Source organism: Psittacula echo, assembly GCF_963264785.1.
Source record: "Psittacula echo genome assembly, chromosome: 4".
NCBI lineage: Eukaryota > Metazoa > Chordata > Aves > Psittaciformes > Psittacidae > Psittacula > Psittacula echo.
In genome coordinates, this window is record NC_137738.1 from 71,616,091 (window position 1) to 71,688,179 (window position 72,089).

Genomic DNA, 72,089 nt, shown 5'->3' on the forward strand with positions numbered 1-72,089 from the left:
TGGTAGATACATGTATACATACATTTCTTCAAAGAAGGAGAGGAATGCTCAGTAGAATACATAGACTCAGATAATCATTTAGGTTAGGAAAGACCTTTAAGATGATCAAGTCCAATTGTTAACCTAGCACGGACAAATCCACCACTAAACCACGTCCCTAAGCACCAAATCTACATGTCTTTTAAATATCTCCAAGGATGGTGACTCAATCACTTCCCTGAGCAGCCTGTTCCAATGTTTGTCAACTCTTTCAGTGAAGAAATTCTTCCTAATATCCAATCTAAACTTTCCCTGGCACAATTTGAGGCCATTTCTTCTTGCCCAATTGTTTGTTACCTGGGAAAAGAGACTGACATCCCTGGTGGTGTTCAAAGCCAGGCTGGACAGAGCCTTGGGTGACATGGTTTAGTGCGAGGTGTCCCTGGCCATGGCAGAGGGGTTGGAACTTAATGATCTTAAGGTCCTTTCCAACCCTAACTATTGTATGATTCTATGATAAATGTTTAAATGGGAAACAAGGGGAGAGAAGCAAAGGATGACAGCACTTATTTGCCAAAGGCTACAGAAGACAGATTAATTGGGCTTGTGGATAGAGAAGAACTGGGACAGCTTCTGTTGTTCATGTGCAAGTGTGTATACATGTTGGGGTGAGGGAGAACCATGCTGAGAACAGAAGAAAACTTCTTCTGATCCTCTCTAGACACATCCTATGTGAGCCTGGCAGCAGCTGGATGAGACAACTAACAGAAGATGAGGTCGGGCAAGAGCTACGGTACAGTCTTGGTTCATTGAAAGCTTTCCAAAAGCAGGAATCCAGTGTTAGGAGAGGTGCATTACAGTCCTTCAGAGGACTAGTAAACAGTCCCTCAGAGCCACTGAATGTCACCACTACTCCTAGAGACTTTCTGAAGCCTCTCTCAACATTGCACTAACAGAAGTGTGTGAAATTGTCTCTTCCGCCCTTGTACACTTCCTTACAGGAGGCACCAACAATATGAACTGCTCAGAAAATGCACAGGTTTCTAAACATGCAGTTCATACCTTTTTCTTGTTCCTCTTTCTCCTGAAACACACCTTTCACTCCATGCTTTAATGTGTCCTGTTTTGATTACTAACATTAGCCTTCAGGAAAGCTAACTCTCGGCACACTAGTAAGAATGTATATATTAATCTGATCAGACTCAAAGTCCTCTAAAAAGGCAAAAAAGGCACCTGATAGGATTATCAAAAGTTTCTAGGCAATAAAATATCTCAAGAAATCTGTCTTTACTCTCCCGGGTGTAGACTGTGGCTTGTATACATTTCTGAAATCAAGGGCATGTGTCTGGGAATGCTACTCCAAAGAAAATACGCAGGGGGATCTAGTTCATATCACTTCACATTCCTTTTTGAATTTGCACCTCTTTCCATGTCCAGCTATTGGGTGGTTTTTATTGCTTATTACGTTTTGAACTTGACACTGTGAAGATCAAACAAGCAGCCAGTTATCAATTAACTTTCCAAAGCAAATACTTCAATATTCACAGCACATATGTGTTGCAGGCATAAATGCTGGGGGGTGAGGGGTGTGTTGGGGTGTGTGTGTGCGCACATGTAGAAAGAACTGGGAGAAAGGGCTACTCAGTTAACACACAAGTTTCCAAACATGTGGATTATACAATCTTCTTGTACCTCTTTTCGCCACAACATCTCTTTCACCCCAAGTGCAGGCAGATACACATACACACACATGCTCACCTTTGATATAAAATGGGGCCTGGCTCTTGCTGTGAATGTAATTTTCTTCTGTTCAATGGCTCTCTCTCTCACTCTGCTGTAAGCGGTCTGAGGGGGCCACCAAGTAAGGAGAATTTTGGCCCACCTTGTTTTAAACCTCATCACACATCAGGGCCAGAAGCAGCAATAACTTCTCATTATAAATTGTGCCTGTTATTGTAATTTATCAGGATCAAACAGTTGCTGGCAGCCCCTTCCATAAGATCCGGTTGCAGTGTCTATATCAGCATCAAGCAAAATCAAACATGGCTTGCGAACAGAGGTTTAGTGATAAATAAATCACTCAGGGAGCTTTAGAGAAACAAGTCTTCACACACACCAATGTTATGGTACTTGTCTTTATTTCTCTTCCAGCTTTCCTTTCTTTCCTTTTCTTTTTTTTAATTTGATTCACAGTGTTCGGATGACATGTGTTTTGCCTTATTCAGCCATTTGGAGTACAGGTGCATGACTGTGTTTTTGATGGAGTGTTGCTATTCTGGAGTGCTCCATCCAAAACACAATCCCACACATGTAATCCAAACTGCCGAAGATGAGTCAACCATCTTCCCTTTACCATGATAATTAGACATTTCTTTTTTCATTCAAAGTTTCAGTCTTTATTATTAGTTGCAGCTGCCATGCTTGAACAATACTGTTGACTCTTTAAAGGCTTTCACACCAGGCTATTTTATCCCTCAGAGTGGAGGAAATTAACAAAAAGCCCAAGCTTATCCAAACTTAAATCAAATAAAATATTATTACACTGCAAGAACACAGTGACACCTAAATACCTTCGTACACATATAGAAATCGTAGCTTAATACTCTATTAAGTAAACATAGCAGCTCACCAAGGAAGGTTTGTCGTAATTAAGGGATTCATGGAACAGCAGCTTCCAGTCTTACTAATCCATGCAGGCCACACATCTCAGTGTCTTTGCTTTGAAAACGTTTCAGTTTCTTATCACATTAAGAAAATGACCATTTCTCAGAAGCCTGAAACAACAAAGAACCTCACCAGGTTTTAAATCCTTAAGCTAGGTATTATTTTTTAGACACATGCTTGCAAAAGGCTGTTTTCACAGGGCTTAGTACACACTGTCGGAACCTTGGGACTGCTGGTGTTTATTTCTGATACCTTAGGAGCTAATAGGTGATTAGTGGTGCAGATATGGAAAGGAAGAAAAGACACAGGAAAGCAGGTGTCATAGACCTTTAAGGATAAGCTTTAAGGACTATTTTAGTCCTTCAACAAGCCTATCTCTTGGTGGCATTTTTGGCACTAGGTGGGTGGCAGACAGACGCTGAATGTTCAGCTGCTGTAAATCTCTGAGTAATGACAGGTTGGATCCCTACCCTAAAGCACTGTTTACAGAAAAAAGAAATCTTCTGCCTGTCCACATTTGAGAATTTCAGAGTGGTGAGATCTTCCTTTCCACAGTACCTGGCTGGCTTTTGTTTTCTGTATACAGAAGATCAACCTAGATTATCTTTAGTTCCAGGTATGAAAAAATTAACCAGAAAGGACACTTGCTCACTGTACAAAGGCTGCTTCACTTGGTGGAGCATGGCACCTCCTTGTCAGGTGCCACCAGCACAGCGCAACAAAGGTGGTGGGCTCTAAATGTGTTGTAGGTAAGGGAGCAGCACCTAGCTGAAGTGGCCCCAAGCAACCCTGGGAATGTGGCAATAGAGAAGGAGACCTCAGATTTCACTGACTTCCCCCTTCCCTGGCTCTGTACTAACAGCATCTATACAAACAGCATGGGCCTGGGCACTGCGTCTCCATGAGCGAGAGGATGACGAGTGAGACAGCTACATCAAACCGACAAACGTGAACTTGCTTCGCACAGGGAACTCACTTGTAACAGTCACTCTGTTTCCCCCACCAATACTGGTTAACACATCCCAAGATTTTTGTTATTATGTGTGAACCCAAGTTTGAGGGTGGTTTATTCCTTCACTGGCCTTTTTTCCATTCACTGGGGAAAAGGATTTCCTACATGTTCACCTGGGCAGTCCATGGATCAGCTGGTGGAGCAGAATGTGTATAGGCAACAGTTCCTGGCTAGGACCTGATTTTGCCCCCTCAGCTTTTAAGACCTGATGCTCAATTCCCTGTGCAGAAATGCAAGACTGAACCTCACAGCATGATTTCAAAGGAAATATAAAATGTGGAGCAGATTAGCTTAGGATAAAATTATAATGAGAAAAAAGCTTGAGGAAAAAGGTCATTGGGATAAATTTCACACTCCAGCTCTCCCATCCAACAGTACATTGTAACTACCTTTCGCCTGCTGAAAATGCCATAGAAATACTACTAACAGCTGCTTGGATCATAGGAATACTCTATATAACAGACATGAAGACAGGAAAACTGTGGAATACATTATTGGTTTAGAAGTTAAATCAAACTCCTGGCAAATAAATTAACAATCATTCCAAATTTTCTTCCTAAAAATGTAGGCTAATATATTGCAAGGCAAGTGATCCATCAACAAAGTATGACCTTTCAAGCCAGAAGGCAATCCTGTCCAGTAACTAACTGCTTAGTGAAATTATTACTTCAGCAGCAAAATTACAAGAAGCCTTTTTCCAGAAGCCACCAAGACTCAAGTCGATCATTGCCCATTAAGTTTGAAGTCTGGTGCTTATAGCTCCACTGCTGTATGAGATGCAAAGAGCCACGCAAGCATGCTGAACACTCTCAGCCCGTCATGAGGGGCTGAACTACTGGAGCAAACTGGTATTGGATTGGTATTAGTTATCATACACGTATGCACCTGCTGCAATGCCCCATGTTAGTCCCAGGGAAGACAGACTTAGAGGTACCAGAGAAATGCCAGCAGTCACATGCAGGTAAAGAACAGGTTGGAGGGACTGTTCTCATATACCTCTATATAAGGAACAAGCACCATTCTCCTCAGCTGCAGCCACCACTGGTGTGAGGCATACTTAGAGCTGGGCTTCAAGCAGGGAATGCTCCTGGCCTCTAATACATGGAAATCTCAATGTTGTGGACACACAGCAACTTTAAAAACATTTTCACTGATTTTCCCAAGAAAATTTTCCACCTCTTCACTTCAGCAGAGACTCCAACTCAGAAAAAGCATCCTGTACTGAAAGGAGTGAAGCACGATCCCTGGCCAAGTGGGTGTTCCAGGTTCCCACCACTCCAATAACAGATCATTTTTAAATCGACCCCTGAAAAAAACCCTGAAGACCTCCCAGTTGCACTAAATGCCACAGTTTGATCCTTTTTTGGCCAGCAGGATAAAATGTGATGTTATGACTAGCTGTATTTTAGGAAGAAATCTCCTGTGGCAATCCTCAAGCTACCTTATCTTCAGAAGAAAATGTTAAAAATTGCAAATCTATCACTTTAGATCTTCCACTGCTTCTGTAACGACAAATATAATCACACTTTCCATACTGCACTTTTTTGGATACTTATCTGCAGAGAAACGATGTTCCTTTAAATTAGCTTTTTAAGATAAACACATATGCGTGTGCTGTTTATTGTACTTTAAAATACCCCTCAAAAAAACCCAACCAGTTGAAAATGCTTCAAACTGCATTTGGAGAATGACCTGAGATGTGGGAAAGTTGTCTATTGCTTATGTTATTTTTTCACCCACTTTTGAGTGCTTTGAGGCTACATTTCCCCTGAGTTATGACAGATATTGCCACCCACCTTAGTTCTTCCTGCCTCTGCCCTAACAGAACCTCTTTGTTGTTTTATCTAATCAGATTCAGAGGCCCTGCTAGAGTTGGCTCTTTCAGACTGTTCAAAGCGCTTATATTTCTTATTTCCCAGGCTTCAGAAGAACTAAAAATAACCAAGTGAAAATCTGAAATGCAAAGCTAATATTCTTGCCAGTGTTAAGCAGATATGTTGTCAGGATTAACAAGAGATTTTACAGATCTGAAAAATCTGAATAAATCAGAACACTTAATTTTTCTTTGCTGAGTTTTCTGAGTTTAATCTTTCCTAATCTGGTAAGAATTTTTTATAACAATATTTACCTTAATTTTTTCTGAAACAAAGATATGCAGTGTGTCTTCATGCAAAGATTAAAATTTATTGTAAAACTTTCTATATACAAAGGAGAATATTCATTCTCTTTATTAACTTAGATGAGGGTTTGCAGTTCAAACCACTCGGGAGTGAAAGCAACCCAAGTTCTTCCTCCAGTCCCCATTGCAGAGTAGGAGCCATAGGTGTGTCGCCTGACGCCAAGTACTGAGAATTTTCACTGGCAAATGACCTGCAGTCGGCATAGGGCAGAAACACTTGGTGAGTTTAAATGTGCTACAGTTGGTCAAACCAGCCATATTTGCATCTATCTTTGCACAATAATTTTCTCAGGATTTGTCAAAAGTGAAAGCTCTTAACAAGAGGGATCTTGCTCCACTGGCTGCATTGCTCAGTAAAGCAATGTTTACAGAGAATGGATAAATGGAAGAAAAAGCAGTGTAAAATGTTAGCAAATGCACTTCTTTCAAGTTGGGAGAGTGAGAAGCAGCTACAATTACTGACTCCAAACTTTCACGCTCTTGAAGGAACTTTTAACTACTTCCATTTGCTGGCAATAGCAGTTTTCTGTATGATGGGGAAGGGTTTATTCCTGCAGCCAGTACTGACAGCAATTTTGTGCTCCCCTTCTTCGAGATGAACTGAAAAGTTGGAAGCACAGGGCACAATGTAAAGGCAATTACGCATTCACACAAATTAGTCAAAGGGAGGATCTGTTTTTAAAAAGTCTGAGACACAGTGCACGTCTGCTAACTTTCAGAAACTGTGAACTGGCCACCAACGTGACAGCGCAGCTTCTAAACTTACAGCCATTCAAGGGATCCAAGCTTCAAGCAGAAATAAGATTAGGGACTGGTCTAAGCCTCTGGAATAATTAGAAACACAACACAGAATTTAGTTCTCAGCCTACGGAGAAACTGCATGATGGAGAAACCTGGCAGGTGAGATGTTAAACTGAGTTCAGGCTAGCTACCGTAACTCAGTCAACCAGAAATCTGACCCTCGGGACCTGAGGACTACGGCTAATCAGCAGTGGAACAAAATATGACCTGCAGTGGAACAAAAGTGAAAGTATTTAAAATGTTCCTTTAAAATGAAATTATAGTTAGGTGAACTATTTTATAACTAATCATAACTTAATAATGCCAGACTATCATTATCTCTTGCACAAAATACAGTTCCACATAATTTTTCTATTTTCTGTGCAACTTGTACTTTTACAGTAGGCTTTTCTTTTTTTTGATGCGCATACCGGAAAGGGTTTTTATTGCATAGTCATGTAAGGAAGCATATCACAGTGGGCATGCACAGAGAATGCAGTTTTAGCTTCTTAATTCACCACTGTTTGTTTGCTTTTCATTCAGTATGAAACTGTTAACCTCTAAAAAAACATAACCAAGAATATGGCTAAATATTTATTATCATAATCTCGTATTTCACATATTTTCAAGTTCAGTACTGAAATACTATCTAACTCGATGCCTCAGCCAAAGTGGATGTGGCAGACGTTTTGCTGCTTTTTTATTTGATGTCTTTTTCCCCACTGACATTTACGGATTATATGACTCTGTTAGACAACAAAACAGAAGTATGGAGATTTTATCTCTTTAAATTTTACCATTAACTGTTTGAAATTATTCCACTAATATGTGAAGCCTTATATTTTAGCAATAATAAAAAAATGTGCTAAGTGTACACATGCCAGACATTTAAATGAGAAGCCAATGACTATAGCGGGAAAAAAATCAGTTTTCACAGGAGTCAACAAAAGCGTCCCACCCATGTCAGCAGAGCCAGAATTTTACCTTAGAACCTGGTCCTCTGTCCAGCAGGACCTACTTCAGAATCTGTGACCACCCTTCTGCTTTAATCGCATTGCCGCCCAAATTGCCACATTCCTGGCTGAAATCCATGGCTGGCCCTGCACTCCGTTTTCTAAGCTCCACTGCTAAGAGCTGGTTGGCATTAGAAGGAAATGAAAATCTTTTAAGTGGCTATTGTGCATGTTATTTGAATGCACTGGATGACATTTCAACACCAGGCAATGCCTCCTCTCCACCACAGTCATCAAGAGTGGTTTGGTGGTTTCTTTCCTTCCCATATGGGCACTGAGGTTTCCAACAACATTGATCCCTCTGCACATTTTTCTATACTTTGTACGAGCCTCTTTGAACCTATTTCTGCAAACAGAAAGGCTTCAATGTGCAACAGTTTTTCAGCAGTTTGCAGGACTGAGCCCTTGATGTGATTATTTGATTATATATGAAGTAACTCTCATGATCAATGAGTGATGTCACAGCTATCACTTTGAAGTTAATGGCAAAATTCGCACTGGCTTAAATCTGAGCAGGATCAAGGCATGCAGCATCAGACTGACATCCCTTAATTAATTTCCATATTTCTCTTTAAATGCGCACGCCTCACTCCATGCTTTTTCATGAGACCAGAGAAGAGAGCAAAGGCTGGAAACTGATGTTTTCACCAGCAACAGGCTGTCACGCGTAACAAATAGTTCTAGAATGTGAGTTTCTGTGGGCATCCTGTCCTTGATCAGCTCCCACGTTTCCCACAGACAGCAGCAGAAGTTGCACACAAAGATGAAATAAATGACCCATACCTTGCAAATGGAAATACAATACCCCATCTGCAGACAAAAGGCCTGATTGAAAGAAGTGCTTCAGCACCTTTAGTCATTTCTACAGACTTCGGTGGAAAATAGAGAGCCTGTATTTCTCTGCTTCTTTGAATTAAACTATAATTTATACTTGCATAAAAAAAAAAAATCTGGGATACATAAAGGCCATATTGGAAGCACGGTCTTTATTTCTCAAGCTAACAGGAAATGAGAGACAGTAATAAGATTTTAACTAGCCTCTCGCACCGAGTATCCAACACTCGCTGAAGAAAACTTCCTTTCAAAATCTTTTCAAGTCTGCTCAACAGAGAACCAAAATATGTGTGTGTGTGTGCGTGCGAACAATGTTCTTTTGTATTCTTAAGTGAGCTTGTTTTATTTTGCCATTTACTAAATGCTGGCATAAAAATTCCTAAAGCAACGTGACTCTCACAACAAACACAACTGACAGACCCTAGCTGGAGAGCACATGCAAGCACAGACTGCAATTGTTCTGTGGTTATTTGAGAGACAGTGGTCAGGGAAACAGGGGTCATTAATTTCTCTGTGTATTTTAAACATTTCCAGAGATGTGCTAAAATGCATTAAAAGTACAGCAGCTGACATCTAAGGCTGAAACATCAGAAAAAGCTTTAGAAGGGGATTTCTGTGTAAAAGCGAGAAGGAACGGTTTGGGGTTTGACCTCTGCAGTAGGGAAAGCAACGCACTTTTAACTTTTCACATATTGCTTTTCCAAAAGACAGCTGACCAACTCCTGGAGAAGCACATCCCTCAGAAACTTGAGGCAGTGATTTTGGCTGCAGGTGGCCACAGTGTTTGCCCCACAGGCTTCAGGAAAGAAACAAAGCTTGTCCTCTGTGTGGACCTGGCATTGCCACCAGACAGGGAAACACTTATCAGAGAATCATAGGTTGGTTTGGCTTGGAAGGGACCTTAAAGATCACCTGGTTCCAACCCCCTGTCATGAGCAGTGGCACCTCCCTCTAGACCAGGTTGCTCAAAGCCCCGTCCAACCTGCCCTTGAACGCTACCAGGGATGGGGCAGCTACAGCTTCTCTGGGCAACCTGTGCACCCTCACAGTAATGAATTTCTTCCTAATATCTAATCTAAATCTACCCTCTGTCAGTTCAAAGCCATTCCCCCTTGTCCTGTCACTATACGCCCTTGCAAAAAGCTCCTCTCCAGCTTTCTTGCAGGTCCCCTCAGGTACTGGAAGGCTGCAATACGGTCTCCCCCTATTTAGTTTTAATTCCGCCGCTCCGCCCGCAGTCTAACACAGAAACAACGCGAGCGGCAAGCTCAGAACCGACAGCGAGGGGAAGACCACGGCCGCCTCCAGCGTCTCTCTGCTCCCGCCTCCAGCAGCCCGGGGCAAACAGTCCCCATCCCTTCCCAGCGGAGGCAGGTGCGCGGGCAGGCAACGGCGGGCCGGGCGCTCCTGCGTTATCCTGGCGTGACCTCTCATGGTAGAAGCAGTGAGTGGCGGCGGCGCCGTCCGGCCGCTCTCCCCGGTGCAGGTCTCCGCTGGCGCCGCCCGCGGCCGCCCAGCAGGTGGCGCCGGTGCCGCACATCACCGCGCGGTGACTTCCGCCTCAGCCGCGCGGGCCGGGCCGGGCCGTCCCGAGGCGACCTTTGCCACGGTAGTAATGGCCGCCGGGCACCGTCCCCTGCTGTCACGTGTCGCGTCACGCGCCTCATGGCGGGAGGGACGAGAAGAGAAGGAAGCCGGCGGATTGGTCAGGATCACGTGTTATGTACACCCTCCGCCGTCGTGGTGTGGTGTGGTTTGGCGGGCGATACGGTGGCCGCGAAGGTTTCCTAGGCAACCGCGCCGTGCCGCCAGCGAAAGAGGCTGCCATGGCAGAGGGGGTTTCGGCGTGGCTCAGGTATGCTGCTGGCCCCCGGGGCATAGCAGCGCTCGTCTCTGAGGCGCTCCGTCCCCTGCCGCTCTGCGGCGCGTTCCCGCGGTCTGCGGAGCCGAGCTCTGCCCTTCGGCTCGGCCTGGCGGTGCTTCGTTAGTGGCTTCTCTTCTCCCTTCCCCTTCCTTCCCGGCCGCACGTCTCCGAGCTCCCGCCCTGCCGGGGCTGTCGCACTCACTCGGCACCACTCGCTGAGCCCAGAGGACGGGGCTGGGGTTGGGACGAGCCCGCCAGTGCCAGGGGTACTGCCCAACCTCCGCCGTACGCCTGCTCTGCGGGTGCTTTAAGGGAAGCCGGTGGAGGAGGAGGATCGGGTCATGGCTGGTCCGGACGCTGGGACGATTAAAAGATTATGTGAAATGTGTTAGGCTGTCTAAGCTTTCCTTCATCCCTGCGATTTAGTCATATCTTACAAAACCTTTGTGTTATAGCATATACCTCAGTAGGTGACTTTTTTGTTTTACCTACAGAGTCATTTGTGAGCCTCCAGTTCTCAAGGTATGGCTGTAGTGTGTGTTGGCTAATGGTGGTGTTTGTCGATAATCTTCTGTTACGGAGATTGGAGGACATATTTGTTCTTTGGAAAAACAAAGTTTCATATTGTTAGATTTTGTAAAAGATGTAATTGAAGGGCAGACAGAAGTACAGATAATGTGAGAAGAACGTTTTTCTTGTAAGGCTGAAATTAAATATTCTCCGTTTGCTGAAGTAGTTGTCACAGCTAGTAAAGCATCAAGTGTTCTATGTAAAAGTATAAAAGGATACTGAATTGTGTCGTGAAAGGTAACAATCTCACCATGTTTTCAGAGATACTGCCAAGTGGATGTAAGGGTATCTTACTCAATAAGTATATGTTATAAGGATAGCTTACTGAATTCATAGGCAGTCTTTTTTTTTTTTTTTACCTGCCAAAGGTAAAGTGGATGAATAAGGAGTGAAAGCAGGAAGCACTTGTCACAGCTCACCTGTCAAAATCAATTTACTAGGTGGGTAACAGTCCCGTATACTGAGAGGGCTCCATACTGAGAGAATTTTTGTTTAATGGTAAAAGCATTTCTGCAAGTGTTTAGCCCTTTTATGTTTACATAGCACTTCTCAGCCTGGAAGAGGCTAGGATAGTTTAATGTTATACATATGCAGTTTTGAAGGTAGCCATATATGTTGAGCAGCTTGGTATACAAAAACTGTGTAGAGTTTTGAGTGGGGTGTATGTTATACCTGAGAATGGGGAATGGGGGGGGGGGGGAGGGGGATGGGACACAAATGCCGCTGGCCTTCCGTATCAGGGCAAATCAAACCAAATGTCATTCTCTAATCTTTAAACACTTTAATGTATTTATTGTTTACTGAATTCTAGACACAGTAGGGACAATGAAACAATATTTAAAATGCCAGATGTCTCCAGTTTTGGAGAAAAAACATAAAAAGGAATTCGAAGGCCTTAAAATAGATGGGAAGTGTTTACTGCAGCGGATTCTTGTTCATTACCAAAACATTTAATTGTGGATAGCTAAGAGAGCTGTCTTTTGAAATGTAAAGATGTTGAAGAAAATCATATTTTATCCATCCCCCAAATTTTAATTGCTGAAGCTGTTATTTTGGAAATGAGTATTTTGATTATAAGGAATTTTAGGTGATGCAGGTATGTTTGCGTTGATTGTTTTGTTCAGTAAATAGTTTAGATTAGGGGTGGGAGGAATGAAATCTGTCATCACTCTTGAGATTTATTTTTTGCTTAAAGCTGTCCATGAAAACAGGAAAACACTGGTTGCCTCTAATTTCAGATGCTTATAATTAATTTTATTTTAAATCTTAGGTTTTAAACTCTGTTGTTTGGAAGGTAGCATCCAGGTGCAGATTATGGCTCATCGACTCTCTAAAGAAGAATTAGATGAGCAGTTTGAAGAGTTTCTGAAAGAGGTATGTTTTAGAGGAAGGTCACATCCCTTTTCTTTAAAATAGAGGGGGAAATTCAGTATGGAAGAATATGAAATGAAAGATGCAACTGTGGTTTATATCACATAATTTTATCACGTAATCATAGCTGTCAGGTTGGGGTCTTTGCAAGGTCTTAATTGCTACACTTAATTCATACTATGCTGTGGTATTTAAATTGAAGAGTTTTGTGATTAAATAAATATTTTTATTTATCATCACTGCTAGGTTGTATTTTCAGAAAGAGCCCTCGCTTCTTTATTTTTGTTTCAATTTAATTGTGTTATTTAGTAACAGATGCTTCAAATTAATGTAATTGAAAATGAGATTAAAAACTTTTCCTGTATGTAAGCACAAGCTATGTTTTAAGAATTTCCTTATTTTTCTGTGCAATATCTAATTTCACTGAATTCTATTTAAAAATTCTTACTAATCCTAACAAAATGAAGTATGTTGCAGTGATTAGAAAATTTTAATTTGATTCCTCTTATTCCTCATGGTGCTTGATGATTTTGAATACAGGCAAGTCAGTGGGTTATGACTTAAGCTAACAATTATCAGATTTGGTCAAATGCACTAACTAGGTATGGGTTTTTTTCACCACATATAGACCTTTAATTTCAGAATTTTTCTCTGTGGTCTATCAGATGCACAGTGTGGTAACCCTGAGATATAAATACCACATGCTTAAGGCCTTTGTTAAATTCTATTACTGTATGTAAGTGTAGCTAATGGTAGCAGAGAATATTCTTGGGGTCTCTATTATATGTAATGTATGCTTAAAGTGTTTTTAATGAGAGGATGTACTACAGTTCAATTACTTGTGAAAAATGTAGGTGCTGGATTCTATAAAAATTGCACTTTGTACTGTGTAGTAAAGATCTGTAGTAACGAGAGGCTTCTTTTTCAAGAAGATTTTAGCTTTCCCAGGTAGGTCTGTAACTCATGAAAATGTAACATCACTGAGCAATCTGAAATTGAGAGAATAGAAGACCGAAATGCCATCTGAAAATTAAGATTCACAAATAACGTAGAGGTGAATTTTGTCATTTAATTTGATGATGTAATTGAGATGACATTCTTCAATTCATTGAAATTATAGTTAGTAAAAATGGGAAATTAGGCTGTGCATTTCTGTCAAAAGGTTTTTACTATTGTTATAAAGGGATTTGCTCTGGGGAAGAGAAAGGAGGCTTATTCCTTGATTTATTTTGTGCATCTGTCAAACTCTGCATATGATTGCTTCCAGTATTTTGCTCCGCATTTGGGGTGTTCTTCATGCTCCTCAGCTACTGCCAACATAGAGAATGCTTGAGTTAGAAAAAATTAAAATAGCTGCACTGAATTATTCTAAGTGGTATTTGGCATGGTCCAGAGAATATAACTTTTAATAACTCATGTCTTAATTGTTTTTTATAATTTCAAACTAAAACTGTTTGGTTTAGTATAGTATACCAGTGACAGATGATGCTGCTGACATATATACTACTGATCCAGTCATTAAAAATATGCATTGTTTTATGTTTTGCAAACGAGATACGGACCCAAATAACAATGACATTATCTACTCTCTGTTACTTTATATGTCTGCATCTTCTGTTATGCCCCTCCCTTTGCTTTTGTTTTTTATAAAAAGAGTGCAGCCCTTTAGTGTTAAGATGAGAAACTGGTGTGCTCCACTGTTTGAAATTGATGTGTAGGTGATGTTTGTGTTGGGAGTATAACAGCAAGGGGGAATAGGAAAACTGTTTCTTAGTAGTTTGAGGAAGATTTAATATTGTTTAAGCAAATCTTTTAGAGAAGAAATGGAGCAAGGTGGTTTTTTGGTTGGTTTTTTTTTTTTCCCTTTTAAATAACTCATGGTGAAACTGGCTTTGGCTTTTTGTTGGGGTTTTTTTTGGGCGGGAAGGGGTTGTATGTACGTTTGTGATTAAAATGTATAAAGTTATAAGAGACTGCATATACAGTTGGATGATGCAGGTCTAATTTGGGAATTAAACTAAAGTCTTTTGGCATTTGCACTGAAGCTATCAGTGAAGAGGATTTTCTAGGCTTTTATAAATATACAGAAGGAAACACAAATGAGAGATAACAATTGCTTTATGTAGGATAGGTCTTCTAATGATTCCTTCTGCCTGGTCAGACTTATTCCCAACCCCTTGCCAGAACAGCCTATTGTCATCCATGATTCTCTCTTCCTCCTCAATTGTCTGTGTGCCTGTGGTTCTTCCACTCCCCACCACCAGTATCTTGCTTTAGCATGCTTTCTCTGTCATCACTTTTAATTTCCCTTAAGTGTCATCTGTCATTGGTATAGCTCCTAGGATTCAGAGTGTTGGCCATAAAGTTCCCTTGGGACAGCATGAGAAGCTCTTTCTAATACACAGTGCTTCAATTAATTGCTTTTTTGATGACACTTCAAACAAAGCAAAGTTACGAAAAAGCCATTGTCTGCTTCTAGTCTTCTAGGTTGGCTTATTCTGCCTGATACTCATGGGCTGTTGAGGAGGAAGACTTTCAGAAGGAAAGGCTATACCATCTTTATTAGGAAATCTGTAGAATAGTACCTGGAAGAGTAAAACTACACATTGAACCATGTTTGAAAAATATTTTTCATTTTCATTAGAAGATCAAATATATTAAAAAAATAATTGTGTACTAAAAATATCATTTGGAGTTATATTGAAAAAACTTCATGAAATAATTAAGACAACTGATCATGAAAGTTTGAGTGGTTTAGATCCAATCCTGTGTTACCTGTCTACTTTCTTAAGTTTCTTCATGTGTATAGGAGGTGGTAAGCTGATTATGTGCCATGTAATTGTCACAGTTCTTAAAACTGGCTCTCTTTTTTTTTTAATTTTTTTTTTTATTTTTAGTTAAGATTAAGCAACTGACACTTTTTTTCTTCTTTTTCTGCGTCTGTGTTCCTGAAAGGCTGACAGACTGTTTTATAGAGGGGAAGGAAGAAATCAGTGCCACTTACTGGCGCTGAAAAGCCATTACTGGTCCAAGTAAATCAATCAACTTTTTTATTTACTTTTTTCAAAGGAAGAAGAAAGTCTGTAAGTTTCACTGTTGAGACAGCTGATGTTGGAAAAAATGCAGCAGTATTTTTGTGTCCGAATTTCTTTCCCAGCTGCTGCAACTTTACTGTGTGCAGTTGACAAGATGGCTGGACCTAGAAAGTTTCCAGAAATTGGGAACAGCCTGTGGGAGTTACAGTTTCTTTAGTTACAAAACTCTAAGGAGTATGAGGATCATTGACGTCTTGCTTGCAGAGGAGAGGATACTGTTAGTCATAAAAGAAACAGCAAGTTATAATAGAGCTTGCATCAAGCACCTGTCAGTACTTCTAGCTAGCAGGAGGCACTCCAGCCTTCAGGGACGGTGACACTCATACTTGTGACTAATGTGTTATTTAGAGGATGTTTATTATGAATGTAAAGCTGTTTAGTTCTATGTCACTGAGCCAACGGAAAGAAATTGCAGCATAACCTGTTGTCTAGCACTTTTATAATTTATTAAAATTGTGGTTTATTAAAATGCAAGGTTCCGAGAACTGAAATTTTCTTACTGAGACAGTGTGATGGGCATTTAATTTTCTCAAGTGAAATCATAAGCTCTAAAGATGTTACTGGTCAGAGATATTCACAATAATTTTATTTTCTTATAATTTTTTTTTTTCTTACATGGTAGCTCTTGATAATTAGCATTTGATTTATGGATGTTCTTATTAGGCCCATATAAATTGAAACATTAGGCATATAGTAAAGGTAGGTTTTAATGGTAGTGCTTTTGATGTGATAGAAATCAGGCAGTGGACTGCAGAGGCTTGCTCTAATAAAACATTTTCATGTTTTACATATTAAGTACCAACAATCCTGTTGGCTTTAGTATTCTGTTTATACTATCAGATTTTCTTATTTGGGACTATTACAAAAGTTTTTGAACTTTTCACATGTGATGCATTTCATATGTGAATTCTTTGTTTCTTATGTTTTATGGCTTTTTGCTAACTCTGTTCATTGTGTTCTTTAAGACACTTGCAGACAATTGGGTTCAACAATTGTGGCTAAAGTTTCGATTAAAAGTCTGCCCCTTCCCTTAACCCCATGCTTACTGAGTTTAAGCACAAGGAAAAAAAAAAAAAAACAAACAAAAAGCAGCATGTAAGGTTGCAGTGCACTAGCTTAATGAATATATTTCTTTGTTCAGTGTCTGGATAGCTAATTGTGGCTCTGAGCTTGCTGTGAGGAAAAGAGCAGAGATTAGTTAAAAAAAAAAGCTGCATCACTTCAAAAAAAGTTCTGTTGTCCTAAGAAGAGTGTGGGGGTAATTTCCTTCCTGCTAACTCTTCAGTAACTTAAGTTCATAGAATGTTCATACTCATAGACTTTTGCTTTGTTGATTTAAGCCATCAGTTAAAATCAACGTGGATGACTAACACATATGAAAGTTTGTTACATAGTTGGGTAGGAATGGCTCTGGCATTTCTGTTAATTTCCATGAACACAAAGTATAAAATTAATTTTTTAAATATGATTTGCTGGGAGAATGTTACTTGTGAAGGCTGATTTTTAGAATATTAATAACATTGTTCATGTACAAAGCAAGGCCAATGCAAAACTGTTTCTACTCTACTTAATTATCTTTAGGGATATAGTCAGGATTTTGATTCTTACATGTTGTAATTAAATGAAAAAGAGTAGATTATGCTGTTCATTTGAGTGTATACTATAAGCAGTCAACTTTTAACATACCCAAATACTGTCAATGGGGTTATTATTATACGAAGTATTATGCCACATAAAAATAGTTTTCTTACTCAACTTTGTCATGCATATACAAAAAAGGCAGACAGTGGGGAGTAAAGAGAAGTATCTGAACTCAAAGTCCAGAACTGAGTGGTTGAAAGACCGTCAAACAATTTGAAAATGTGAAAGCTGTCTTTAATCTGGTATGCATTTGACTCAGTCTCTTTCAGATGATTCACTTGGAAATTCAAAGAAAAAATCCAGCATTCTTGAGACATTGGGACAGCCCAGGAAAAAAGAAACAAAGAAAAAGGATTCTGTGCTGTGGTGGCTATCTGAAGAAGATTCGAACAGTGATGGTAAATAATGTAGTTTTGCAATATTTTGGCCACAGGGGGTCAGGCTAGTTCTTTCTCATACTTCATGCAGGCCTGGCTTCAGATTAAGTTGGTGCCACTCAAGTGCTTCAGAACATTATACAGTGTCTTAAATGCGAGCTTGTAAAGTATGAATCTCAAATTGTTTGTTTTGTTGGTTTTTTTTAGAGATTGTATTCAAGCTGTAAGCAAGTTTTCTGCTGGCTTTTTCTGTAGCTTTCAAGTTACTAAAATTTGTAAAGTGTAAACATGGTATAAATAGTAAGATAATTAAAAAACATAACATGAATTCTGTGGAAGAGTTTGTAGGTGTGTTTTGTAACCAGGCTGTTCCTCGTATGGACTTTTATAGATTTCGGTTTTCAATAGAGGAGAGGAAAAAGACCAATTTGTATAAACTTATGCTATTTGCAACATTTATAATAAGCTGGGGAAGCAAAGAAAAAACTTTTCAATAGCAGCTGATCCAGAGATGTATGTCTGTCAGTATTCTCAACATTTCCATTGCCAAGAACCATGGCTTAAGGGGAAAAGGGCTGTGATGACATGATTGCCAGTTCAATATTGACTTCGTCACATAGTTCTGGAAGAAAATATGTTATTGTTTGCAAGCTTTGCACCTCTAATTTTCGATTTCTCCATTGTTTTCTTTCTGGGTAATAAAGCTTATGAGTAGTTAGTTTCCACAGGGTGATAGTCTCTTGTTCTTGTAGTAATTGGTGGCTTCTTATTTTCCTGATTTGTATAACTTACAACTGGAGCTTAACAGAAAGTTCCAGAAATCAGTTTTTCACATGACAGAGTTAAGATACTGCTGGTAGTCTCGGATATTAAACATAGCTATGCCCTGTCAGTGTTGTCATAATAGGAGTGAAATCTTAGCAGTTGTGCCATTGTCTGGACTGCTTATGTGTCCCTGGCCTTTTAAAATGTTGCTGGAAAACTGGGATATGAGGGAGTTTCTATCAGGTAGTTATGAGGTGTTACAATTTCCTTACAGCTTTTCCAAAAATGAAAGGACAGAGTGTTCATGCTGGGCAAAGTGTGAGAATTAAGCAGTTAGCATGACCTCATTTTTCTACATACTACCAAAGAAAATTTTCAGGTGACTTTAGAAGTTCATCATTCTTCCATGTTTTTTTCTGAGATGCCTGAGGCAACCCGTAAAGCACTTGGTTTAAGTAGCATGAGAAGCAACAAAAACACACTGGGATAGGTACTTAAAAGGCAGGGTGATAATGTTTTAGAGAACAGTGCTTGTATGGATTAGGTACAATGCAAAGCAGAATCAGAAGAAATAATAACGATCGTATGAAGTTGTTCCCATCAAACCAGTTCCACCACTTTTATTTTTTAAATTAAGGGTATCTTAAAGAACTGAAACATGCTTGATATGCAGTTTATTGACATATAAAATAGAGTCCTGGTAAACTTTTTAGGGGGTCTCTTAAAAAATGCTTCTCCTTTAACAGGAAAGGACTACCCAGTTTTGCCGGTGTTGAATTTATTTACTTGCAGAAGAAGCTGTTCATATACGTATTCTTGATGAGGAACTGGATGAGTTGAAAGTAATCTGTGAATCAAAGGTCTAACATATCTTGGCAGTTGTACATAATGAAACTAAGAATACAAGAATATGGGGCAAATATTCTAGATCTATGCACTGAATTCTTCTCTGAGCACCATTTTTGCCACCCAGATTATTAGTTTTATTTCATCTACACCTGTCAACATTCTGCGTAGAATTCTGTGCTTGAGGACAGATGCAGTAAGCCATATTCCACCTCGTACTTTAATATTACCAAGCAGAGAGGCCTTTAAGTTTTACTAGAGGGTTTTCCAGGCTCTGTCTTGATGAGAAGAAAATAGGTCTGTGGCATGAAGCAGGGTTCCTGGTTGTATCATCCTGTTAGGAAAGGACTATATTTGCCACACTGGACACTCGCTAATGGTAGCAGTTGTATTAACATAAACTGTGATAGATTAGGAAGTGCGTGGCACAGAAGCAGTCTGTAATATGATGAATGCCGTTCTGCTAACTAATGTCTAGTTGTAGGGCAAATAACTTAGAGTGAGAAGAGAGCCTTTTGCTGAGGCTGCCTTCACTATGAACTGGGTGTTCCTCTGCAGCTGTGATAGTAGGTAACTTTTACGTAGCTATAACTGAGAATGATGAATCCCACTGTTGTGGTTTAAGCCCCGGCTGTAAATTAGAACCACGCAGTCTACTTCCCCCCCACCCCCCAGAGGGATGGGGAGGAGAATCGAAAGAATGTAACTCCCACAGGTTGAGATAAAAACAGTCCAGTAACTAAGGTATAACACAAATCACTACTGCTGCCACCAATAATAATAATGATAAGAGAAATAACAAGGGAAGAGAATACGATACCGCCTGCCGGAAAAGAGAGCCCGACAGAGAAGAGGACGTGCCCTTCCGGGTAGCTCCCAGTTACATCCCCTGGCATGACGTGCTGTGGTATGGAATACTGTTTGGCTAGTTTGGGTCAGGTGTCCTGTCCCCGCTTCCTCCTGGCCCCTCCTCCTCCCTGGCAGAGCATGAGACTCACAAAGTCCTTGGTCAGTCTAAACATCGGTGTTATCAGCTTTGTTCCCAGGCCAAAAGTCAAAAACACAGCGCTGCAACAGCTACTAAGGAGGAGAAAAACTGACTGCTACTGCTGAACCCAGGACACCCACAAATAAAGGGGAATTTATACATGTGTACACACTGCAAACTATGCTACAATTTCAGGTCATGTGGATAAACTTGAAGTGGTTTAAAATGACAGGTCAGGTGGCTGGAAGGAATTCAGTGTGGATAGGCTTCTAGAACTGTTCTTTATTTCCTCTGTGTGTCTTTTTGTCTCGTGTGCTTTGAAGTACTTCATTAAATACAGTTTTGCCAGATCTAATATTCTTCAGCAGGTGTATGTTGTGTAGTATGTTGCTCAGATGTATTGATAATGGATGAAGGCACGGCAGCATTGTAATACAAGCTTCAGCATGGGATGACAGAGAAGATGATGCTTTAGAATTGTAGAATTTTGTAAGGTTATTAATTGTGCCCTAAATAGCAAAATCATTGTCGTGTGGGAAAAAATAATATTACTGTCATGATATGGAGAAGGCTGAGGTTCTTAATGACTTCTTTGCCTTGGTCTTCACTGGCAAAGGCTCTGACTGCACCACCCAAGTCTTGGAAGGCAGACACAGGGACTGTGAGAATGAAGACCCTAGGCCCACTGTAGGAGAGGACCTGGTTCGAGACCATCTTAAAAACCTAAACATACACAAGTCCATGGAACCTGATGAAATCCATCCGCGGGTCCTGAAGGAGCTGGCGAATGAAGTTGCTAAGCCACTGGCCATTATATTTGAAAAATCGTGGCAGTCAGGTGAAGTTCCCGACAACTGGAAGAAGGGAAATATAACCCCCATTTTCAAGAAGGGGAAAATGGATGACCCGGGGAACTGCAGAGCAGTCAGTCTCACCTCTGTGCCTGGCAAACTCTTGGAGCAGATTCTCCTGGAAGGCATCCTAAGGCACATGAAAAACAAGGAGGTGGTTGGTGACAGCCAGCATGGCTTCACTAAGGGGAAATCCTGCCTGACCAATTTGGTGGCCTTCTATGATGGGGCTACAAAACTGATGGACAGGGGCAGAGCAGTTGATGTCATCCAGCTGGACTTGTGCAAAACGTTTGACACTGTCCCACATGACATCCTTGTCTCTAAATTGGAGAGACATCAATTTGATGGGTGGACCACCCAGTGGATAAAGAACTGGCTGGATGGCCGCACGCAAAGAGTTGTGGTCAATGGCTCGATGTCTGGCTGGAGACCGGTAACGAGTGGTGTCCCTCAGGGATGGGTGTTGGGACCGGTCTTGTTCAATATCTTTGTCGGTGACATGGACAGTGGGATTGAGTGCGCCCTCAGCAAGTTTGCCGATGACACCAAGCTGTGTGGTTCGGTTGATATGCCGGAGGGAATGGATGCCATCCACAGGGACCTCGACACGCTTGTGAGGTGGGCTGATGCCAACCTTATGAAGTTTAACCATGCCAAGTGCAAGGTCCTACACCTGGGTCGGAGCAATCCCAGGCACAGCTACAGGCTGGGCAGAGAAGAGATTCAGAGCAGCCCTGCAGAGAAGGACTTGGGAGTGTTGGTCGATTTAAAAATGAATATGAGCCAGCTTCAGTGTGCACTCGCAGCCCAGAAAGCCAACCATATCCTGGGCTGCATCAAGAGGAGCGTGACCAGCAGGTCAAAGGAGGTGATCCTGCCCCCCTGCTCTGCTCTTGTGAGACCTCACTTGGAGTATTGTGTGCAGTTCTGGTGTCCTCAACATAAAAAGGACATGGAACTGTTGGAACAGGTCCAGAGGAGGGCCATGAGGATGATCAGGGGACTGGAGCACCTCCCGTATGAAGATAGGCTGAGAAAGGTGGGGCTGTTCAGCCTGGAGAAGAGAAGGCTGCATGGAGACCTCATAGCAGTCTTCCAGTATCTGAAGGGGGCCTACAAGGATGCTGGGGAGGGACTATTCATCAAGGACTGTAGTGACAGGACAAGGGGTAACGGGTTCAAACTTAAACGGGGGAAGTTTAGATTGGATATAAGGAAGAAATTCTTTACTGTGAGGGTGGTGAGGCACTGGAATGGGTTGCCCAGGGAGGTTGTGAATGCTCCATCCTTGGTGGTGTTCAAGGCCAGGTTGGATGAAGCCTTGAGTGGCATGGTTTAGTGTGAGGTGTCCCTGCTCATGGCAGGGGGGTTGGAACTAGATGATCTTAAGGTCGTTTCCAACCCTAACTGTTCTATGATTCTATGATTCTATAGCAAATATGGCGATAAGCTGAATTTCATTTCTGTAAGGTGTAATGTTGGCACGCTTTGACGTTTGTGGAGATCCTTGTATGTTCTTCTAGACTTGAACCTCCATATTGCTTGCAGATAGGACTTTATTGCTGTCATCTAATAGAATAATTACATTTAAAATGTTTTGTCGTCTTGGTTCAAACTTACATAATTGTATGAATCTTATCTCCACACACAGTGCAGCACTGCGTTGGAAATACTTGCTCCATATGTATGAGTTGCTGTGTTTGGGTGGCATTGTGTAGACATGCTGTTATATTAAGAAAGTCTGGCTACTCATCTTGAGTAAGGCAGCAAGCTGATAAGTTGTTTCCAGTTTGAGGTTTCATTTTGAGGTACTTTGGTATCTATATTGTGTTGTGTCTTCTTGAAAGACACAAAGAGAGATGAGTGGAAGACTAAATATATTCTCTACATTTACGTGTTGTCTAATTGTTTTTTTGAAAAAAAAAAAAAAAAACTTGCTAAAAAAGTGCCAGGAAATAGCTAGGGATTTGAACTAATAGCCTATTTTCACTTTTTGTAGATTAATTGTAAACAGTGTAGACTATTTCTGTTCATTCGGCTGAGAAATATGAAGTACATTTGAACATACCTCCACTTGTTATTCCAGGCATGTTTGAACTCTTTGTTCTTCAGCTTTAAACTGAAATGTGCAAATTATGATTCAAGATGCTGTCTTCCATATTTGACAGGTTAAAGACCTACCTGTAACTAATGTCCTTTCTCCTTCATTTTGTTGTTTAAATGATAAAAAGGAAATTGGATAATAAGAATCCCTGTCTTGTCTTGCTTGCCTGCCTGTTCTTGCTGTTTGTCTCATTTTTTAAAGATTTTCAAACAAGATTTGTTAAACTGAGAAAAGAGAAGAAACCAATGGAAAGTCATGCTGAAATAGTGGAAAACAGTGAGCAAAAGAGTCCCCATTCAGATTCCCAGTCTGGTATTTGATTAAATATGTTTTGCTATATTTATTCAGTATCAGCCTTATATAGTGCATCTAGTGCATTTCCTGTAGAAAATCCTTTGCAAATCATCCATTTGACCATAGTGGTGTTACTGAAAGCAAGCTGCCACTTACTTCATTTGTCATTTCCAGAAGAAACTAACAAATGTGTGAACCTTTGCTCAGTTGTCGTTACATTATACATCACTTCCTACAGTGATGTAGTAGGACAGACAGTAATGAATGTAAGCTGGGGGGGAGGGAAGGATAACTTTGAAAATCTAAACAAAAATCAGTATGTTTAGTAAAAAGATCTCTTACACTTTCTGTATTTCGTACTCAAGAAACATTCATATTCACTGTTCTACTTGTTTAATTTCAAAGATGGCAAATAAGTATTCTTCTTACTTATGTATTTATTTTTTTCCCCTCTGCTGACCAGAAGGCTGCTCTATGCATGCTGCCCCTGGAATGGAAACAGTACAGCTGGTGTAATAATGGCAAAGTTGTTTGATCTGCAGGGTTATTTTAGTCAATGTAACTTCAGATTCAACCTTTTATGTGTGGTCACTTTTTGTGCTATCTGAAGAGAAACTCCAAAGAATAATTAAGACTTCTAACGTTGATATTTAAATAGTTTTGTGTAGGTGACAATAGCAATTAACATGTATGTACTAGTTCAAACATGGTTTTGGTGTTAAATTGAAGCAGATCAATAATATTTTGGAGAGCTACGACAAAGAAATACTTGGCACTTGCCCTTTAGTTCATGTTGGTCATCACCTACACAGCCTATAGAATGTTCCCCTGTATTAGCTTTCTAGAGCATGTATGCTGTCTGTTTTCATAAGCCTCATTCGCATAGAATAGCTATACAGCATCTCAGTCTGGGAGATAAACACTAGCACTGAATCTGTTTCTTGAATTAGGCTTAATATTTGAAATATGAGCAATAGGAGGACTTTGGTGGTTATTTTAAATTACTGTTTTAAAAGGCATCAGGTGCTTGTATTATTTACAACAGGAGGCAAGCTATCAACACTTTTAGTTTCCCTGTAAGTCAGGGAGAATAAATCTAGAGAAAGATGCCTCACTAGTGCACTTGGACATCAGCTGAGGGAATAAAGGACCTATGCATTGTATCAGAATGGATTTCATACTGTTTCTGTCTTTGCACTGCACCTGTCATTTGCTCCCTGGCTTTTTTTAGTCATCTTGGATGTTTCTGAGTTGTGTTACCTTCTGGTCACGTGTCCCAGTAGTCCTGGTTCTAGATAGAAGTGTTTGGCCTCATGTCCTAGACTACTCTTGCTTTCCCTTGTGTCAAGGTAAATTCAAAAGACCTGTAGCTGAAAATTTTCTCTGACACTGGCAATTGAAAAGCCTCCTTCATCCTCACAATTTGAACAAGGAAAAGTCTAATACAGTGCTAGCTTAAAGCATATGAAGTGTGTAGTGTGACTCTCATCTATGTATCATGAGAGAGCACAGTTTTCAGCATTTCTAAAACTTAATTTTACTGATGTGAATGGAAGCTTGGTTGTATTTGCTGCTAAGCAAGTCCTCACAAGGGTTTGAGCCAACAACATGCAGTTCTTGTACCTGACAGTGATAAAGACAGTAGTAATGCACATTTATCTACCCAGGTTTTTCCACTTTGAGCTGATTTAGATGCTTTCTTTAAAAACTTGTAGTATAAAGCTTCCTTTATTATTTAAGTAGTTTTACTAGTTTTCTTGAGGTGATATATTGAGCTCCTAGAACAGTGTATTTGAATGCAAGGTATACATGGAGCAGGAAGGGATTTGTCTTTTTTCAAATTAAAAATTAAAACAAGAATGTTTTATTCTCAGAAGTTATAAGTATTAACTCATATTATTAGATATAGCTTGAAAATTATTAATAATTAAATCTACAAGAAGCTGAACTGACATAATTTTTTTTACAGAAGTGTTAATTTGAATTCTCACATCTTTTTTTTTTTTCTCTCTCTGTTTCCTATCCATTACATATAAAAACTTATAAATGTTTGTGTACACTTAAAAGTAGTTCACCCTAAACCTTCTTCCAGTGCATCTCGCAGCAAGGCTTTGTCTAAATTCAAAATTCTGGAAAAATTTCATAAGGAAAAGAAAGATTCGTACTTAAACGAAGAAGAAGGAAGCCTCACTTCTGACAGTCCAGACAATTTGGAGGGTAACAAATTTACTGTATTTTATGTGATACTGAAAAGGTAAAATGGCTCAATTCTGACAGTCCTGGTCAGATTAAGTAGGAAAGAAGTTACTTATTAAATAGATGTTTGTTACTGTCTGTAGGTTTTGAGTCCTTTGTATTTATGTTTTTAAACTTTCCTCTGCAAGTGTGGTGGTTAGAAATATTTTCCTACTTGAAACTCAGGTTCTTATTTTAATAAATTTAAAGTGACAAGACTTTTTAAAACAATGCTGTATATCATTAGCCTCACAAAATAGTGCATGTGAAGGTATGGGCCGTGACATCTTCGGAGTTGAAGACAACTGTTGCTTCAGGAAGCTTTTATGAAAATAACAAATACACCCCCAAATAAATCACTCTTGGAAGCCCCACAGAAACCAGTAGGACTGTTCAAACAACCAAAAAACACAGTGAACAGAGACTTTAAATTTATCCAAGTTGATTTTTTTTCCAGTTTTGATAGGTTTCTCAGAGTTCAGACTGTGTAGGATTAGTAAAAAGACATTTCTTGCCTTCGTTAGCAATGGTAGTATCCAATCCCCTGTAATTTAGGGAAGTGTCTGGGAACTGAGTGTAGCTGAGTGGCAAAATTCAGGCTGCAAAACTATTTGATTTTCAGATTATTATGGGAGGTGAAAAAGCTCTGGTCTGAAGTGGCAAAATTAAAATTCTGAAAGAATATTAAATAGCTTACATAAATCCCATGAAGCCTTCAAGGTCTGGGTAAGTCTGTTCAGAAAGTTCATTGAGTTTGAGATAATTTAAATAAAACAGCTTGGGTAAATGTTTTTCTCTAAAATTTTGTTCTGTTAAATGTTATAACTGTCTTTTTACTGAAGTATATGCCATCTTCTTTCTGGTAAATCTTGCAGGAGGATGGTGTCAGTTTATCTTTGATTCCGCTAACATATTCTCATTGAAAAAATAGGGTGCTGGAGGTCTGGTGAGATTATGGCTAATTTAAAATTCTGCAAAAATACTTGTGACCAGCTGCAAACAGACTCCAGTTTGCTGTCTTGATAACTGGAATAAAGTGCCATCTGGGTAAATTTGAATTACTGTCTTTAGTTACTGGAGAAATGGACTTCTCGTACTTTTTCACTTCTGCTTGGCACTTTGAGCTTTCCATTTTATACTTTTCAAGTGTAGCAGCAAAATGTATTTATTTAGGTGTGAACTTAGTGTACATGTAGAGCTTGACCTTTAGTTAGTGTCTCTGGCATTTATTTGTTGTATGCAAGGCAAGTCAGTCAGAGCTCTGTATCAAGGACAGAGCTGAAGTCAGATACAGGAATGTAGAAGTAATTTCCAAGGTGTAGAATCTTGTGCACTTAGCCTCCCAATAAAATGTGCAAGAGGACTTTGTCATTGAAATCAAGAAAAAAAAAAAAATACTTCCTAACAAGGGGGATTGTATAATCAGAATGAACATGCTAAAGGCTGCCCTGGAGGGGAGAAACAACGTGTGCAGACTCTTACTTTCCTCACTGTGCATACATCTTCAGTACTGAAGGAAGAGAATTCTCTGTTATCATGATAAAGGTAACTATGGCATTTCTTAAAAGTGACTTGGTTGTGCCTGTAGAGAGGACAAAAGTAACAGAAGTAAGAGCCTAGAGTTGAAGCACTCGGTCAGCGTGTGAACGTCTGGTTTAGTGTTCTTCAACTGAAGAGTTACTGATGTACCCATCTCCTGCAGTCTCCTGACAGCAGGAAATGAGCTGTTGTCAGCGTCTTCACCCCTCCTGGTATGTGTGACACAAGGACACAGATACAGTCTAAAAATCATTTGGCCAGACAGAACTAAAAGGAATTTTGCATTTATTTTACCAACTGGAGATTCATGTTGGATAAGACGACATGGTTTCTGTTCCCTTCTGTGACAGCTGTTAAATCATTTCATATGTCATTGGATAAAATGCATAAGCAGCTTTTCTTCTAGTCCTTTTCTAAGAGAACTTTTCAAGAATCTTAGTATAAATGTGTGTGTTTTAGGGGCAGGCAGAAGGGACTTGGTACTGCTTTTTAACTAGTAATGTGCAATATTTGGCTTTCAGTTTTCCAAAAGGAAGTAGATAAGGCAGCATTCTGTCTGAGAGCAGAATTCACACTTGAAGCTGGTAAGGTGGTTCTGAACCTTCACAACACTGAAATTACATTAAGGAGAGCAACTGCATGTTGTAGTTGCATAAATATACAGAATGGGTGTTTGTCAGTGACCTTTAAGTAACTTTGGTTACTATTTTTTCCTTAAAGCATTTAATTTGCAACAAATGAAATGTAGCTGCTAAGGTACGATTTTCAAAAATCTGTGGTGGTTTCTCTGGGACAGTAGATCAAACAAAATGAGCAGGCTTTAAAAAAGGAATATTAATTTCTCTGTAGGGCTTGTGTATGTAATTCCCTTCCATGAGTAACGTTACAGTAAGTCAATTTTGTACAGTTGCTATGTTTGTCCCATGATGACCTTTAAGGTTGTGTGCAAATACAAAGGATAGGAAGATAATGTATATAATAGCCTAATTAACTCTAATTAAACAAGATTTACATATCTCCTAGTAGAAATGGAAATTGGATGAATGTGATTTATGAGACTGTATCTTTGCAGTTGCAACATAAGATTAAAATTGGTGGTTCTGGAAGATAGAATCATAGGATCTTAGAATAGTTAGGGTTGGAAAGGGTAGCCTAGGGTCTTCATTCTCACAGCCCCTGGGTCTGCCTTCCAAGACATGGGTGGTGCAGTCAGAGCCTTTGCCGGTGAAGACCGAGGCAAGTCATTAAGAACCTCAGCCTTCTCCAAATCCAGGTTAGCCAGTTCTCCCGATATCTTCCGGAGGGGGCCTGCGTTGTCCCTAGTCTGTCTTTTATTCGCTGCGTACCTGTAGAATCCCTTCCTGTTATCCTTAACATTCCTAGCCAAGTTTAATTCCAACTGGGCCTTAGCTTTCCTAGCCTGGTCCCTAGCTTCCTGGACAACATCCCTGTATTCTTCCCAGGCCGCCTGTCCCTGCTTCCACTTTCTATAAGCCTCTTTTTTCCTTTGAATTTTCCTGAGCAGCTCCTTATCCATCCAAGATGACTGAAAGACTGAAGTGTAGTAAAAATAGCTTTTAGATGTTAATCAAGAATGCTGCAACTTTTTTTTTCTAGGAATGCTTGGAGCCAGTAGAAGCTTTGTAAAAATACAGAACACTTCACAGACTAAGGGAGAGAATTATGAGAATACACATGTGGAAAAGATGCAGCTTGAGAAAAGTAATGGGGTTGCTGTCTCCTTAAGCAGAGTCAGCCTGGAGGCAAATGGTGAGAACTGAGAGCACAACTATTTCATGAAGTTAGATAGATTTAAATAAGTTACTATTGCAGGCAGTTCACCTTAATTCACTTCAAATTCAGATTTGTCATTTCTGCCAGCTGCACCTCATGAACTGAAGGCTCCTAATACTAGTTTTTGATAATTTGATACTGTTAATATTTTATGAGTCTGTCTATAGTAGTTGTTAACTATTATGATTATTCTATGTGAACATAAAGCACAGATGCCATTATTTTATTCTTTCTTTTGAAATTTAGATTCAGTTTTAGCTTCTGAGCCTAATCAAAGTGTCATGGGAGCTGGATTGGACACCTTGGAAGAACAAGAAGAAAAAGAGATGTTCTTTGCCAAACTTGAACGAGAAGCTTCCTCTACTATTGATTATTCAAGATTAAATAAAGAGCTGGATTCCAATGATTCTGTCATACTAGCACCATTTTTACGGTAATTTAGAGGGAAGGAAAATTGTGCACTGTATTAGTGGGCACATGTGACGTATGGCCACTGAGATTTTGTGGGACAACATCCTGTATGATTTCAGTCAGGTTTTTGTTTGTTTGTTATGGTCTAGGGTTTTTGAGTTTTGTTTGTTTGTTTTAAGACAAGGACAGACATGAGCTTAGTAAATAAAAGAAAGGAGTAAGGTGGGAGCATGACTTGGTGATGAGTGGACATAGGTGCATTCTTGTGCATAACTCAATAGAAAAAAGTCGATGAACATTCTTAATTGTAAGGTATAACTAAATGAGGAGTTAACAACTGTTAATAACAAGGAAATAGACCAGCAAAGATCGTGTCCTCTTGGACATGATGTTATAAATTAATGTACAGGAAGGATACAAAATATTCATAGACTAGGGCAATCCATTTATAATGAGTTATGTGAAAATAATTTCAAACATAAGTGAGAGAAATAGATCAAGGGGCAATGCAGGCTGCTGTTGCTAAAAAATACTGAGTGCAGAGCCAACTTCCAATGTGAAAAGTGCTGAAGGGTTAGAAATCTGGAGAGTTTTAAGTAAGGACAAAACTTTAGCTTTACAGGAAAAGAGTGAAGAAAGGAAAGATTTATTTTAATTTTTTTTTTTTATAATGCAAAGTGAGAAGGTCAGAACAGGAAGCAGACCTAATGATAAAAATTTCTTTGAGAAGCTAATGTAGATGTTGGAGGGAAGGCAGAAAGGGAATGGTTCTAAAAGTTAGATTAAGAATTTTAACTATGGACAGTTGTAAAAAAACTTAAATATTTATTTTAATAATTGCAGATATTCATGCACCTTTCTTACCTCTGACTTGATATGATGGACAAATTTGAGTTTTTATTTTTATTGCTAATTGTAAAAAGTATCAAAGTTTGGAGTTTGAAAAAGGCTGTATTTATTTGCTGTCCAAGAAGAGTAAAATTTTCATTTTGTTTCTCAGAAATGAAAAAACTGAAAAAGAAGAGGAAGCAGCACATGAAGAGAAATCTGGTACTGCCATCTTTCTCAATCGTTCATTTGAAAATTCTTGCCTTTGGGGTTTTGTTTTGTTTGGGTTTCTTTTTGTGCTTTGTTTGGGGTTTTTTTCTTTTTTCCTTTTTTAATTGCTGCAGCTACACTTAGAGTTGTGAGGACGTGATTAAACAGAATGACAGAAATTAAAGCTGTGCATTACTGCTCCAGTTCAAATGCAAAGTCTTCAGAAAATGTCACAGCAGGGTGTCAGAGGATAACATAATCTTTCTGTTTGTAGAGGGATGTAATTTAAAGGTCTGGAAAGAGGAAATTGTACTACAGTCTTGCACTTTGTTCTATACCCTGTGTTCCCTTTGGAGCTAGTCAGAAAACTTGACTCTTCCTAGGTTTCATATGCACAAGAAAGTCCAGCATTCTTACTGAACTTTTTTGTTCTGAGGAATATGTAAACCAGTTGACTTCTGGTCCCATGTCACCCTGATGTGGGTAAACCTTTTATTTATCTGAAAACTAATGTAATTTTCATATTAATTATTTTCATTTATCTGTAGTTCTTGCATCAGCCTTTTAGGCTGCTTTTGCATTATGCCTGTGTGACTATTATTCACACAGAGGGCTTTAGAGGATTGCTTTTGGTTTTGTGATATTATTTTTAAAAAAACTTTTTCTTTCTTTTTCTTTTTTTTTTTTTTTTGAAGTGGATTTTTAATCTGTTGTGACCTGAAACACAAACAGAAAAGAAAAAAACAAACCCAATTGTCAATCAAAAAAATGAAGAAAAAATTATTCTGATGTTGAAATAAGTCTTAATGTTTGAGCTACTCTAGTGTCTTAACTGTCATCTGTATTTTTGAGCCATTTTATCATGCCTATATTTAATCTCTGTAATCTGCAGAATACTCTTACCTGTTTTTTCCCCACAAATTTCCATGCTTCACGCCTTCCATCTTGCTTATTTGTCTTTTGCTTGTCATCTCTATTTCACTCTTCATTGCTAGCATATGATAGTGTATTCCTGTAATTTAATCAGTAGAATATATCTTCAGATTTATATATTTAGTTGAAGTTTTGAGAGGTCCCATTGTCAAGCGTGAATTTCCCAGACATAAAGAGGCTGTATTTGTAAACTATAATCACAGGCAATCTTTTTTCTTTGAAAGCTTGATTACTTCATAGACTTGCAACAGATCATGATAGTTATAGCAGTAATGCTGCAACAGTTTTGTAACCTTTTTTCTAACAAAATAGTTGAAATTACCCAATTGTTGTGGTCAGTTTATGAAATCAACACTTCTGATTTTTAAGAAAACAAGTTTCTATGAAATACTCATCATGACCAATCTCTGCATTGTGTGTGTGGTTTTGTTTATTCGTTGTCAAACTGCTATTTCGTGAATGCAACAAGTGGATAATATGTGTGCAGGAATGATACAAGTGCTGTATATGTCTTCAGTCAGTAGGAAAAACTTATTTTCAGCTGATCAGACTTCTCCTGGTCCAAAACCAAAGAGAATGCTGAAATACAGTGCCTTTCCAGAGAGTAGTTTTTGTACATGAGATCAACTGTGTGTCAGTTGTATGGGGACAGAACACAGAAAGATCACATTGTAAACCAGTGCTTTGTAATGTTTCTAGTTTTAAGCATTACAGATGATGCAGACACTGAACAGGAGCTGAGTAGGGGGAGATACAGCAACAGGGAATAAAAACTTGTGGAAGGATATAGGTAAATGAAGAAAAGCATTTGGCTTGCTTGTAAAATTCATCCTCTGACACACTTGTGGTTTTAAACAATGCTTACTCTTGAGAGTGCTGTTGGGCCACTAGAGCAGGTCAGGGGAAGCAGAATTACAGATTCTGAGCCTAAAAACTGCTAGTGTTGTCAAGGTGGGTGTACAGAGTACCTTGTCTGCTAGGGAGGGAATTACATCATTTCACCCCTTAGTGAAAGTCATTGAATAAAAAGGGTCAATTCAGTTGTGCCTTGAGGAGACAGGTAAAGTATATCTGATCATAACACAAGCTTCATTTGAATACACAGACATTATGTGTCACTTTTACTGTAGTTTTACAGTACCATGTAAAACTACTAGTAGTATCAAGTCCAGTCTCAAAACCTTATGAGAAGAGTAATAGTGGCAGTAGCTCTTCCTAGATTGGGGGAAGGGAAATAGCTTTCCCTTACTGCTTTACCTTCCTTGAATATTCATTCTATTTGATGTTTATTGTACTCTTTAGGCAGCTACAGTGAAGATTTTGAAGAAGAAACAGATTCTGATCCTGCCTTTAAAACTAAAGGAAGTCACATGAATCAAAACATCATTTCAGGAGTTGATTTAAGTCCTCAAGAACAGGTATAACTGCCTGAATTGTAAAAGCCCTGCAATGTATATGACTGCAAATATACTAAACCTTTATATAATGTGTACTGTCTGAAAGAAAATAATACAGTGGTCCTGAGACTATGTTGTTCTAGTAAGGATATGCAGTGGTTGTGATAAGTCATTGAAAGGATTAAGTTTTTAACAGGTTTTCCTGCTTACTCCTCCTTTGAATTAAGAACTGTGGATGGGAGTGCACAAATTATGAGCTCAGGTTGTAGCCTTAGCCTCAGAATGAGTAGTGATTAATCTCTCTTTTGGAGCTGTTAAGATGGTGTCTACACCAGCAAATACTTAGAGAAGTAGTTTGGTAAAGAGAAGCAGAGTGGACGCAGGACCCAAAATCTACACTGTATGAGCTTTGGAGTCTTACTGTTGACTAGCTTAGTTCAGGTCTTTTGATGTGGAACACGTGTGGCTGGAGCACACCAGGTGCATTCCTGGAGCATGTGTTCTGATTTGTTTGTGGTTTTTTTGTGAAAAGAATCTGTAGAGCACTACGTGTTCACCTATAAGAGATAGATGAGGGCTTTTAATTCTTAAGTAAGTTTATTAGAATAGTATATTATTAGTATATTAGAATAGAATATTATTAGATAAATGTTTGAAAAGAACAACTGCTATGTTATTTCCTTTTCTCAAATTACAGTACAAGAGAACCAAGGCAGTACAGAAATATTAATCCATTTATGCAGAGTAGCATTTAGTTCCTGGTTACTTTTGAGAGGGTTTATAGAGTACAGGACATTGGAGATCTTTTGGCATCCTTAGAGGAGTTTTAGAGAAGTGCATATTCCTGGAGCATGAAGAACTGCTTGGTTCCAAGTTCTAAGAACTGTTCTTAGATTTTTGGAATGATGTTTAAAGTTTGTCCAGATTTTCTTTCCCCCTCTGAAACTTAAAAAGTAATATTTGTTTTTTCTTTATTTTTTGTTAGGAAGAAGTAAATGCTAGCATGCTGGCTAAAGGTAAAATATAAACTCTGATCAGTAGGAGAATATTAAATGTAACTTTTCTAAACTTGCTTACCTGATTTTTACTATTTTGGTATTTTTCACCTTAATTTTGTGTTCTACTTGGAAGACTGTTGGACTGAAATGGTTAAAAATTAATCTGCATATTAGCAGTTCAAAGTGATCATCAATGTAATTTTTAATTTAACTATGTATAGTCAGTACTCAGAGTTTGATGCTTACAATCAGAATCAGTTTATAGTTAATGGCATTATTTGCATGTTTAGGACATCAAATAAGCTTTGGTATACTTCTGATTGCAGTGAAGATAAAGTATAAATAAGAGAATTGTGTTTTCTTTAATGTTTATCTTCTTGGGTTTAGTTGTATTACTTGATTCACAAGATTCAACTACAGAACTTCAGAAGGCTGTTGAAGCATCAGATGTAGCTGTAGGTGAACATTATCTTCCTGAAGAAGTCGGTGGAATTGAAATGAATGAAGCAGGTAAGGGTTGCTTTAAAACAACAAACCCACACCCCCACCCCTTTTGTTTGTTTGTTTGTTTTTAATCAAAAAAGGAAAACCAAGCACACAACAAAACACAATCCTCAGAATCTTACTTTTGTACAATAGGTGGCTCTGATGGCTTTCTTTGTTCTTAGGCTATCAGTGAACATGAAGCCCTTGGCTTTCAGTAACAGATTTTGAAAGGAGGAGGAAGTATTTCAGGAGAAAGTCATGTTTCTGCTAAAGATACCTTTTTGCACTTGGTTATTATAAAGTTGCTTTTGACCTTGCAGTTTGAATTGAAATATCTCCTCTGGTTATTCATCATAGCTAAAATTCTTGTTTGACAGCATTGAAAACAATTGTAAAATACATTCTCTTACAAAACTTTTTCACAATAGTGTATGCCACTTGTCACCAGAGTAGTACTCTGAATGTGTCTGTTAAAATAGTTTATCACATATGCTGTTAGTTTTAGTACTGATAAAATATTGAGGCAGTTGAAGAGGGTGGAGAGGCATGTAAACTGAAGATGGGGCTATTTAGTATGTGCTAATTAACTTAGCACTGTTCATAGTAAAAATGAGATTTTAAAATATTTTTTCATAACTGAAGTTGCTATTATCACCACGTAATACACCAAGCTAGTAACTGAAGCACAGGCTCCAGTGGGATGTCTCCCAAAACAGAAAATTCTGTAGTGTCTCTTATGAGCCTGCATTTTTCACAGGCACTTTGTATGGGCAAACCACCAGTGACATGGAAGCATTGCACCAAGCGTACCGTCATATTGATCAGTCTTTGGGAGACACTGATGAGCAAAAACTGCACGATCCTGCAGTGGCAGTCTCAGAATACATAGTACAAGGCGTTTCACAAAATAATGACGTCTATTCAAAAGGCATGTCAACCATAGAATCAGGTAAATACCTCAAATGCAGGCATGTATTGTACAAGTGTGTAAAATGAGTGAACTAGTAATATTGTTAATACTCCTTTTATAAAATGTTTTTAAATGTTGTCCTTTTTACAAATATTTTTCTAAGTTTTTTATTATTTTTTTTTTTTTTTTGGTGCTAATTAGATTTACCTACTGTGGAAGAATTGATGAAACCCATTAAAGGACATTCGTATAATGTCAGGAATTTTGATGTGGAGCATGAAAGGTATTTACTTCAGAATGCATTTTAAGAGTTGTAATAACTTAAGTCTATTAACTGTTTGTGAAAAGCAGCTTACTAAGTAACTCATCTGTCTTTTTCCCCAATTAAATGTTGAAATTTCGTTATGTCTTACAGTGGCATTATGGTATTTGCAATGAAACGTAAATTGGTTTATACTGGGGATTCCCAAACTGTCTGAGTGATAAGCAGCAATGTTTGCCAGATCATTTGGAGGGATGTTCCTCAGTCTCACAGCTACCACAAGTAGCATCTTTGCTCCTCCAGTTTTCTGCTCTTTCACCTCCCCCATACATGGATTTCAGACCACATCCTATCCTAGCTTTCCAACCTCTGTAATGTAAGATCAAATCCTCTTATTCTGCTTACTCTTGTGAATTTTACTAACTTGTGCTCCATACCTCCTTCTGGTTTGCTCCAGCTGTTGTGTCTAGAGCAGAAAACACAGGCCTTGAACTGTCAGAAATAGGTTATGCTTAGCAGTGAGTTTTGGGAGTTTATCATGTAGCTGCACCCAGCAGATATTACCATTCTTTTTTTTTATTAGCATTAATTGCGTGCTTGCAGATGTTCATCTTGTAGCAGAGTTTGGTACTTCCACAGAAACAGTCACTGCTGGGAAATGGCTCTTGTTCCACAGCATGGGAGTGAATCTGTGTAACTAAATCTGTCAGGTTGTTCTTAAAAGAAGCCTACTAGCTCTTTCAAATTCAAGCAGTCTTTACAGCTAATACCTAAGGAAAAAATGGCCCACTTTTTCTGGAGTGATAGAGAAGCAAAGGGCAAAATTCTTGTTATATATGACTTTATTCTGTTCTCTTGTAGTCCTGTGAAACTGGTAGGCAGCACAGCAGATGACCTCAGCAGCTGTTCGCCCATTAAAGAGCACCAGATTAATATGATTTGCAAGACAAATTTATTTGAAAAATTTAACAAGGAAGAGAGCAACTTTGTGCAGACAGGTGTGAATGACAGTAACCTTCAGAGAGTGACTGAGGAAGAAATTCAGACCAGTGAAGTACAGCCTGATGTACTAAGAGGAGAAATAGTACAAGACTCTCTGCTTTCACAAGGCAGCAAAACTAAACAAGTAAGTAATATCAACCAGGTTTATATTATATGTAAATAAGTTTGAAATATAAAAATTTTTAGGCTGCCTGTCATTTGATTATGCTCTGATGTTTAGAGATTGGGAGACTGTTGCTGGTTTTCTTGAAACTCCTTGGTACCATTGCTATTGTTAGAAGTAGCCAAACCCAGTGGACTCTGAGACCATCAGGATTCTCCCTGTCCTAGCCCAATACATGCAAGGCTGCTGTGGTTCCATGTCCTCAGCTGTAGCTAGTAGCAAGTCTGAGCACGTGTTCCCATTGGGAGTGCATGCATAAACATACACAGGCTCAGAATAGAGAGCATATTTACAGAGATGACAGATAGAAACACCGCTCAATAAGAATATAGGAGAGGCTGCAACGATCAGTGCTCGGCTTAGTCACACAGATGGACTGACAAGCAACCTGGTGGTGTCACCAGCTTCTTTAATCTTATTTTCCCTCTATTTCCCAGACCTGTTCCTACTTGATCCACCTTGATCTCTCCCATTACCTAGTTTTTGTCCTTTGCCTAAACATCCTATGAGTTTTGCACATTCTCATGATCCCTTCAAATGTTGGGGACCAACATTTATGCAATTTCAAATCTCCCTGCATACTTAAATTTTCTTCTCCTTGCATCCCCTAAATTAGCCCCACACTCCTTTAGGCAATCACTTCTTCAGTCTGTAAGGTGTTGCAGGGAGAGAGATTGTTTGGCTGATTCATCCTGATGGATTTCCCACCAGGGCCAACAGGCTAAGCTTTCTTACTTTCTTGTCTTGAGCTGTGTTCTCTATTTTTGATGATCAAGTTATACAGGGTTCCTCTGCCTGACATGGTTACTCTCTTCATCATTGGGTTTCTGTGTTCACTGTGATTAGCCTTTAGTCACGAGCTACCTGCTTTGGTAAGCTAAAGAACCTGTAATGTAATACAACTTCCCGGAACAATTAAACAGAGCTTTACTTGTATTACGTATACTTCTAAAGTACTAAAATTCTGTAAAATTGCATACTATTAACTTGGTTAAAAATAATGCTTCCCACCACCCTGAGTCTTACAGCTGTTTAAATCTGGTAAGAATCCATGTTCTTTTAATAGCGAAAGCTACCTTCAGATTACATTAGAGCCTAAAACTTGTTTTAAACAAATGTGCTCTATCACAGGTTCTTCAGTCTTGTTCCTTGAAGAATGAAAAATCGGAATCAATGACAACTAAATCAGGGTTATACAAGAATATCAGAAGTCCAGCACCTATACATAAAAAGAAGTCTTCATATGGTCCTCATGGAGTAGTTAGAAGCTCTGGGTATGGGAAACCCAATTCACTCTCAAAACAGTGTTTTCCAGTTAATGAAGAGAAAACACCAAAAGAAACTTTCAAAAAGACCAATGTGAAAGCCAAAAGTCCTGCAGATAAATCAAGATCTAAAGGTAATTCTATCATAAGAAGACTGAGTTTTAAGAGCCAAAGAGCTTTGCTGTTCATGCTTCATATAACAAAAAAAGAAAAATGAGGTAGAAGAAATCTTAACCCAAATGCAATTAGTACTGAATTCTTTCTGTAGCAGCATGAAGTTGCTAGAAGAGAGACTTTTAAATAAAACTTCACAGCGTAGTCTTGTTTAATTTCTACTCACATATACCACCACTATGTTTAAGTTTTCACTATTGTTTACCTGTAGGACCAAAACCATAGAAAAGCTGCTGCTCAAAATAAATGTCTATGAGTTATGTTTTTCCTTACAGTAAGTGCAAAGACTTGCTGACACGCAAACTTCTGTGTGTGATCCTCAATTTGTCTTCTCAGCTGCTGCTTCTTATCTTTGCTTTCCTAGAGTATGAAGAAAGCACTAGAAAGAAAGTTTTATTTTCTGTTCCTGTTACTTCTAATACAAAGGAAAGGAGAATGCCAATATAGTCCTGTGAAAGCTGAGTTGCAAGTAAAGGACTGAACTGTTTTTTGGGGGGTGAAGCCTGAGGAGTTTCATAAGATAATTCAGTTTAGCATCTTTGCAGTGATGTTTGCTATCTCTGAGGCATGGGAAAATAACTCTACAGATGCCAAGGTCTTAGCACACTTCTAGCGTGTGCACTTAAAAACCCTGCAAGTAGTGTTGGGAAAAGCAGTTTAGGATTATGTTGCCCCTGTTACAGAGATGTGGCAGCTGTCAAACTAAGGAGCTGGGACACTAAGTGCTGTGACACTTCCTGGAGAAGAGGAGGGTGCTCAGCCAGATGAGGTGGTGAAGTGAATGATGAGTCTCGAGAAAATGAGGCCATAGCGTCATCCAAACGTGTTTCTCTCTATAGCTATAACCATTGTCAATTGGTTATAAAAACTGGCAATTTCAGAAGTTAATTTCACCAGGATGCATTCTGTAGGACCTCTATAACTAGGAAGAGAATGGTATTGAATCAAAAAATCCCCTAATAATCGTCAGTACTAAGGGAGCACCTTTGTGAAGGGATAGTGTGAGAAATGTTAAAAGTATTAAATTTGGAAAATGATCATTGCCTATTCATTTTCAGGTATAACATTCCTAAGCAGGAGCTCCTAGCATAAGTTGCTAAAGGCAGAAGAGGAAGGGCAGTTGTAGTTACTATCTGTATTTCAGAAGACTAAGATGTGTGAATAGTTCTATGTAGCTACTCTTTAGGAGGAGCTTCCACTATTTTTAATTTCCAGTCAAGTTGCTGTTTGGTGCCACAAATAAATGTTATATGTCTTTGTACGCTGTCTGTGCTCAAGTCCATTTTGCAAATTGCTGTCTTACCTTGTCTTACCTCATAGCTTGAAATGTGTTGTGTTTCTGTAACTTGGATAACTGGCCGCTTCTTGAGCAGAGAACTGAGGTTAGCTTTGTTTCATGAAGGATTTATTAGGCTGTTTCATTTGTTCTTTTGGGTTTTGTTTTACTTTGTCATCAGTTGCTTACTTAAAAAAAAAAACAAAACTAAGAAACCTGCAACTTTTTCCATAGTGTCTCATTGCTGTCAGGTTTCTATATTTAATTAAAAAATTCAGATTGTAGAATATATAAACTATATGCCTAATGGGTGGATTATGTGAATAGATTTTCTTGAAAAGATGTTAAATTCCGAATTTAATTTTGTTCTATTTTACTTTCTGCCTAAATGAAGAAGCCTTATTCACTACTAGGATAATAAGATCTGCAACAAATGAACCAACTTTGAAGGGAAGTGTTAACAGAGCTATGTCAGGCAAATCAGTCGTCAGTAATCTTGGACAGCAGGCCATGGATTATTGTATGCAATATCACCATGTAAGTAATAATCAGTGGTGCTCCTAATTATAGTATGTACAACTCAGTTCACAGGCCTATTTTGTCAAGACTTTTAATAATTATCACAGGTATCATTGTACCACTCTTGTTGCTTGCATAATTTTATTGCTTGAGTGGTTCTATGTACTTCCTTGGAATGCTATTAATTTCTAAAAATTACTACTTTGTGATAGAAAAGGGGAAAATTTTAAATGAATCTTTTACTTAAAAGTATTCTGTTATTAATGTCAAATAGCACTACTGTTTGGGGTTTTTTTCTCTTTGCATTGCATTGAATATTTAATAGTAGCTTCTGACTTCTCCAAGGTGACTGAATTTGCAGGATCATGATGGATTATCCTTCTTTCTTATCAAATGTATAAAAAATTATTCATTGAATACCTAAATCATTACTCCTTTTTCAGAGAGATGCATAATAGAATAATTCTGGTAGCTGTCTAGTGGCTCTCATATGAGAAGCATTTATTTCTTGTTGGGTTTTGTGGCTTGTTTTTCTCATACATATTTCAGAAATGAGAAAGTAGCTTATTAAAGTAAATGCAGGGTATTCTGCAATTAAAATATTGGGGGAAGAGAATGGGGGGATTGAGTTGTTGAGTTGTTTTTTTGTTTCATTTCCAAGTGCCTTATGTGGTTGCTGAGAGGCTGACAAGCCAGTTAAATAAAATTGCTGAGCAGAATTTTTGATAAACAATCAGTTCAGTGTAATGGGTTCCTGAATTTTCTCTTCACTAGGATTTATCATTTTCTCCTATCAAGAGTTGCGATAGAGAGCTGTATTTGCTAAAACGAGTACAGGTCGCGGAGGAGGAGCTGAACACAGCTCGTGATTTGATTCAACAGCTAACCATCACAGTTTCACAAAAAGAGAAAGAAATAGAGACAAAGATAGTAGAGTTGAAAATACAGCATGAAAAAGAGCTTTCTCAGCTGGGTCAAGAAAACTATGTTCTTCAGACTAAGGTACTTTATCATCTTGTATCGCATTACCATATAACAGGAGAAACACGGCTATTGTTATTTTACATGAGTTGTTAGTGAGCAGAAAATCCAGATTTACACAAACACGGCTAGTTTGTAAATGCATCCCCACTGTTACATTTATTGCTCATAAGACATGATCTGTTGGGTCGGGGTTTTTTCCTGCTGAGATAAACTATGTTATCCTGAGTTCCTTCAGTTTGCTATTTGGAGAGTTCTACAGCAGTTTTTTGCAAAGATTTAACTCACTCTTAACAGATACTGCTTGTTAAGAAGAAGTACTGTATGTTGAGATATTGATTATTTTTTTTAATGCATTTTTCAGTGTTATTTTTTTTAAGGTTATTCAACTACACCCTCCTGTCTAGATACATAAGAACAGAAGAAGGAGGGTAAAACTTTGTTAACTTCTAAACCTTTTATACTTTGTTCCTGTTTCATAATGCTTATATAAATCTCCAATAATAAGATTGACTCATTGGTCTGCTTTCATATCTTAGTGAAAAGATTGACCTATTTATATTGTAAAAGTGTAGTCATGTAAAAAAATCCATATTACTGACAGCTTTCTTACTAGTTCTGTATCTTTCTCTCCGAAAGTTAAGAAGTATGGAAGAGCTGACTCAAGAAAAGAGATGGACCTGTCGTACAGCAACAGTTCCTGTCACTGAAGAAAAACTGGCACAAATAAAAAAGGAAATTGCGGATCAAGAGATCATTATTCAAGGTTATCAACAGGTATAGCAGACAGTGTATTGAGCTGTGTTCTAGCCAGTTTCAGAAACAGAATTGTTTAATGGTTACTACTCCTCTGATGAAAACAGTTATCTTGCCATCTGAACAGTGGATTAAATTTAGGTGTGAAGGGAAAATATGTATTGCACATCTGAAAAGTATTTCACACATGTCTAGTTTGGGCTAAGTTTTTCCATAATTCCATGTAACTGTTCTGAATTGTAAAAATATGCGGACTTGTCAGTTGAGAACTAGGAAAATACCTTATGGCCAATAAAGAACCACAAACTTTTTGCCCCAAATGTAGAGAAAACTAGTATTTTTAAGCAATACTAAAGGATTTTCTTTTAAGATGTTTTTCACACAATCTGAGCAGATGAATTCAAGGAAACCTTATTAGTGTGCCTGATTCTTGTTACTGAATAGTAATATAGTGTAGCAATAGATAATAATCCCTTTGAGTACTTGTAGCTGTAAAGTCAAATAAGTTAAACAGCTTCCAGCTTGTGCTTGGCAGCATTTCTTGATATTGGCACGATGTCTTGCCAGTATGGCTGTAAGCATCCCAAATTGGTAATGCTTTGTGTCCACAGGATTGGAGCATGGGCAGGCTGAGCTCTGATCTGTCAGCACCCATGCATATATATGCTTTTAGAATATGGTTGGAATAGCTTTGCAGAGGAACTGGCCTAGTTTTCCAGAGTGCATACGCACTTGGACAGGACTGTAGAGGTCACCATGTATTGCTTTAGCATAAAGATAATGAAAGTAAATACCCATTTTAGAAACTCAGTAATAAAACATTTAGTGTTTGCCTCCACTGTTTCTGTAGATAAACTATGCAAGTCATATGCAATTTTTTTTTTTAACTGAATAAAACTAATTTATGAACATTCTTTAACTTTTTCTGTCTCACCTTAGGAAAATGAGAAGTTATACAAACAAATGAAAGAGCTACAAATCCAAAACAAAAAAAATGAGGAACAAATGTTTAAGGAGAATCAGTGTGTAATGTCTGAATTAATAGCTCTAAGGTAGGCTCATTTAAACATCTGACCTAAAATCTCTGAGTTATTAGCTGTGTTTATTATTTTATTTATAAAGAATCACTGCGGATTCTATCAGGTGCATTTTTCCTGGTGTTTTCTTGAGTTTGTGGTTTTGTTTTTCTTTTTGAGAACTCATTTATGTTTATTATGGGCACTTAATCGGAGCAATCCCAGGCACAGCTACAGGTTGGGCAGAGAAGAGATTCAGAGCAGCCCTGCAGAGAAGGACTTTGGGGGTGTTGGTTGATGAAAAAATGAACATGAGCCGCCAGTGTGCGCTCACAGCCCAGAAGGCCAACCGTATCCTGGGCTGCATCAAAAGAAGTGTGACCAGCAGGTCAAAGGAGGTGATCCTGCCTCTCTACTCTGCGCTCGTGAGACCTCACTTGGAGTATTGTGTGCAGTTCTGGTGTCCTCAACATAAAAAGGACATGAAACTGTTGGAACAAGTCCAGAGGAGGGCCACGAGGATGATCAGGGGACTGGAGCACCTCCCGTATGGAGACAGGCTGAGAAAGTTGGGGCTGTTCAGCCTGGAGAAGAGAAGGCTGCATGGAGACCTCATAGCAGCCTTCCAGTATCTGAAGGGAGCCTACAAGGATGCTGGGGAGGGACTCTTCATCAGGGACTGTAGTGACAGGACAAGGGGTAACGGGTTCAAACTTAAACGGGGGAAGTTTAGATTGGATATAAGGAAGAAATTCTTTACTGAGAGGGTGGTGAGGCACTGGAATGGGTTGCCCAGGGAGGTGGTGAATGCTCTATCCTTGGCGGTGTTCAAGGCCAGGTTGGATGAAGCCTTGAGTGGCATGGTTTAGTGTGAGGTGTCCCTGCCCATGGCAGGGGGGTTGGAACTAGATGATCTTAAGGTCCTTTCCAACCCTAACTATTCTATGATTCTATGATTCTAAGTCATCTTGCTGATGTTGCAGACTTGTAGGAAGACTGGAGTCTTCCACTGAGGAATATTTCAATGCTGAAATTCAAATACTCTTATTCAAAACAGAACATGTAATACATATTGTATTACACTTGTAATTACAATTACATATTGAAACACTTGTTCTGGTATTACAGCTCTGTTCATATGTCAAAATATTTTGATACTGTTGTAGGATACACAGTAGATCAGGGACCATAAGGGATCCTGCTAGTGGAGGAACCATTAGATTCACAGCAGTGTAGGTCCTATAAGTTTTGTATCCTGTGCTAGTAATGAGGAGAAAACCTAGCATTGCATGTACTCCTCATTTACAAATCTTTGCTTGGGATTGTCCCATAGATGACTTCCGCTGATGTACAGCAGAGGTTTTTTTTCCTACGCTTGTATAGTCTTAACAAACAAGTTTTTGTAAGGTGAGAAGATTTCACCTTATACGTGAAATTTTTTGGTATGAAGATGAACACTAGTTGCTTCTTCCTTCAATTTGAGCCAGCATAGATTGACCTTATGGTACTGTTCTGGGGGAGCTGGGTTGGGGGGGGTGGGATTTTTTTGGTACACCACTGTTATTATGCCAAGTCACCGCATTGCATAACTGGTTTTGCTGTTATCATTTAGAGAAAAGGTAGAGAAGACTAATATCCAGGCACGAATCATGCAGGATTCTGAACCAGCCAGAAATCAGAGCTTCACAGAATTGATTTCAGAGCTTCGAGCAGCACAGGTAGATACATACCAAGACTGCTTTTCATGTGTTCTTACTAAAAAAGCATAACCATTCATGGTGTAGACTATTAATGTAAATTAAGTAATGGAGCATGCTACTTTTCTACAACATTAATTATTTGCCACACTTGTCTATCACAAATGTCTCATCAAATGAACTTTCACAAGTAACCCTGTAAGACACAGATTCACTGAAAGAAGTGCAGTGTTGCCACATTTACTGTCAATTCTGAAATGTCCTGTGAGAGCTTGCAGAAAGTAGTGATACCTGTATAGCTTTCCCTCAGACGACAAATCCAGTGATTACACATAAAAAAACAGAACAGAGAGTGCATGAATGCTCTGCTATAACAAGGCCTGGGAATAATACCAAAACTAGAAAACCTCATTGCTGCTCTGTTCTGATGCAGCTGTTTTGATCTCATCATTTTACAGGGAAAAACCATGCTTATATTTTTTGTATGACAATGATTTTTTATTTTTTATTGTCTTACTGTTTTCTCTAAAACTCAGAAGGAAGAAACTAAATTACAAGAAGAGATAAGACGTCTCAAACAGGATAAGCAAGCTCTTGAGGTAGACTTGGGACAAGCAAAGAAGGAGAGAGATTTAGCAAAAGCCCAGATTACATCCATATCAGGTAAAGCACCTTCATCTTGTTGAATAATCTTGCCTACTCTGCATCACTAAATAAACAGGTAACTAAAATTTGTTTCATATTAAAGTATTACATAGTCAAGTGCATCTAGACCATTTCCAAATATTAACTAAGCTTCTAATAAAAGCATTCAGTGAATGACATGCTACAGTACCTTTGGCACTCTGTCAGAAACCCTTTTCTTGTATCCAGCCAAACTCTTTGTTGTTGTATATTAAGTTAGATTTCTTTCCCATCTTCCACAGGCAATTCCATTTACATGACAACTCTGTTTGTAAGAAAAGATCTACTATGCTGCATCTTCATTTCCTATTTAGATCTTTCTCACTTTTTTACCTGTATCTTATACCTTAGAACTTCTTCCAAAATTCCTATCAGAAGTCTTTCCAGTTTGACTTCAGCTTTCTTAATGAGAAAGGGTGAGAAATGGACTCTTACACTTCCAGTATTAGACATTACAAATGCTAAGAGCTGTAATATTTAGATCCATGTCTTTTCTCAAAATGCTTGATCCCTAAATGGGGGAAGTATAATCAATACATATCTAAGCTTATAGTCTATATCACATCCATGATGTTACTGAAAATTTGTTTACTGTAAGATGATAAAGAATAGATCCCCTGGGATTCTGTTTTACATACTTTACATGGTAAACTCTGAACCACTCTCATACTGTGTATGAGAGAAAAAAGATTTTTTCGAATACTGTTGCATTTAAAATCCTAACTGTGTCTGGTTTTAAAACTTTACTGCAGTAACAGGATTGTCACAAGAATAAATGTGTGAAATGTGCTGAAAAGGATAGTGTTGACTAATTACTTCTTCAATACGTAATTACTAATAAACAGTACTAAGGATATTTTATTCTTGTAGGTGAGAAGTCTTACGAATTTAAAGTTAAGGAAGAATCATACAAACAGGAAATTACTCATTTAAAAAGAAAACTTGAGTGGTATGCAGAAAATCAAGATCTTCTGGATAAAGATACAGCCCGTCTTAAAGATGCAAGAAAAGAAATTGAGAAACTAAACCTAGAGGTGATAATATCTGGGTTTATTGAAGTTTGAACTTACTTAAAATTATTTCTTCTCTAGCGATAAGTATAATGTAATGTAACTCTGTCCTTTATTATAATCCAAATTTTTTCAAAAAAAAAAAAAAGTGAACTCTTCAACTTTTAAATCAAAGATGGAGTCTTTATATGCAAAATTGATGTTACTCCATATGCAGGGGAGTTGCAAGTGCAGAATGCTTAAAATCTGGTTTTGCTTCTCTTGGACATCTTGATGATGCTTCTGGAAACAAGTATGTGTTTCCTTAAAACCTACAAATTTCTTTACTAAGAAAAGAAAGTAATTGTTGCATAAACAATTTGGAACATCCCTCTTGTCCTTCTGTTTTCCTCCTTTTTACTCCATGGTAGCATAGACAACATTTACTTTTTCTTTTAATTACTGGTTCTAGATTTTCTTACAAAAATTCTCTGGATGCTGTAGTAGGGAGGAAAAAGCCAGAACACTTGAAATATAAAGCAGGCAAGCCTAAGGCATGAATCTTGAGTAATTCTGAGATTTGCATTGCTTGCTTGTCGGTAGATTTGACTTGGGATTCACAGAAATTAAGAATTTTACCAGTGATAAAATATAATTGATCTTGGAATCTTTTCGTGGGGTTTTTATTAGAGAGATCACAGATGAAAGGATGTGCTTCTGAAGGAGAAGGCAGGGAACAAGATCCCTTAAACACCACCATACCAAACTTTGATCAACGTATTATTGCTGTAAAAGAAAATATTTTTATTTGCGTTTGCTCCAAGATGGGCTGGTGTTTAAAAACAATGAAGAGCTTTGACTTCATAGAAACAATCAAATTAGTCAAACTACACTGGCATAAAAGCATTACTTATGCTTACTTTGCCAATGTGTGAGAGAAATCAAAATATATATATATATATACACACACAATATAAAAAAATCCAACTATACAAGGTATAATATCCTGTACAGTGATTATAGTGACCAGTAAAGGTAGGAAATACAATTTTAGATTACGGCTTTGAGTCTTCATGGCCAGACTTTATGGGAGTGCAGGAGCATTAGCTATCCACTTCCCAGGACTATCCCTTGATCCTGGAAGTCAGCATTTATTTAGGCACAACGTAAAATTGCTTTTTGGCTGTTTCTGTATCTCATCACAGAGCATAGCCTTTCAAATCACAAACTGTTTCCTTAACTCACCCTGAATTCATGCAGTGCGCTGTAGTACTTTATATTATAGCTTGTTAACCAAGCCTGCATACCGGAAGTATGGGACAAAGAAGCAGATTTACTCATCTGAAGACAAGAATGTCTCAGAGCTGAAGGTCTTTTCTAGATTTCCATAGCTTGTTTCAGCTCCTTTGATCTTCAGTGGGTTAAAAAAGCTGTAACTTAGATTAAGAACTTGAAGAATCAGTTAGAACAGAAATTACTATTGCCAGTTGTTAAGTTGCAGAATATTTACATTATATTGTGTGTGTTTGAAATTCTTACTTTTTTACTACAGGACGATGTCTCTGAATATATATTTCATTTCATTTTCTCATAAATTGGATAGGTTGAGAAGCTCAGAGCTGAAGCTGGAGATCAGTGTGTGCAGCAGAAGAAACGTTTACGAGACAGAGCAGCAGATGCTAAAAGAATTCAGGATCTTGAGCGACAAGTATGCAATAATAGAACTATATTTCATTTAAACTTTATTTCAGATAGATTATAGAATCATAGAATACCAGGTTGGAAGTGACCTCAAGGATCATCTGGTCCAAACTTTCTTGGCATAAGCACAGTCTAGACAAGATGGGCCAGCACCATGTCCAGCTGAATCTTAAAAGTGTCCAACACTGGGGAATCTGCCACTTCCCCATGGAGATTACTCCAGTGGTGGTTTGGATTCCTACAAGATTCATGAAAACTGGGGGAGCAGACACTTTAAAATCCATGTTTCTGCTGTTTCTACTGAGGAAAAGTCAGGTGGAAGCGGGCCTTTCTGAATTTTAGGAGATGGCAGCCGCATTTGGTAGGGATGTGGGACAAATGGGAAAGAGCCTCTGCAAGTAGTCTAATGCAAAGAATGTCTTATACATAGGTAAGAGGGGCTTGTTAATAGTCTTGCATGCAAGGTATTTGTTTGATTGTATTGCAGACTCCAAAATAAAAGGCATATAATCTGTTACTAGGAGAATAATTTCAATGCTGTTAAAAAAAAAAAAAACAACTCTGTAACATTTGGAAAACTAGAAAGTAAATAACATGTCCATTTGACATAAGCCAGTCTGAACACCAGAGCAGTATTTTGTTTAAAATGATGTATAAGTCAATAAGTAAGAGATGATAAGTTTTGCTTTTCTGTAAAGAATAGCATAAATGTAAACAACATAAAAAATTCCTCAGCATATGCATCTCTAGTTTTCATTCTTCACCCAGCTTAAGTGGGTGACATTTATTAGCATTCTGACAGTTACTCCCATTCACTTTTCATTAGAACTTTATTCTTTTTGACTTCTGATTTAATATTCTTTTTGATAGATCAGTGAAATGGAAGGAATTCTAAAAAGAAGGTATCCGAATTCTTTGCCTGCTTTGATTTATGCTGCTGCTGCTGCTGAGAAAACTAATGATGTTTCTGCTAAACCAAACACAGTCGGTTTTCTGGAGAGACGAATAAAAAAGTTAGAAACAGAACTTGAAGGTAAAGATGATGAAGCTAAAAAAAGTCTCCGTGCCATGGAACAACAATTTCAAAAAGTAAAGGTAAAAGTTGGAGGGTTGTTTAGTAGTCTGCTGTGCAAGTAACAGTCACCAGGTTATTGTGGTCTAACACAGAGCAGTGGTAAAAACTGGAGGCAAAGACCACATTCAAGGGAAAAAGTATTCAAAGAATTTATAACTGGAATTTCAGTAGATTCAGCACCTAATCTAAAAAGAGCACTGAAATTGTTACAGTACTATTGAAACTGAGAGGACAAGTTCTTGAGGCATAAGAATTTTAATTCTTACAATTAGGATAAATGTGTTTCATCAAGTGGGTCACAGTAGCTGCTTACCTAATTACTTGCTGTACCAATGGCTGTGGTTTTAAAGATCTGCTGACCGTTCTGCAAGGAATGTCTGGGAATACTGAACATTTTATCCAAAAATTATATGGTAGAAAATCTTAAGACTTGTGTTAGGAAGCATGAAAACTGCACTTTTCAAGGAAAAGGTGAACCGCACAGGTACTTAATGAGCAGGAAAGAAAATCATTGTCTAGTTGTTCCTCCTGGGAATAACACATCAGGCTTTCCTTAGAGACTATCAAGGCTATTAAGAAGAGTTAGGTTTTCCTCAGCTCATTAGGAAGAAAGATTCTGTGTCTCTCCAAGTTCATACTTCTGTATACAAATTTTAAAATAAATAAAAGTAAAGTCTGTCCTGTTAAAATCTCAGATGTTTTTTAAAATGTTTAGTACAATTTTGAGCATGTGACTGATGTTTTGCAAACTAACACATGGCAAATACTTAATGACAGATTTTGTTTTAATTAAAGACTTCTTGCTATCCTCAAAGATGTTACTCTGCCTGTCTGAGTTAGTAACATCTGAAGAGAACTCAGTTATACAAAAGTGAAATAATTTCTTGTCAATTTAATTTTCTTTCCCATAGTTACTGCATTCCTTGTGAGCAGAGCATTACTTTGTATTAAATGTTTTGAGTAGTCCTGTTTTACAGCAGCCTTAAGTTTGTTTCACATGATTTTTTTCTTTCGCTAGTTGCTGAACTGATTGAGCAGTGTTGTTAGTAATACTGTCTTGTGGAATCTTGCTTCAGATGTGCAGTAATTTTAAAGAATAGGAAGAGCTAATAAAGTACACTTGAGGAAACTGATTTTTCTTACCCTCCTCCCTCTCCCCTCTTTAGATACAGTATGAGCAAAGACTTGTGGAGCTTGAGCAACTGCTTGCATACAAATTCATCAGTCAATCACCAAAACTGAACAGTGATAAAGCCAGTTCTACAGAACTTGAAGGGGAGCTTCAGAATCTGAAGAAGGTCCATCAGATCACCGTTAAAAACCTCCAGACAGAAATTGAAAACCTTAAAAGTCAAAATTCCCAATTAAAACTCAGAAGTAAAAAAGATAATAAAGACTTGGAGTCCACAGACTCTCAAATGAAACAAGGTAACACAAAAGACAGACTGTTAGAACTAAATGAAGAACTGGTCACCAAAAATAGAGAAATACAAGACCTTACAAAAACCGTAGAGAAACTTCAAAAAGAAAGGATGATGATGTTGTCTGATAATAATTTGAGAAATAAAACTGATAACAAGGAAAACTCTACAGAGATCTTGAAAAAAAAAATCTCAGCAACAGATAAAAAGAATTCCAGCAACAGTAAACCCTTTCTAAGCATTTTGAAGGATGACAAAATATACCAACCACATACCTTTTCTGATTCTAATCTCTCAGAAGTTCTACAAGAAAATGCACAGCTGAAAGAGGAGCTAGAAAGATTGTCTCTAGAAATGAACCAGCAGAGGGTGAAGTCTCAAGCAACACTGGCTTATTCTGAAAATAACATGCGAAGGTAAATGCTCAACATATTCCTTTAAAAACCTTGTTAAAGTGTTGGCTGATAAAGAATTGAAGTGACACAGTATCATGTCAGCCATGTGTGAAGCTAGCTTATACTGTATAGCCGATGTTCTCTGTAAATTTCATTTTACTGTTTGGTTTTGGTTGCGGAATGGGGGATTGGGTTTTTGTTCTTTTTCTCGAAGCAGTACATTCTCACAATTGATTCTACAGGCAACCTCTATTAATCCTTCTTACTAATACTACAGTTTGTCATGGTTTGAAGTAAAAGGATTTCAGTGTAAGTTGTTGCATCTTAGATGCTTTGTATTTGTGTGGTATAGCATTGATATTTGGTACATATACTTACCCTCAAACTGAGATATGCTTTCAGTGAGATTTACCTGACCAGTCGTAGAAACTTTACACTTTACCTGGTCTCCCTTACATCCTTTTGTAGTTGAAGCTGGTGTATTTAGATTGCAACATGTTCTGTTCTAAAACAGATACCTGAAATAGGATAGCTGCATTATGATTTAAAACCACCTCTTTTCTCTCCTTCTTTTTTTAATAAGAGGACCAAAAAAATCGTGATTGGCCAAGTATTTTATCTGTCTTTAGTTAAATGAGGCACATACCAGCATTGTGTTTATGGCACATACCAGCATTGTGAGGCACAACCTCCAGTGCTATCTTGTGAAGTTTTGTTATGAAATTTCAAAAACATTCTGCCTTTAACATTTTTGATATTTTATATGCTCAAGTGAGAAACTTTTTTTAAAGAACTGTCTGTAGCTGCTTTACTACATATATTTTTCTCTCACTCTGTTCAGGATACAGGAAGACACAGCAGAATACATTGCATCTCTGAAAGCATCCCATCAGAGGGAAGTGGAGAAGATTCTTTGCCAGCATGCAAAGGAGCATTCTACTTCTAAAGTAGCTGAACTGAGCAGCAAAATTTCAACACAAGAGGTGAGATAGAGTAGCTGTATTTGTTACATATAGATATCTGTTAAAGTTATTTCTTTCTTTATTCCTATAAACTTTATCTTGCTTTGAAGTAGGATCTGTTATTTTTAAAATGGGCCTGTTCCACTGTATTCACAGAATTATAGAGTGGTTGAGGTTAGAAGGGACCTCTGAAAGTCATCTTGTCTAACTCTCCTGCTGAGGCAGAGTCATTTAGAGTCAGTTGCTCAGGCTGATGTCCAAATGGCTTTTTATATCTTCAAGGAGGGAGATTCTACAACCTCTCTGAGTTTAGAGACCCAAACAAGTGCTTGGTCACACTCAAGTAAAGAATTTCTCTTACAGTTAGATTCTGCTGCATTTCAGTTAGTGCCCTTTGCTGCTTCTCCAGTCACTGGATACCACTGGAAAGAACCTGGCTATGTTGGCTTTGCACCTTCCCTTCAGGTATTTGTAAACATTGATGAGACCCCACTCCTGAGCCTTCTTTCTTCTAGGCTAAGCAGTCTTGGATGTCTCAGTCTTTCCTCATATGAGAGATACTTCAGTCCCTTCATCATTGTAGTGGCCGCAACCAGTGCAGTGGTGGGCATATAGCCAACACAGAAGTGATAATATACAGTATAATATAGCAGTTAACATCATACAGTTTAATTCATTAGTTATTCTCAGCCAAAGTCAAATCCTCTTGATGTACACACCAGGCATCTCCATCCTACCACATTACCCACTAAGTGCACCAAAATCCTTTAGCAAAAGCAGTTTCACAAACACATTTGCCTTTGCCTGAGCTAGCAATAATCCAGACTGTTTTCCATTGCATATTTTTTTTATGTGCACTACAGGAATTTTATCCTCTTCTACAGTACGTAATTGTTTTGATTGGGCTGGGCCAGCTTGATTGGCAGATTCATATATCACCTCCTCCTCTGGTGGCATTCTGAAATATTCACCTTTTGACCAGTCCATTATGACTTCCAAGATTCCTGAACAAATGGGATTTCCTATTCGAATCTATTGTGTGATCAGTGTGACCCATTTATTCCATGTAGCATCAGTTGCATGATGTGTAGAGGACACCCTCCCTTTGAACATCCAGCCCAGCACAAGCAACTGAGGTGCCAGGAACAGCTGTGCTTCAGTGCATGATAATGACATGGGTTAGTTCTCTGGTTCAGCTGCAGTCCCTGTTGCCAGGGTTGGAGTAGCCCTGGTGCCCGTTGCTTTACCATCAGATCCAGAGACCTTCTTTTCCCCTTAAGGGTACTGAGTAGTGTTGAGCAGGGCTCTGTAGGCATAGGCGCCAGCATGTTGCAGTAATTTGTGCCTCCCTGTTATTGCCAGGACAACAGCAAACCTTTTCTAAATGTTTTACTAGTTTTTCCAGATTCTGCACTGGTTCAGGAGTGAAGTTCCAAAGCACTTGAGGTGCCCACTGGCCTAAGTACTTGCCCATACTGTCCCACACACCCTGCCACTTGTGACTCTCCAGCCGCAGGGCAGATCTCTGGGTGGTATTTTTAAGTAGTTGTTTAAACTTAAACAAGACCTGAACCATGTGCAGCAACATGCTAATTCATAGCAGAAGAACCAGATTGGTCAAAAGGATGAAAGACAAAAGGTGTAATTATTAACCGTTCCCAAAAGATGGCTCCCGAAATACAGAAGTGATGGCAGTACTGAATACACATATCAGATCTGTTTCACAACTGGTGATTCTGTCATATCATAAATCAGTACTAAGAAGTACAAAATTATAATTTTAGCTCAGGCCCCAAGAATGATAAATATCACTGCAGGTAACACATACGGTAAGTAAGGTGTGATATAACGCAAATCTGAGAACAACTGCAACAACTCTGAGAGCAAATAGAACAACACTGTGACCAGTGACTGTTAAACCACACAGTAATGTGCATATTAATGCACATGTGTTAGAGGTAGTATGGTTGATACATGCATCACTTGCACCTGCAGTACTACAACACTGGCTGTATTTTTGGTGTATTTTTCCTGCACAGGTATTCACACATTATAGGTATTTATGTTAATGACAAACTATTTCTAATCTTTTTGTAGATATTAATAAAACATCTGCAAGAACAAATTGGTGAACAACAGAGACATCAGGAAGCCCTTTTAGTTTCACAGATGCGAGAGGAACTCCTACAAAAAGAGGTATATTTAAATTTGGATTGGGGGTACCCTATCCTAATAAGAGTTTTCACTTTCATCTTTGTAAAGCCTCAAATAATGTATAGTAAAATAAGTCTTAGAAACAGTATCTTTGTCAGTTGCTTCTACATCAATTTTACCTGAGAATGTGATATATTTTTCCAATGTGGACAAGAGAACAACACAGAACAGAAGGTAGAACTTTGAAATGTTTTAATTTTTTTTTTAATTAGTTAGAAATATCTGACGTCTGTATGAAAACTGATCGGCAGGTTAATCCAAGCATTCATAGCCTTTGCTATGAGGGTTATGATGGGTAGTAAATAGACCACAGGACTTTTTCTATATTTGAAGGATATTTTATTATTGTTTTCAAATTCTTTGTTCAGATGAAGCCTTCCTTTTTTCATGCCCCATTGTCATACAACAGACTTAGTTATATTCTTGGTTTTCTCATAGAATCATAGAATGTTTTAGGCTGGAAGGAACCTTAAAGATCATCCAGTTCCAACCCCCCTGCCATGGGCAGGAACACCTTCCACTGGACCAGGTTGCTCAAAGCCCTGTCCAACTTGGCCTTGAACACTGCCAGGGATGGGGCAGCCACAGCTTCTCTGGGCAACCTGTGCCAGTGCCTCACCATTCTCACAGGAAAGAATTTCTTCCTAATATCTAATCTAAATTCACTCTCTTTCATTTTAAAGCCATTCCCCCTTGTCCTGTCACCACATGCCCTTGTAAAAAGTCCCTCTCCAGATTTCTTGTAGGCACTCTTTAGGTACTAAAAGGCTGCTCTAAGGTCTCACCAGAGCCTTCTCTTCTCCAGGCTGAGCAAGCCCAGCTCTCTCAGCCTGTCTTCATAGGAGAGGTGCTCCAGCTCTCAGATCATCTTCGTATTCCTCTTCTGGACTTGACTGAGCAGGTCCACATCCATCTTGTGTTGAGCTGAATGCAGGTGGGGTCTCACAAAAGTGGAGTAGAGGGGGAGAGTTACCTCCCTTGAGGAGAATCACTTCCCTTGACCTGCTGGCCATGCTTCTTTTGATGCAGCCCAGGATATGGCTGGCTTTCTGCTTTGATATCTGTGAAATTTAGGGTCACTTGAGAAGAATCACCTCCCTTGACCTGCTGGCCATGCTTCTTTTGATGCAGCCCAGGATATGGTTGGCTTTCTGCTTTGATATCTGTGAAATTTAGGGTCTCTTGAGAAGTTTAGTTGTAATAATTCTTCTGAAATTCACTGAGAGAGGTCACTGAGAGAGGTATGAGAAACTTACCTAGGTTTTCTTTATCTTCTATTAATAGCATATAATCTAAAAATTACACTTTTTCATGTTTTCATTTTTGGCTTAATATTGTATAAAATTGCTGCCTGTTGTCTTTTAGCTGAAGCTGTTTAAACTATTGGCTATAGTTTTGTAGTTCTTCAGGAGGAGGCTATAGCCTGGCTTATCATTGTGCCTATGCTTAATTCTCCATCTCCTTGATGTATGAATATTGTGAATTTTAACTTCATTTTGCTAATACGCTAATTAACTTGCAATAATTATTAAAAAGAATTCTCCTGTTCTCTAAGGGATTGAGAACTCTGGACATTTAGTCTTGTTTGCTGCCCTTATTTAGAGGAAATATCAGTATTTGTTTAGTACATACTTAATATAATTAATAGCACTAAAGTCATTCAGTATTTATATTACCCATGCAAAATTCCACCTCTGTTGTGAAGTACTCTAGAAAAGCGAGGGCTTGTAGGAAAAGAAAAAAGATCTATTAAACAAGCTCTGTATTTGCAGAATAGAGACTGAGACTTGGGGTTCATATTATGAATCTAATGGTGGGTGTTGCCTTTACACGCAGAGCTTATTTCACTCTAGTGATCTCAGTATATATAATTCTTCCTCCTCAGAAAACAGGTCGAGAGTACAATGAGACAAATGTTATTAATTTGTTTCTTCTGTGACTGCTTTACAGGTTATTAATGCCAGTGATGGTTAAGAGAATGATCATCTTATCTGACCCCTATATTACAGGCTGAGTTCAAGGTGCTGGCATATAAGAAAATGGAATGGAGTGCCTTTGTTACAAAAATCATAGCTGCACTATACAGAGAAACGTCAATGTAAAGCCTTTCTTTTGCCCTCTAGCATGATTGCTGCAATGCTTATAAAATACATTTTGAGCATTAAATAGTTAACTATGTTGTGCTGACAAAAGAAAGCAACCAAATCTGCAAGCAGAATTAGTCATGATAGGGAAAAGCGCTACCATTTGCAGTAGGATTGAGCCCTCAGTCTAAAATGGTGGTACCTCAAAAAAAGTCTGAGGTTCCCTGGAAGACTGTTATTTTAATACTAATTTTAGAAATGCTCTTTATGGCTGTTTTCCATAAACTATATACTTCTCTTGCATAACAGCTTGCACATGGCACAGCTTTGTATTTAACATAGTTCTGTTGCTGGCAAAATATATGGAGCTCATTTTTCCTTGGGGCTTTTTTCCCTACATAAGAATTTTCCTGCATGAATTTTGTATTTAATTATGTACTTGAAATCACGCATCAGCCCTTTTCCTTCTGTGGAGCAACTTAGCAGCCAAGCACCAGACACTCCGTTTCACAGACCTTATGAAACTAAGACAGCTCGTCTGACAAATTTGGCTGAAATTGGCCCACAGCTTCAAAGCTGCTGAAGCTATGGAGAGAGGCAGAAATGAAGTAGCATAGGCCTTGGTATTTTAGAAAGCCATGTTTAAAAATGGAAATAATAGTAAGCCATCCTGGAGTCACTTCTCGGGAAGAGTAACAACATCTTAAGAAGACACGGTGCTTCCAGCTACTTGAATTCAGCAGCAGAGAGCCAGGTGTAGCTAAGTGCTTGAAGAGGGTTAGCAGTTCTCAAATATATTGGGTAAGAGGAGCTAAGGGTTATAATAAAGGATAAGGACTTCAAAGCTTCCACTTTCGTTTACTTATACACATTAAGAAAATGACAAAAAATACTTAAATGGAGAAATACCAAGTTACTTAAAATAGGCAAAGAATGAGAATAAACCAGGCTTTATAGGAAAACTTACCTGAATTTCTGGAGGATTAGGAAATCAGTTGTAAGTCATTGGTAGAGCTGATTTGACCTGGCAAGTTTTAGACCAAAGGGGGCTTGTAATCATGTCTGCTAGCAGCATGTCTTTTCTTAATTTATTCCGTAGAAATACACTTCTGCATTTTATATTTGATCTTTATCCAGGCTGTGAGAAGGGGCTGTGTAAGAACAGCTAATCATATATTCTCTATTATTTTTTTAGTATGTTTAGAAGCATAAAAAGTGTCTGTGAATAATCACTTCATGACACATTATGAAAAGGATTGGAATTATCAAAAAGGACTAGATTTTCATATCCTCAGGCCACTTCTTACAACTGAAAGATCCTAATCTAAGTGCCCAAGCCCCTGTTTAAGCTTTTGAATAAAGTAGATTTTTGTCTTCCTTTCTGCAGCTTTTGAATGGAATGATTAAACAACACAAGTACACTTTGAAAGGAATCTGTTTTAAACACTGCTTAACACAATGATAATTTTCATCAGTTCTCTCAAATTGCTCAAATTGTAGGTGACAAAATTGTTGGAAGAACTGAGAGAGGCTAAGGAGAACCAAAGTCCCGAAATGAAACATTTCTTGTGCCTGGAAAAGAAAATCAAGCATATAGAGACCCGGCATGCAGAACGACAGCAAGAAATTCAAAAGGTACAGCAGAGTTATCTCTGCATTTACTTCTTAAGAGCAATTTATCAGTTTAACTGTAATTGCATGGTACTTGCACAGGCTTATTTAGCTCACACTGCGGGGGGCAAGTACTTATTGATACAGCCAAGGTCTTGTCTTCGGTGCCTGCTGATGGAAGTGAGTGTAGATGCTGTTGCTGTGGTAATGAAGATTACTTGTGCATGACTCACCTATCAGGTGTGTAACTTCCTCACAAGCTGATCTAAGGAGGCTTTGCTTTTGCAGAGGGTTGGACCACAGGACCTCTTGAAGTCCCATGTATCATTCACCTATTTCATACTTTAATTACACAATGAAAGCTAGCTATTGAAAAATTTGTAACACAGTTTGTTAAGGTATGATATGTTCCTCAACGGAACTGCAATTTTGTTTTCTAGTCCTAGAAGTCCCATTCAGAGAAGCTGCATTAAAAGTATAGAAACATCTTTCAGCAGACTACTGTTTCATACCCCAGCCAACAACAACAAAAAGCCTTTATCTCCACAAGTTAAAAATTTTGAATTTTGAAGCTTGGATCTTTGTGATACAGCTTCTTGTATCTGACATTTGTATCCCTTGAGTGGGTAAAACATTTTTGCATTGATTTTTTTTTTCATCTTATTTTATCGTAGCCTCCATCCTGGTTTTTCATCTATCATCTGGAAACAGTTTTCTGGTTGATATAGATTTTTCTTTTTCTCAACACTTCCATCACTTAAATGTATGATTGTCTTTCGTATGTGTTTTAACTTTGGATTTGCTGAAGTGTATGAACTTAAAAAAGGTCAGTTGGACAGGGAGATCATCAAAACTGTAGCAGTTCTTAGTCTGGGGAGCTTGTTCTACAGTTTTGAAAACAGATCTGAAGGAATACACTTTTATGTACAGAATTGTTCATATTAGAAGGCTTTATTCTCATGCATTCTTACATCATGTACTTAATTTACATTCCAAAAAGAGCTGTGCATAAAAAGAAATCATTGGATTAAGAACAGACTGTGCCGCCACTGATGATTTTATTATTTCTGTTCACATTCTGTCCTCCTAAAGGTAACTGTAATATAGCTATTTTTTATGCTATTTATTTGCTTTTCTGTTACTATTTCTGTAGAGTGTCTGCTGCTGCCTCGTCCATGATCTGTTTCCAGTAAATTAGTTACCTGACCTATAGTATTTACTAAGATGTGTTGTAATGTATTTCATAAAAATAGAAATAGTAGTACACAGTTTCTGCTATGTAATGTCATCTTTCCTGATGTTACCAGCCTTGTTATGCATTAAGCTTTGGGTTTTGTTTGCCCTAGTTTTGCATCTTTACTCATCTGCAATGGGGCACCCAACAGTCCCCAGACGAAGGATGAGGAAATGAGCAATGTAGAAAAAGTAACTGCTGAACAAGAAAATAACAGGTTATCCTGAACATCAAACTACAAATACATTAATTACAGCTTTTAAGTTGATAGAGCTTTCCTTAAAGAATCTGTTACAATTAATAGTCGTGTGAAGATTCTGATACCTTGTGACACTTTTTATTTTGGGTGATTTAATAGGATTATACCATGGATTCATGTCAAAGTTAATTCAGACTTTTATCTGCAGCAGCTTCACACTTTTGTGACTACAGGATATTTTCTGATTAATTCATAGAACTTGTGGTTTTTAAAAGTACAGCAGTAGCCCAGAAGATGTCACTCAGATGTTCTTGCAGAATGTTCTCTTAATTAACACACGTAAATGGCAACTCAAAAGATTAATTTTGATTATAGAGGGGTTTATGTTAGACACCCAGCTTTGTCTTAGTCAAGCTTTTAATTACTGCTTTGGGGAGGATAAGTTAAATTTTCCTGAGGCTCATTACCCACTAATGGATTCTACCCTTCTGTCATTAATGCAGCTATTTAAATTCAGGGTGATTTTTGTAATATACAGTACAAATTATTTCCACTTAATGTGAGCACTGGGCTTTGAATGTAGTGTGGTAATGAAGTGGTATATTTTGGCAAAGAGGCCACACTGGCTGTGTAGAATCACAGAATGGTCTGGATTGGAAAGGACCTTAAAATCATCTAGTTCCATGGGCATGGGACACCTCCTGCTAGACCGGGTTGCTCAAGGCCCTGTCCAGCCTGAACTTGAACACTGCCAGGAATGGAGCATAGTAGTTGACTAGGAAGTCACAGTGCTGACTTGCTTCTCATTTGCAGGCAACCCAACTATCACAACATGTTGCTCAAGTGAGGCAAACCCAGGAGGTGGAGAAGTGGCGAAGGCTGGCGCAGCGGAAGAACCAGGAACTGGAGAGATTTCGAGTGGAATTGGATTCAATATTAGATGTTTTACGTGAACTGCAGAAACAAGGGGTTGTTATTCCTGTGCCTAATTACAGTGGATTCATCACGGGAGACAGCTGTTGGAAGACGTGATTAGAGAAGTAGAATTTTAATGTTCAAAGTTATGTATAGAAAATATTACTGACAATCATTAATGTAACACTTGTAAATTGAATTGCATTCTGACCTTATCTGGAATCTTGCTTGTCCGAAAGTAGGTTTGCCTTGAGCAGCATCCAGTTGTATTGTATGTCATATTTTGTTAGCAATAAAGTTACATGCCATTTTTAAAAAATATTAGGAATATTGACATTATTCCATAAATTTGATCACTATTGAAAAATTCCAGCTGATGTTTTTTCAGATACTGTAGAACATGCCTTAGTTTTTTTAGCTTTTGTTAAATTATTCCTTTGTGAACAATATAATATGCTGTTTAGCTTCTGGTTTTAGTGTATAGAGTTACTATTTTTCATTCATTAAGGCATGAAACTGTCTTTTCCCAAGACTTTGCTTCTCTCCCTCCAATTCATGAAGCATTCCTTCCCTTATCTATCTTTAATACCACTTTCAACTTTGTGAATGGTTGGTGGATTGGAGCAGAGCAGGCACTTGCTGGTGATGCTCAGATTCAAACTATTCTTTATCTCCTTCTCAGATATTTCCAACTGTGCTGGTAAGAATGATGGCAGAGTGATCTAGCTGAGTTACTATGGGATAGATGAAAAAAAGCCTATAAATTACAGTGAGAGTAGTTATTGGTATCCCTTTTAGAAGGGAAAGCTGTATTGAGTATGATTTTTACAAGGGGTTGTTCTGGTTCTGAGATAGTGGTAACTTTATAAATGATCTTGACAGAACAAAGGGGCCAGCCTGCTGCTAAAAAGGATAAAAGAAGGAGAAGCATTAAGTCAAGTTAAAGAAAATTAAAACTCAAGCTAGCTGGGTTTTGGTGGCTGGAAAGACAGGTTTATAAACACATCAGTAAATTATTACTTTGAAGTCTCAGCAGTGCAAGTCCTTAAGAATTCCACAGCACATATACTGAGGTTGTAGCTCAATGAACTACCCTTATTTAGGACAATGACAAGATAAAAACTAGAATCTACTCTTCAGAATGTACTAGAATGTATTGCACCCTCTACTACTGGAAATAGTTCGGGTCTGTGACTATATATTTATGATTGTGCTTCTTCAGGGAACAGCAGTAAATATGTTGGGTTTATACGAGCATGTAACTAAGCATGCATAAAGGACAAAATAATGTAACACATTATACTGTGGAAACACTGGCAGTAATAGTGCAAGGACTTTTCTTCTCAAGCATATACATACACAAACAAGTGAGAGTGAATACACACATAAATACAAAAAAAGATAGTCAGTTGGCAATATGATAATTTATCTTGGTTGTTTCATATACAGGTATTTTCAGTATTTTTAGTGAGCCTGTTTTGTCCCCCAGAGATGAAGTATTAGTCTGTATTCGTAAACTATGTAAATACAACACTGCTTTGTATATATAAGCTATGTGTAAATATGCTGTGTGTTCTTGATTTTGGATTGTTTTGCAAATGAAAAGGATAAAATTGAGTAATTTCAACTTACAATTTTTTTTTTTTTTCCTGTACAATTTGCCATTGGTGTAACACTGCATTAAAGTCTGTGACCTGAAGTGTGATATTTTTAATTACAGCTTGGGCACTGCCTGGGATGGGAAGGCCTAGGAGGAACATTTCTGGTTGCTGGGAATTCTCTCTCCAAACATTGCCTTCAAATGTTCTCACATGAGTTACATTTCAAATTAAATTATCTCTCCTAGTCTGTTTTACTGAGCAGGAACAGTATTATTGACCATTACTGTGAGCTATACTATGGTTTATACTGCGTTCTCACATGTATTTATGTAGTTATACACTACATGGTCTTTATTTTTCAGGCATTTCCCATGAAGTAGGTGCTCTACACAGTAACAGACTACCTCTGGTCTTGGGCAGCTGTAGTAATGGCTTCTTTTTGGAGAGCTAAGGTCCAAATTTTAACTGCTCTGCTAAAGTTACGAGTTTGTGACTCTCCAGCAGCCTGGAACATACCCTGAAACAGAGCAAAGGCTGACAGAACAGGCCATTAGCTTTTACCATATTCCAGTGAGGAATTTGGTGCAATCTCTCAGAGTAATATAATTCTGTACTGCTTTGTGTTTGTTTTTCCTCTTCTTCTGTTATCCTATTTCATTTTGCATTTCCAGGGGCCATTATAATGGGTAGATTAAAAGAATCTTAAAGATAATTTCTTTGAATCATTGCTTTATATTTTGCTGGAATTAATTTGTTTATAGCAAAGCAGCTGGCATGCAGTAATTTGAATTGTCACATTTGAAGCTTTAGGAAACCAAGTGAGCAGCTGGCCGGGTGCCTCAGTGACCTACATTGCAGAAAAGACATTTGCTTTAAGAGAGAACAGGGTGTGCAGAGGAGCACAGCACTTGCAGCAGAGACATAAGCAGTTCTATTTCAATTTCTCTGAAATACATGCCAAAACTGTTCATTTAACAAATCAAATAGGTTATAATGGATTAAGACTATTTCCTAGTACATAATACATTTTGAAGTCTATCTATCTGGTAGACCTATTCTGGAAAAAGGGAGAATAGGATCTATATGCTAGGACAAGCTGTGCAAATCCAATTTCTGTGGGGAAGGGGACTGTGCATCAGGTGCTGCCCTGACATTTTGGAACAGGAAGTCCTCTGATAACTGTGAATTGTAACATTTAGCCTTTCATACAGCTACCTACTCACCTCTTGTCCAAAAATGAGAAAGCACAGCCCTTCAACTCTTGTGTGTGTTGAAGAGTATGTGGTAAAAAGCTGTGTGGTGGCTCTGTGCTCTCTTTGCTGCCCGACAATACCCAAGGCTGCCAAGTAAGTTCAGTCCAGCTCTGCAGTATCTCCAGTTGATTTATTTTGCTTTGTCCTCCTACACTGGAGGAGAGGGCAGAGTAGGAGGATACGCACACTTGACTTCCTCCTTTGCTAGTGGCTTGTGAAGGGGCTTGGGCAATTCTTTTAGTCACATAGTGGCAAAAACAATCTCAATGTGAAGGTGCATAAATACTGAATTGCATGACAAATACACACCATTTACTTCACCTTTAGCTTCAGAGACTGTGTAGCATTAGATTGTAGTAGAGTGCATGGTTTTACCTTTCCCTTTCTCTTCTCTATTGAGAAGCTTCTGATTTTACATTGTAGGTTAGGTGGGTTGTTTGTTTTAAAGGTAGAGAACTAATACTTGTTTACACAGAAGAACATTTCACAAATATTTAACTTTGAAAACTGGCGTAGGTAACTTGACCTAATAGGTTCTTAGAGAATACAATACATTTTTATGCAAACATATGTAATTATCTTAGGGGAACTCCCTGTGAAGTTAAATCTACCACAGGTGATGCATTTACAGTGGGTTTTCAGAAGAGGCTCTGAAATAGCCCAAGCAGTAGGAAAACTTGCAATAATTCCATTTGCAAACACCATTAAATTCCTGGCACCCCTTTTGAAGGACTATCCTGCTCAAAACACTTTCTATTCACTTCATGGTGAACCAACTCTTGGTGATTTTCTGGGAAAATGTAACTTTAACGTGTTATACAAAGTTGGTTATTACACTCCCCTGGAGGCAAAACATCTTGTCTATTAGTTCTAAAAGGAAAAAAAGCGAGCTTTAAAATAGCTGCTTTTGAAAACTGCAGAAAATGTCTGCATTTGCCTTTGACTCTGCTCTAATGCAGAGGTAGAGCAAAAAATGTGAATCAGGCTGTGTTGCTGCCACAGTGCTTCTGAAGCCATGCAGGAGCTGTGCAGTGGGGACCACCACAATCTTTTTCTGTAAAAAGCACCGTGAAGGACTTACGTTAGAGATAGAAGGGAGATAGATGGAAAAAGTGGAAGAATGGAAGCAGGAACCAAACACTTAAATACCTGTAGAGGATTAACACATGCTTTAGAAGGACACCAATACTGAATTAAACTAGTATATAGTTTACTGTATATAGAGACTTAGACATAGACAGGGCTACTCGGATTCTTGAATCAGTATTCCACTGTTTATAGAGACTTTAGACATGAACAAGACTACAAGGATTCTCAAGATAAGGAAGGCATGCAACAAGAGGACCAGATGTCTTCTCTCAAACCAATGTAGGCCTTCAGCCTGCTGATAAGGCCTGAGAGATAGGTAAACAGCAGCAAAATAAAACAATTTGAGGAGCCTCTCAGGGTTGAAAATTAGACCAAACAAGAACATGTAGCTAACTGGCAAGACTAAACATGCATTCTGATGTCCTTAACTAACAGATTTCCATAAAAGGATGAAATGAGTAGAGGTATTTCTCCCCAGAGGACCATCACAACCCCCAGCGATCACTCCTTGAAGTCACAGCTCCTGTGCTGCAGCCTGATCTACCCAAAGTACCATATGCATGAGTAACAAGAATTGGGTGGTCGTTTCACAGAATTATGGTGAATATGTATGTAATGAAGATACAAAAGCTGTAAACTGTCTCTTATTGGGGTGCGTGGTAGGGAGAGTGATCCCCCATGCACCCGGTGTTGCAACAAAGTAATGTCAGCTTTCTAACCTGTCATTCTGTTTAGAGAGGTTATTTCCTGGATTTCAGTGACAACACTAAGAACACAATTCAAATGTGGTACAAGTTAAGTTGGCCTTATCCCTTGATTGTTTTTATAAATGCCTTTCATCTGGGTGTTAACTGTCACCAGCATCCATTCACATGAATATTTCTCCTTTCTCCCAAATTTGCAGTTATGCACCCAAAAAAAAGCCACAAAGATTTAAGGTACCAGATGAAAATCTCAGGTTAACTGACTGGGAACAGCAAGCAATTTCCTAATTTGGGAAGAGAAAAAGGAACTTGTACAGCTACAGCCTTCATACTTGTGGTTAAGTACTTACTGTAAAAGGAGGCCTTTTCTGCACCTCACAATCTACATTGCAATCCATACAGCTATGCTTATTCATAACAGGGTTCACTTCAGTTTCCTCTTGGGATCTACTTTCAACAATAGTCTGCTTGTTTTAAACAGCCTCTGCTTTGCTTTAAGTGTAATCCCATTCTTTAAACACTAGGAAGTAATGCAAGAATTACATTTGAAAACAGGAAATTTAGGTGTAGGTAGTTTATAAGCGCACCAGAGTTAAAAAACAAAAGCTGTTTCCCGAGTCTTCGCATTCTTTAAATGTAGAAGCCATTCACTATTTATTCTCTTTGTCAGGTGAAGGAAGAATGAAATAATTTTATGAAATGAATGCTTAATGAATGAAAGCATTTAAGTGGCTTAAGAACACACCAGCAGGCCATTCCTACATTTTCACTCAGACATGTTCTATACAAAGCAAGTTAGTTTCAAGAAAACCCAGTTATGTACAGTATCTTGGATCCACTAGTTTCCTTTTGGTTAATAACTGCCTGCAGAGCACTCTTACTCCAAACCCAGCAAAGGATTTAAACCTGGTTCCTCAGCATCCTATGTGCTTGCTCTAAAACTGTTTGGCCATTAGTTACAATTTTTTTTAAGAAAGCTAAATGTAATGTAAGTTCTGGCTCAGGTTCAGAACCTTATTACTTCTCTAAAAAAATAAAGGTTGAAATTACACCTATTCAATTCCTTAACAAACCTTTCCCTGGGAGAACAGCTGTGGTTGCAACACCATCCCAACTGAGTACGAAAAAAAGATGCAGCAAGTGCAGCTCAGCCATGCTTTTGGAGGTGGTCCTCCCCACAGCTTCACACCTGCTAGCCCTTTGCTGGCCCACTAGTCAAGAAAAGGGCCGTTGATGGAGCCGAAAAGCACAGGCAGGTTCAGCCTATAAGCAAAGTATAACACCAACTTAACATATCACTGCCATTTATTTGCATACAGCAACTCTATGAATATGTAGGAATAGTTATTATCCAATTTCCTGTGATTTAGCTACTTAATCCTGCACTTACCAAAATGGCAGTTCACATCAGCAATTTAATAAAAACCAAAAAACTCAAATTACTGTTTGTATGTAGGATACTAATTCCAGGTTATCACTGGGCAACTGTCAGAACGTCCCTCTGAAGTACTCTAAATACAGTACCAATTTGCTTTTGCTCAGCAGCAGGTGGTGATAGCATTTCGTAAACACTGTGAACCATTTATTATGCCAGGTATTCTCTCTGGAAGCTTTGTTGGGTTTAAACTGCACCAAGAAGCAGTTTCAAGAAGCACTTCAAGAAGCAGGTATCAGAAACTGAAGTTAATTCCAAGCAGATACCAACTGTGTTGCTCAGTTTCAGGTGTCCTTTTGGGGAGTGACAGAAGCTGCAGAACTTCCCGAAGGACCACCTACTTTATCCCTTGCTTCAGCTTTAACTTGAGGTTTAGACTATTCTTGGATGAGCAGTTTTCATACACCTCCCAGTGCCAGGCTACAGCCTTTATGCTCTGCAAATCATGATGGTACCCTTCAGAAGCTGGACATAGGGGCAGGTAGTGACAGAACAAGGGGAAATGCCTTTAAACTAGAAGAAAGTGGATTTAGATTAGATATTAGGAGGAAGTTCTCTACTGTGAAAGTGGTGAGGCACTGGCACAGGTTGCCCAGAGAAGCTGTAAATGCCCCATCCCTGGCAGTGTTCAAAGCCAGATTGGATGAGGCCTTATGCAATGTGGTCTAGTGGAAGGTATACCTGCCCATTGGAACCAGATGATCTTGAAGGTCCCTTCCAACCCAACCATTCTGAGACCCTATGATTTAAAAACAAAAAACAAAACAACCAAAAAAAAAAACCAAACCCAAACCCAAAAGGCATCTGAATAAAGCTTTAAGTCGTTTACTTCTTATCTGAACTGAGCTGGGTGAGCACAGCCAGTCTTACACACAGTAGAAAGCACAGACCTGAAATACCTTCTATCACAATACCAGAAGTCCATGAAAGGCTTCAAACTGGAGAGTAACAGGAATGTTTACCTTAAAGTAAAAGGCTTTTTAGTCAAGGATCCGATGGGATGATTGCATGACTGATCTGCTGTCTGAAATGATTGGTGCCTCTGAGATGAGGAGATCATCCTCACCTAGTGAAGAGTTCTGCTCAGCATTCACAAAGTTAGGAATGTTAAATTTTGTAAGGCAATGTAGGTCTTCCTCAAACATACCACTGCTCTTGGGAGCTTCCTGGAAGTGGGTATTACTCTCCAAACCTGGACCTTTCTGATTTTGTTTTGCTTTGTCCAAATGTTCCACTTCATTAATACAGAAATGGAAAAGTGACTGTGATTCTTCAGCTCTTTGATGAGAAAAGACCCTCTCCGACTCCAGAGGCCTTCCAAAATCTGCCACAAAGCTATTCATGCGAAATCTTTTTCCAGAAGGTTCTGCATTGCTAGGGAGCAAAGAGAGAAATACAATAAGCACACAAAGTAAAACTACTCAAGTTTTTAACAGCAAATTTGCTTTCAGCAGCTGTTACGATCAGGAAGGAAGGAAACCCTATGGTTTGTCTACCACACACTCTAAAAGCCAGCACTGTTTATTATTTTCTGCTTGAGTTATTTTAAGTCTTGATTTGTCGTGATGATTTTCCACGTGAATAAGTTAATGCGAGCACTCTTAAATGGCACTTCTAATAATCAATATACTGTTATAATGAGCTCAATAAATAATGAGCTTAGAAATACTCTCCAGTACTTCCTTTTGATATCAGGTAGGAACAGGTTGTTTAGAATGGCTTATCAAACACTTGTGAGAAAAAACCTCTGAGACATAGGCAGCAGTGCTGTCACTAAAGGGATAATTTGAGTGCTTGGTTGTCTGGACATCAAAGTATCCCTTTCACAGACTTCAGTCAGTGTCACTGAGATTTCCAAATGAGGAGAGCTGGAACTAAAGACTGCTGTAAAGTCTGGCAGTCTTAACAATTCAGACACATAGCCCAGGAAGGACATCTTTTATCAGCAACAGCATAGCCAGCAGGGCCAGGGCAGTGATCATCCCCCTGTACTCAGCACTTATGAGGCTGCAGCTCAAATATCATGCTCAGTTCTATGCCCTTCATTACACAAAAGACAAAGAGGTGCTGGAGCAGGTCCAGAAAAGGGCAACAAAGCTGGTGAAGGGTTTGGGGCCCAAGTCTGATGAGGAGCAGCTGAGGTAACTGGGTTTAGTCTGGAGAAGAGAAAGCTCAGGAGGACCTTACTGCTCTCTACAACTACCTGAAAGGAGGTTGTAGTGAGGTGGGGGTCAGTTTCCCAAGTAACAAGCAATAGGACAAGATGTAACAGCCTCAAGCTGTGCCAGGGGAGGTTTAGGCTGAATATTAGGAACAATTTCTTCACAGAGAGGGTGATGAGGCATCGGAACAGGCTGCCCAAGGAAGTGGTAGAGTCACCATCCCTGGAATTGTTGAAAAACTGTGTAGATGAGGCTTTCATTGACATGGTTCAGTGGTGGTCTTGTCAGTCCTGAGGTAATGGTTGGACTTGATGATCTAAAAGGTCTTTTCCAGCCTAGCTGATTCTATGATTCGATTCTATGATTTCAGCACCTCTCAGAGTTTTCTAGAAGTGCTAGCTCAAACCAGCTCCAATCTGCATGGCCTTGTGCAGGAGCCATAAACAGCGGGGGGTGAAGAAAGCTCATGCTGGATGTTAGTTCTACAGCTAGTAATGCATTCTTTGTCAGGCTGAATTTATATACTGTCATGACAAAATGCAAGTAATTTGCATCTGAATGGCAGCAGAGGTATTCAGAGGATGAGTAGTGAAAACTCTATAAACACATTCTCAGAATAAAAGCTAAGTAAGAATTGTTACATAAGAATTAATAAATCATATTGTTTACATGTGAACTCCTAGCAAATGACACTAGAGCCAGATAGTTGGACACCTAAGTGCACACAGCAAGTACATAGATTTTCAGAAGAACGCTGTCATTTAATTCCCTCGAGCCTGCAGTAGGAGGTAAGTGCCTACATGCTTTTAAAAGCCTCATGGCACCTTCAGAAATCTACTCAGAAAACCTTTCAGTCTTTCAGTCATAGTTAAACATGCTAATTTACTTCCATCACACAAAACAAGGATTCTGTCCCAACAAAATCAGTTAACACTAGCCTTCAAATCAAAGCAGTCTTGTAAGTTTGTCAAAACTGTAATGGCTCATTCTGCATTTCAAAGGAAAGCACGTAGAAGCATAGTATTTAAATTGATGGAAAACAGTCCGGCAACTAAGTACTGCTGTATGCACACCAGGAGGCAAACAAACTGGAATAATACTGTGGTAGCCTTCAGAACTGATGACTATCATTTATGTACTTATAATGCAACAGAAAGTACCATTCCAAATTTAATTGGCATATATGGTTTTGCAAATCTGTCACTAACAGTTTCTATGTAGTGTTATGGCATGGACAGCAGAGGTGGCAAATAAGCACTGAAAGAGGATAACAGCCTAGGAAGAAGTGACTTTGGAAGAAAGCTTAAAATGCATCCATCAGAGAAGTAAAACCTGTTCATAGGTGTGGAAAGTACTTTACAAACCATGAGCTAAGAAGGAGCAAAGGCTGACCATACGAGGGGCACACAGGACTGGCAGTGGCAACCTAATCTTAACGAAAGAATGGAAGATGCAAAGAAATTTTATAATGACCATACTGTTAAGGACAGACAATAGAGAATAATCCTGCGCTCATGAGTGGAAAACACATGATCTAATACACCGTGGTATTTTTGGATTCTGAAATCCACAAACACTTATCTTTCTGTATCTTGGGGAGGAATCGTAGTCTTGCTCATTACAGCATGCAAGTATACCTCAGCGTGTATCTTTTCAGAACACTCAAAATAAGAATAGCGGCTTCAGGAATCCCAGCTTTACTGTGGAAGGGAGCACGGCCACCTGGACAATCAAATCCCTTTCACAACATTTGGGCCAATGGGACCTTCTGAGTCCCAGAAGCTGCCCACAAGGAAGCAGAAAAGTGAATGCCAGACACCTCAAGCAGCATACATACACAAAACCACTCAAAACAAGCACTGCCCGTGAACTAACCCAAGCTCCTTTCCCGGGAAAATTCCAGCCTATGATGCTGGGTTCTGGTGTGCAGGATTCAGTACTAGGCTCTAGATTCTGCCCACTGGACTTGAGTGCACTGTCAGGGTATGGACCATTTTGACCCTCTAACAGGTGCATACTGGTTTGGGACTAACACTTGAGTTCTATAGCTAAAACAGCCCTTCTCTAAACACTCCCTGAAGTGACCTGAGGTAGTTGGCAAACCATGGAAAGAAGTAAGTAGCAAATTCCCCAACATAGCACTGTTTGGCATCTCAAAGGGAACTAACCAATCCTTAACCAAAATCAACTGGTTTCTTAAAAAAACATTACCAGTCATTCCACCTTTACTGCAGCTAGTTGAAAAACCTGCCTCAACAGCTGCATGAAGCTTTGAGGTGACATCAGCCAATATTTGTGTTTTGCACAGACAGAGTACACGAACACATGCGTGTGTTGCACAGTGTGTTTGTAAGGATGTTTTTAAAGGCAGAAACAGAGTCCTGTCTTCTTCTGAGTGATGAAGGGCAGTACTTTTCAGGCAGAAATTCAGATTGTCAACAATTTTTTTGTTGCACAAACTAATGTTCTACGCATACTAATGTGCAAGCAAACAAAACAGAAGTGCAACAGACATCATTTCCACAACTAATTAAATTTCTGTCTCTCCCCATCCATATCCTGACTCTTCTCCTCTGGTATAAGACTGTACCTGATGCTGAACATCTTGTACAAGTTTGGTAAGTACATGCTATTGTACCCCTTTATACTGAGCCAAGAAAAGCATACTATTAGAGAAATCAGAGTATTCTACTTTGGATCCAGCCATCTGAACCCAGTTACACTTATGTCTCACATTAATGGTACTTTAAAAGAACAGCCAAATTGACTTAACTGAAGTCAGAGACACATGCATCAATGAGGCTGGCTTTCTCCCAAGGCCTAGGAATCCCATTAACATCTATTTCTAAAGGAGGGCTGCAAGACAGCCCACTAATGAAACGATGAGTCATGGTATCCAGTCAGGCATTAAAGACAGAAGGTAAAAGCAAACTGAAAACCACAGTCTGCACTGGTTCTACAGGTAGGTATTTATGTTGCAGTTTTTATATACATGTATCAAAAATAAGAGGAAACAACAGTATTCACTGCCCTTACCATATTCCTGGATGATCTATTTCCTGTACCATACACATTTGGTTATCAAATCTCAAAAAAATAGCACTCAAATTTGTTCAAGGTGCCAACTCAGCACACATAGTAAGTAGGCAAGCATTGAAACACAGCTCCCAAAGCTGCAAAGAAGTTCAAAACAAATACAGAAAGGAATAAGTGGGCTCTCTTCAACAACTGAAGAAAAATTACATTAAGAGTTAGATTGCAAGGGCCTTGCGGAGGTCTCTAGCCTAATGCCCTGATGAATGCAAGGCCAACTCCGAATTCGGGTCAGGTCATCTGAATATCGAAGAGGACCAAAACTGGAGATTTTGGTCCCCTTCTTGGCAACCTCTCTAGGCAACCTTTTCCAAGAAAATTGATGAAGAAAGCAGAACAGTGGGAGATACCAAGCAGGTCTCTGCTACCTGAAAGTATATTTTTACAATGTACAAACTCTTGACATGTTGAAATCTTTGCTGTATATTTGACTTTATCACTTTATTTCCCTTTCAAATTCACGTGGGATACAGACTCCCATGCTTGGCTAAGAAACAAGATCTCCAGCAAAAAGGGGCAGCATACCAACACTTAGGAGGACTTTAAATACATCTGGGACCACAGTCTGGCAACTTTATGACAGTCTGTAAGGGAGGCAAAAATACTAGAAAGTCAGTTCTGGGAAGCTCCATCTTTCTTCCTCTATTTCCTTCTCATAGAAGCAAAACCTCAGGAGCACAAAAGAGGGTCACGATATACTTACGTCCTCTCTAATATGGCCCTGTCTCCAGAGATGTGCTATTACATGAAGTTTCAGAGCCAGCCTACATATGTCTAAAGAGCAAAGGGCCTTCAGCAGGTAGAGATAGACAGGCTGCTTTAGAAAGTGATAAGCACTAACAATTGCCTTTCACAATCAGCTTCTCATCACTGCTACCTGCCTGCAAGCAATCTCACTCTCCAGAGGGGCTTTTTACTTCTACTTTATGGTACGCTAGTCTGACGAGAGATGTGGGTTTAAACTTTCGTAGAGGAAGGGATGCTGACAGTCTGCATGCTGTGCAAATGCAGATAAATGGTCAAGGCAAGGCAGTCTGTGCATACTTATCAGCCAGAAAGAACAAAAAGGACAAAAAAAAAAGATTAGTTTGTGACTTTCAGGGGACCCTGGTGTTAACCACATGTGGAGCTGATCTGGTATTTCAGCATATACTGGACTTTCTCAGCAGAAACTGAGACACTCTGA

The 72,089-nt window shown here is 38.7% G+C and overlaps 2 protein-coding genes across 2 annotated transcripts in view; one reads left to right on the forward strand and one right to left on the reverse strand.

The window, feature by feature from the left end:
* Positions 1-10,892: 10,892 nt before the first annotated feature.
* Positions 10,893-59,683, forward strand: CEP162 (centrosomal protein 162; the record flags this gene model as incomplete). The annotated part of the gene is made up of 27 exons (XM_080615220.1): positions 10,893-11,335; positions 12,166-12,269; positions 17,262-17,400; positions 28,622-28,774; positions 29,045-29,231; positions 30,210-30,259; positions 32,483-32,550; positions 33,563-33,593; positions 33,963-34,085; positions 34,819-35,010; positions 35,173-35,254; positions 36,095-36,359; positions 37,530-37,797; positions 39,508-39,650; positions 40,407-40,634; positions 41,253-41,390; positions 42,309-42,421; positions 43,998-44,103; positions 44,619-44,745; positions 45,637-45,800; positions 47,359-47,463; positions 48,327-48,551; positions 49,698-50,368; positions 51,189-51,330; positions 53,407-53,505; positions 57,108-57,242; positions 59,465-59,683. The coding sequence occupies exons 2-27, from the start codon at positions 12,210-12,212 to the stop codon at positions 59,681-59,683; spliced, it is 4,233 nt and encodes a 1,410-aa protein (XP_080471346.1). The 5' UTR covers positions 10,893-11,335; positions 12,166-12,209.
* A 6,945-nt stretch (positions 59,684-66,628) lies between these two features.
* Positions 66,629-72,089, reverse strand: part of MRAP2 (melanocortin 2 receptor accessory protein 2) — a gene marked incomplete at both ends in the record, with an annotated part of 12,393 nt that continues 6,932 nt past the window's right edge. The window contains one exon of the mRNA XM_080615637.1: positions 66,629-67,022. Coding sequence (XP_080471763.1) covers positions 66,629-67,022 — 394 coding nt within the window. The remainder of the gene's footprint in view (positions 67,023-72,089) is intronic.